At 42.2% G+C, this 71,172-nt stretch overlaps 5 protein-coding genes across 8 annotated transcripts in view; 4 read left to right on the forward strand and 1 right to left on the reverse strand.

The window, feature by feature from the left end:
- The first annotated feature begins 1,050 nt into the window (after positions 1 to 1,050).
- LOC112229907 (adenylyl cyclase-associated protein 1) lies at positions 1,051 to 11,210 on the forward strand. The gene is made up of 13 exons (XM_024396043.2): positions 1,051 to 1,205; positions 3,483 to 3,584; positions 3,831 to 3,931; positions 4,066 to 4,143; positions 4,503 to 4,646; positions 5,010 to 5,095; positions 5,266 to 5,371; positions 6,037 to 6,202; positions 7,766 to 7,941; positions 8,854 to 8,977; positions 9,068 to 9,150; positions 9,695 to 9,838; positions 9,948 to 11,210. Exons 2-13 carry the CDS (start codon positions 3,485 to 3,487, stop codon positions 10,029 to 10,031), a joined length of 1,392 nt encoding a protein of 463 aa, XP_024251811.1. The 5' UTR covers positions 1,051 to 1,205; positions 3,483 to 3,484; the 3' UTR covers positions 10,032 to 11,210.
- Positions 11,211 to 11,372: 162 nt separating this feature from the next.
- LOC112229908 (palmitoyl-protein thioesterase 1) lies at positions 11,373 to 16,805 on the reverse strand. Of its 2 annotated transcripts, none has more exons than XM_024396045.2 (9): positions 16,664 to 16,805; positions 14,914 to 15,023; positions 14,457 to 14,584; positions 14,117 to 14,187; positions 13,906 to 14,008; positions 13,561 to 13,651; positions 13,305 to 13,403; positions 13,120 to 13,191; positions 11,373 to 11,826 (listed from the first exon to the last, which is right to left on the reverse strand). In XM_024396045.2, the coding sequence occupies exons 1-9, from the start codon at positions 16,743 to 16,745 to the stop codon at positions 11,704 to 11,706; spliced, it is 879 nt and encodes a 292-aa protein (XP_024251813.1). In that variant the 5' UTR covers positions 16,746 to 16,805; the 3' UTR covers positions 11,373 to 11,703. The 2 variants fall into 2 exon arrangements, with proteins under 2 accessions (XP_024251813.1, XP_042166510.1); XM_042310576.1 differs by lacking the exon at positions 16,664 to 16,805 and adding an exon at positions 15,838 to 15,953.
- Positions 15,875 to 31,319, forward strand: LOC112229906 (sialin). Of its 3 annotated transcripts, none has more exons than XM_024396040.2 (12): positions 15,875 to 16,012; positions 17,801 to 17,984; positions 18,443 to 18,630; positions 19,041 to 19,255; positions 19,770 to 20,003; positions 20,223 to 20,397; positions 24,660 to 24,778; positions 28,649 to 28,810; positions 29,248 to 29,380; positions 29,908 to 30,055; positions 30,299 to 30,389; positions 30,785 to 31,319. In XM_024396040.2, the coding sequence occupies exons 3-12, from the start codon at positions 18,528 to 18,530 to the stop codon at positions 30,959 to 30,961; spliced, it is 1,557 nt and encodes a 518-aa protein (XP_024251808.1). In that variant the 5' UTR covers positions 15,875 to 16,012; positions 17,801 to 17,984; positions 18,443 to 18,527; the 3' UTR covers positions 30,962 to 31,319. The 3 variants fall into 3 exon arrangements, with proteins under 3 accessions (XP_024251808.1, XP_042166509.1, XP_024251809.1); XM_042310575.1 differs by having other exon boundaries at positions 15,928 to 16,010; positions 18,440 to 18,630; XM_024396041.2 differs by lacking the exon at positions 15,875 to 16,012 and adding an exon at positions 17,539 to 17,698 and having other exon boundaries at positions 18,440 to 18,630.
- A 35,241-nt stretch (positions 31,320 to 66,560) lies between these two features.
- LOC112229905 (elongation factor 1-alpha, oocyte form) lies at positions 66,561 to 70,217 on the forward strand. The gene is made up of 8 exons (XM_024396038.2): positions 66,561 to 66,715; positions 67,480 to 67,640; positions 68,188 to 68,367; positions 68,470 to 68,766; positions 68,868 to 69,018; positions 69,114 to 69,370; positions 69,468 to 69,702; positions 69,804 to 70,217. Exons 2-8 carry the CDS (start codon positions 67,497 to 67,499, stop codon positions 69,923 to 69,925), a joined length of 1,386 nt encoding a protein of 461 aa, XP_024251806.1. The 5' UTR covers positions 66,561 to 66,715; positions 67,480 to 67,496; the 3' UTR covers positions 69,926 to 70,217.
- Positions 70,218 to 70,417: 200 nt separating this feature from the next.
- The window catches only part of LOC112229903 (elongation factor 1-alpha), a 3,953-nt gene continuing 3,198 nt past the window's right edge, over positions 70,418 to 71,172 (forward strand). Inside the window, exons 1-2 of the mRNA XM_024396037.2 lie at positions 70,418 to 70,553; positions 71,117 to 71,172. The exon at positions 71,117 to 71,172 is cut by the window's right edge and continues 94 nt beyond it. Of these exons, the coding sequence (XP_024251805.1) occupies positions 71,123 to 71,172 (50 nt within the window). The 5' untranslated portion in view covers positions 70,418 to 70,553; positions 71,117 to 71,122. The remainder of the gene's footprint in view (positions 70,554 to 71,116) is intronic.

Genomic DNA, 71,172 nt, shown 5'->3' on the forward strand with positions numbered 1-71,172 from the left:
GTATCTTTACGTTAATTATGACAATTGGGTACTTTTCCCACCACTGGCTAATGCGCTCAAACACTGCCATTATTTCAGTTGTGTGTTGCGATCCCCTGATCTGAAACAGCAACTCAACAGAGACGTGTTCAGACGAGAATTAGGGGTACACTGTGTTAAACTATTTCACACACCACTTGCAACAAATGTTTATTAACTAATTGCTTGCCACTCATGAAAATACTAACGCAAAGCAAATCAGTTCATTAATGGCAGCCTTTCACTGTCAGGTGACTGGCTGTGACACTGAATACATCTATTTGATGGCCATTACTAATGGCAGCCTATGCTGAGAAGGGCAGTTGGGATTTGTAAACTGGATGTGTGTTTCTGGTTGACTGGGTTTGAATCCGGGTTCAACAAGACTGTTGGCCAATTTTTAAAAAACATTTCAAAATAAAGCTGATTATCTCAATGCCTTCTGAGTTTAGACCTGACCTCTTCAGGTTAAAGGCAAGGTTGGTCATCACTCTGCAGGTCTCCTCTCCACAACGACCTGTGATCGGCAGCATCAATTGACTGAATCCAGGTCACAGCACCAATGTGACCGTCTGGGTTTGAACTCGGTTGTCTGTACACCACAAGACTGTGTTAGCCCGCTGATATAAATCCTGGGCATTGCTCCTGGCCAGGGAGCTAGAGCAAGCCTTCAGGTCTCACTGGCAAGATCATTAATCAAGCAAGTGTGGTTGACTGAACCACGTCCATTACATAGGTAGTCAAAACTGGCCCCAAATTGTGCTGACTGTCAAATTGCGGTGAGGCTGAGGGGTAGAGCGAGTTTGGACGTCACATCAGTAGGCCTACCCTAACAGTATGCTATAATGAGCAATGTATCACAGTTATAGGGCATCGGGACATACAGGGTTTGGAACAATGACAGATATTGTCAATTATAACGGAGACCAGAAAGTGGGAGGAAATGTTTATTTCAGAAGAAGAGGAAGGAAAGATGTTTTGTGTTGTCTTTCAGTTATCTTCACTCTCTTCTCCTTATAAGGGAAAGGAATGGTTGCGCGAATAAGGGCGGAAACGCCGCGCGGTGACAGCTGGGAACTGCTACACTCATACAGGAAGAATAGGCAGAGCAGTCAGTCCGCTTGCTCGGCACTCTCCCATAGACGGTGATTTAATACCTAATCAGTGCTGCTTGTTCAAGTTAGCAGGTAAGGATGACGTTTTATAACTATTTGGGCATATGCTACCTTATATTACTCCTCCTAAATTGTTTTAGAAGTGCACACTAGTCCGTGTCATAATGCGCCTCCGACTCCATTGCATTGATCATTCAGAAATTATGATTTCGCGTGATGCTGGGTAGATTGCTGGCTGATGTCAATTTGTAGTAACAAGACATTATTCCATGGTTGCAGTATTTTGATACATTTAATATTTCAATCCAAATGTGAAGTGATTCAATTTTGCAGACTAGCGCAACAAGGGAGGGGTGTGCAAAAAAATACAGGAAATGCCGAAACACAGAGGGACGGGAGTATTTTTGCTCATTAGTATTTTGGTCGAGTTCGGGACTCTATCTGCCTGAATAAATCGTTAACTGGTAGTTGTTTAACTTTGCTAAACAACCTTTTTCATGTGAAAGGGTGTTTTCATTACATAAACCGTTCACGTTACAGTTTAAGAACCGAACGAAACAAAGCTAGAGTTTCTATTGGACAAATTCAGGTAGGTTCAACCCCGTTTCGTTTGCTTCCGTTTGAGAAACGTTTTGCAACATCGACATAATGAATACGCCACAACTAACCTTAGCTGTTTCGTTGTTGCTTTCTAGCTATAGCTAACTACCTCGGTCGAGTCCCAATATCATTGTCATCGGCTTGTAAAGATTAGCAGTGCTTCGCTAGCTACCTAACCATGATAGCTAGATGAAACATTGGGCATCCCAAAAACTGTTTGGCTCTGGATACCGGTAGGCGCAAGACGCCGGGGTATATTTGCCCTACTTATTCCTTACTAAAGCAGAAATGACCTGTTTTCTATTATTTATTTATTTTATCCCAGACTAGAACACACAGCAGACTGCGCCTAAGTGCATTTTCCCTTTATGCCTGAACGCGTCTTAAACGCGCTCGACCCCGAGGCTGTTGGCGAAATGTGTAGTTAACCTACTTCAATCCGTCATTCATAGGTCCTGATCCATGCTAAAAAGGGAAACAATGTGCCATTGCCAATGTGCTTAGAGGGCCCTTGAATAATACAATGTGTTTGAAACATGCCCAGCCTTTGGAAAAACAGATGTTTAGCTGCAGTTTGCAATAAGACTTCATCCTACTTTTTAAAGTGCACTTTAAGCACTGTTTTCTAACTGTCCATATAAGTAAACTAAAGTTGTCCCATCCTGCTTTAGCCACAGGAGCAGGCCTAGGTTGAGGCATGGCACTGACATGGCAACAAGGAAGTTAAAGAAAAGTTGAACTCGGGGCTATACAAGGGCTGGTGGACCCAATCTTCCAAGCACAGGCCTAGCCCATACATGTAGGACAGGGATAGGTATGGTGTGCATGTATTTCTCTAACATGAACAAGACCTTGATTTAGAGGCTGAAAGGTTAATCTCCAACCAAATCAAAAGCCATTGAATCATTTGGTGGCATTTAGCATGCCCCTATGTCCACAAGCAACATTTTGTTCTGGGAAAGTGAATGCTGAGGGGATTATCCCAGCAGAATAGAGCGACATGGATCCACTGTCATTAATGGGGTGAGGTCTTTGTGTTTCGACTCAGGTGACAGTACCTGACACTCACTCAGATGAACAGGGGATCTGGTTTCTGTTATGCAATATCAGCCTCTAGGCCTGGGGGGTGCACTCGTGCAAGGGCATTTCACAACAGTAGGGATCTAACACTTACCACTTTGTCAACACAGAGGACTGTTGTTGAGAATATATAGATTTAGCTGTGTGCACTAAACCTGTGTAGTTATGAGTGGCTACTTTTTAATATGGGCCTGGTATTGGGAAATGGGAATATCAGGGAGGGAAGGGCTGTCTTATTACCTGCATACCTGTACTTATCAGGTCTTAACATGTCCCCCAAACACATTCCAGGCCTCTTTTTTATTTATTTTTTTACCACAAGTTTGGTCAAAAGAAACAATTGTCTTCCCCTTTTTTTTGTTGTCAGTCCAGTTGTGTCTATGGCCACAATCTCAAATTTTATTGGCAAAATTACAGTAGACTGCCTATTTTTAATAGACAGTGAATTACTTGACGGAATGACAAGATATAGGCTAACATGCTGCGACAAGTAGGCCTACAAATGCAATTTAAACTTTAAATGAGCGGCCAAAATGTTGGGGGAGAATGTCCCCGTCACTAATTCTGCTGTCAAACCCACTTGGTTGTCAATGACAGCTAGTGATACTTTGTTAGTAAACAAGCAGTGACCAATGAACCCCCCTTAGCTGATGTGTCGTCTCTCCCCAGGAATGGCAGAGTTGGCAAGTCTGGTGCAGCGGCTGGAGGTGGCTGTGGGTCGTCTGGAAGCCGTGTCGGGCGATGGAGGTGGCTCTGCTGGCGGCGATGGAGGTAACCTGGACTTTTCCATATTGTAGCCCATTTCACACAAACGTGAATGCTAGAAATCATGGAAAGACTGAGATGGAGTTGCGAGTCCAGGTTCTAATAATGCTAAAGAAACGTCCACAGTACCAGTTGTCATAGTTTGTTTTAGATAATGGAGGTGAAATTAAAACATGACTCACGAGCAGAACAAACACAACCCATAAACGTTGGTATCTGACTTTTCTCCCTGTTGCCACCCATTCCTTGCAGTTGTGGCAGCGTACGTGGAGGCCTATGATGGCATCATCACCAGATCTGTTGGCCAGTACATGACCCTCAGCCAGCAGATAGGGGGCGACGTCCAGAAGCATGTAAGTTGAATTGCACTAGAGGGACAAGTTGCCTTGGAATGCTCATCAAGTCTCCTGTCATGCTTATCAGTGGATGTGTAGCATACAATTAACCAAACCTGGACCTTTTTCTAATTTCTCCCCGCCTCTCTCAGGCGGACATGATGAAGCAGGCGTTCTCCTGTCAGAGACAGCTCCTGGTCACCTCCTCTTGCTCCCAGAAACCCTCTGATGTGAGTTGGTTCATCCATCATCAATCCTCTTAACCCTCAACATAAGTTTTCAGCAGAATAAGTGATTATTTAGATCAACTGAACAGTGGATATACTGTAATTGCCTCATTAACAGATGTATTGTCAATGAATCAGCAGTGTAGCAAATGGGTCAACTAATTCCAATGCCATAGCATGGTTTCCCTAAGTTTTTTTCTTGCCACACATTATCTCATGTAATGAATTTCCTTTTTACCCATGCTATTCCACCCTGGTTGACACTTAGATTATATCATATTTTGTCATCAGGCACAAACACATTTGTTTCTTTGCATCTCTAGAATGTTGTGATTTAAGTCATGGTTATTTTCCCTCTATAGGCATCCTTGACTGCTCTCCTGGCCCCCGTCTCCAAAGTGATCCAGCAGGTGCAGACGTTCCGCGAGCAGAACCGCTCCTCGCCCCTCTTCAACCACCTCTCGGCCGTCAGCGAGAGCGTGCCTGCCCTCGGCTGGGTCGCCATGGTGAGGGGAGAGGAGGGGCTTGACATTGCCACCGCCACCAGTGTGTGTGGGGGCAGTGTGTAATTGCCGGAAACAAACATGTCTTTCATTCAGTAGAAGTCTGAGACTGTTGTTTGGCAGTGAAATTTGAACAAAGTTCGTCAAGCAACAGTGCGTCACTGTTAAAACTCTGGAATTATAATTATCGTTTTGATGAATGAATATTAATGAGACCTTCTGCATTGTAAACCTAGACTTCGGTATGCCAGTGGAAGCAACATTGAAAAGCCATTGTAAGCCATCACACCAGCTGTGTCCACACAAGCTCTGTTTGACGAGGAACAACTCTCCTGCAATGTTCTTATGACGTTCTTGCTCTTCCAGGCTCCTAAGCCAGGTCCCTATGTGAAGGAGATGCAGGATGCTGCCCAGTTCTACACCAACCGGGTTCTCAAGGACTACAAGGAGAAGTAAGGACTCTGCTGTCTGTCCTTTAACTTGTTTTTTTTATCTGACCCCCCCCAAGACCCTACGTAGTTAAGCTCCACACTCTCTCATAGTTGGATACTGTATGTTTTCTTAGTCCTTTGGTCTCCCTCCTGTTGTGTTCAATTCAATTCCCTTGTGTCCTACACCTTAGGGACCAGAAGCATGTGGACTGGGTAAAGGCCTACCTGTCTATCTGGACTGAGCTGCAGAACTACGTCAAACAGCACCACACCACCGGACTGGCCTGGAGCAAGAGTGTAAGTCCTTTCCCTTTACTCTCTCTCTCCTCATGTCAGTACAGGACGGATTCACTTTGTCGGCTTCAACAGACGTAGTGCTGGGGGTGATCCTAACCGTTACCATAGGAGTAAAATAATGACATGGGCTTATTTAGGAAAGTGGAACGTTTCCGAATAGAAACGTTCTAATTATGTTTTTCGAACATGCGTGAAGATCTGTCTTGTGGAATATGGAATCGTTAGACTTGGCTCTGTTTGACTTTTCTATCAGCACAGAACTAAACGTCACACTCGGTTATCAAGTGTTGTCTTTGGATTTATGTGCGATAAGAGGGCAAAGGTAGAACCACCGATGTGTTTGTTACTCGTCAGCCCTTTCCTATCTGCACAATTCAAACAATTTTATTGAACTAGACCAAGTTGTTAAGAGCAGGAAATGACCATGTCTAGACATGTGTATAACCAGGAAATGACCATGTGTATAACCAGGAAATGACCATGTCTATAACCAGGAAATGACCATGTCTAGGCATGTGTATAACCAGGAAATGACCATGTGTATAACCAGGAAATGACCATGTCTAGGCATGTGTATAACCAGGAAATGACCATGTGTATAACCAGGAAATGACCATGTCTAGGCATGTGTATAACAAATGTGCTGTGTGTTTCGTCCATCCCAGGGTCCAGTAGCCTCGGCCTCTGCAGCTCCTCCTCCCCGTGCCGGTCCTCCTCCCCCCGGACCTCCTCCCCCTCCCATGGCGTCGTCTGGCGGCAGTGGAGACCAGGGACCAGACACCCGAAACGCACTCTTCGCTTCCCTCAACAAGGGAGCTGATGTCACCAAGGGTACGTGTCGAATAATGAATCCTCAAAAGTTCTCAAGAATCAGAAGCTGAACTGATTAAGTACTTTGGAACATACAGGGCTCACTTGAAAAAGATGTCCATAGCAATGTGACTTGGTTAAATAAAGGATAAAGAAAATGTGAGCAGCATATTGACCCCAGCCCTTAGATTCAGTGTCCAGGGCCACCCGTTGTGTAAACCAAATTTGATTTGATGAGCTGAATACAACAAGTGTAATATAAAAACACGAACACAAGGACATTACTATTTTATTTAACTAGGCAAGTCAGTTAAGAACAAATTCTTATTTACAATGACAGCCTACTCTCAATAACAATGATGAGGCTATATACAGGGGGTACCAGTACCCAGTCAATGTGCGGGGGTACAAGTTAGTAGAGGTAATTTATAAAGTGAATATCCCTAGATAATAAACGGCTTATAGCAGCAGTGTGAAAAACAAGGAGGGGAATCAATGTAAATAGTCCGGGTGGCTATTTGATTAATTGTTCAGAGGTCATATTGCTTGGGGGTAGAAGCTGTTAACGAGCCTTTTGGTCCTAGACTTGGTGCTCCGGTACTGCTTGCCATGCGGTAGCAGAGAGAACAGTCTGACTTGGGTGACTGAAGTGTCTGACAATTTTATGGGCTTTCCTCTGACACCGCCTATTACATAGGTCCTTGATGGCAGGAAGCTTTGCCCCAGTGATGTACTGGGCCGTACGCAATACCCTCTAGCACCTTACGGTCGGATGCCGAGCAGTTGCCATACCAGGCGGTGCTGCAACCGGTCAGGATGCTCTCGATGGTGCAGCTGTAGAAATTTTTGAGGATTTGGGGATCCATTGCCAAATCTTTTCAGTCTCCTGAGGGGGGAAAAGGTGTTGTCGTGCCCGCTTCGAATGTCTTGATGTGTTTGGACCATGACAGTTTGTTGGTGATGTGGACACCAAGGAACTTGAGACTCTCGACCCGCTCCACTTCAGCCCCGTTGACGTTAATGGGGGCCTGTTCGGCCCTCCTTTTCCTGTAGTCCACGATCAGTTCACATTGAGGGAGAGGTTGTCCTGGTACCACACTGCCATGTCTCTGACTTTCCTATAGGCTGTTTCATCATTGTCGGTGATCAGGCCTCCCACTGTTGTCATCAGCAAACTTAATTATGGTGTTGTCGCGTTTGGCCACTCAGTCATGGGTGAAGAGGGAGTACAGGAGGGCATTTCTCCTTGTCTACCAGCACAGTACCACCATGTGGGCGGTAGGGTAGCCTAGTGGTTAGCGCATTGGACTAGTAACCGGAAGGTTGCAAGATTGAATCCCCGAGCTGACAAGGTAAAAATCTGTCGTTCTTCCCCTGAACAAGGCAGTTAACCCACTGTTCCTAGGCCGTCATTGAAAATAAGAATTTGTTATTAACTGACTTGCCTAGTTACATAAAGGTAAAATATATATTTAAATGTCTCGCCCATCTTACTGTATGTTACTCTGAAAATAGCATCTGGTAAATGACTAAAATGTATTTGTGTTCCCCATCTCGTACCTTTTTATTACTTAATGTCCCAAGGCCTGAAGCACGTGCCCAAAGACCAGATGACTCACAAGAACCCCAACCTGAGGACTCAGACCGGCCCGGTGCGCACAGGGCCCAAGCCCTTCACTACCTCCAAGCCGGCTGTCACCGCCGCCGCCTCTCGCAAGCTGCCCCCCGTTTTGGAGCTTGACGGCAAAAAGTGGAAAGTGGTGAGCTGGATTAGAAAAGTAGTGTAGCTTCAGCAGCGGGGGCATGGATGGTAGAGCCAGAGAGAAAGAAATAGACTGACAAACAGGCCCGGAGAGTTTCATCAGTGCACCACATCTGCTTCTCTGACAGTCAGTTCCTCCTATAGGGAAAACAGTTCCTCTAGGCAATGTTCTCTCTCCACAGCCCCTTAAAGTAACTGTCCAGTGAAAATCTCAGTCTTTAAAGTTCTTATTTTGTTAATTCATATCCAAATAATGGTGTTGATTCATCCTATACTTGTATCTGTGGCCAAAGCATAAATTGGACAAAAAATAATTTTAATATTTGAAACAAACCTTTAAAAAAAGAAAAAGCTATTTCCTCATAGAGGATGATGTCATCCCCCTGAAGAGGATGAGCTGGCCAATCAGCAGTCTACTCGCATTAATATTTTTATCACCGTTATACGCCCATACATTCCAACACCGAAAGGTGCTTTCTAACATACTTAATTACCATTGTTTGGAAGACTATTTGACTCCCATTTTAATAAATGATTGTTCATTTTTCATCCAAATCTGGAAACAGTGGACTTTAAGGACTTTGCTGTGTTTCCCAACATATGCAACATGGAAGTGTTTCCAAACCGTGGTGTGCATGACTCCATGTGGTTTACTTGTTGCACCCAATTTTAGGCTTTATATGGGTCATAGGAAACCCAATGGTTTATAAATATTTGTAACATCAAAATATCTACTATATAAGGAGAGTTTCCACTACAGTGAACTCATGATGGGCGTATTTCAGATAAGTGGGCTTTGCCGCTGAAAACTGAATGCTCGGGTTTAGCAAGCACTGATCATGACAGCCCCAAGCCAGTATATTTTCTCCCTAACTCCTAACAGCTCTCCCTCCTGTGTGATGACCTATAGGAGAACCAGGAGGGTGTCCAGGGCCTGGTGATCAGTGACACAGAGCTCAAGCAAGTGGTCTACGCCTTCAAGTGTAACAACAGCACCCTGCAGATCAAGGGCAAGATAAACTCCATCACTTTAGGTAAGGGCGGACCCCATGTTCCTGTGCCAGTGCTTGAACAAATTAAAATGCTAACGAAGGGCATTTGTTAATATGATTCCTTTCTTGCAGACAACTGTAAGAAACTGGGCCTGGTCTTTGACGATGTTGTGGGCATTATCGAGGTTATCAACTGCAGGGACGTCAAGGTCCAGGTGTGTATTTTTAAAATGGATTAATGCGGAAATGGACACTGTGTGAAAAGGCCTGGCACAACGGTGACAACAGAAGATCATATCAGCTTTTGTCTCATTACCATTTACATATTAAAAGTCTCCAATGTGACTATGTGGACGTGACATTTTGTGGAGTACTTTGCATGTTTTCCAAACTGTTGTGGCTGTTTTATCTATGCACTGTACCCAACAGAGATGATTTAATTCTAGTTGTTTCACTCTTAAAGATGCTCTATGCAGACATCGCTCTGCTATTTCCTGGTTGCTGAAATTCTTATTACAGTTTGTGACGAAACAAGCAACTTTAGTGCAAAGAATCATTGTACCATCTAAACCGCTGGTGTACAAAAACGAAAGTATAAGACACAAAAATATAACTTAATGGGAAGCATAGAAATTGCATACATAGAACAGATATATGGCTGCTTAGACTTTCTTTCAATGAGAATTACATATCTATGTGAATTTGGTTGGTTTGCCCTAAAAATGACATTGCAGCTTTAACCCGATCTGGTGTGTTCAGGTCTTGGGCAAGGTGCCCACCATCTCCATCAACAAGACTGATGGTTGCCACGTGTACTTGAGCAAAGATTCGCTGGAGTGTGAGATTGTCAGCGCCAAGAGCTCAGAGATGAACGTGCTAGTACCTGGTAAAGATGGAGACTATGTGAGTACATTTATGGGGGAATTTGGGGTGTCTAGGTGGCATAGTAATACGTGTTATGTGGAAATGTTGATGATAAACTAAAATTTTCTCCTTTGTCTCTCTCTCTTAGACTGAGATCCCTGTTCCTGAGCAGTTCAAGACTGTCTGGGATGGCAAGAAGCTAGTCACCACTTGTACAGAGATCGCTGGATAGAGGGGCAGCCAGCACTCGTAACAGCCTCCCCTTTGCAAATGCCTACCTAACTGATCGACCGACCAACCAGCTAACCAAACCACAAAGTAGACTGAGATGCCAACCTAGCCCAAAATGTTTTCCTATCCGCCAATCACAGCTTTAGCTGTTTCTTCCTTCAGCCAATGAGAGGACTGCTTGCTTTATCTGGAGCGTTCCTTCAGCCAATTGCAGGGAGCAGCTTGTTATTCGATTTGGTTATCCTCATGGCCAGTGAGTGCATTCAAATGAGTTTGCCAACAACTAGGATCATTTTTGATTTGATCTGTACATTCCAGCAAATGATAAAAGCCTTGCTCCCGCTATTATGTTTATTTATCACACCTTCTCTGTGGTTTAAACTCCTATGCCAATCAGGCTATGCTTCCTGTTTCCTTCAACCAATCATTTAATAGGGTTCCGGTTTCCCCTCTGGTCGGGGGGGGGCGGCGGCAAGTGTTCAGGAGTTGAAGGTTTGTTTCATTTATGCAATTCATCCGTGAAGCACATGTACAACCAAGCCCCTCTTTACAGACGACGTTATTAACATTTCATAGGGATTGATTAACTATGATATGTCATCGCTCTTAAATCTGTGATATGACGAGTTGCGTGCAGGATCACTGTCTTTAAAAATAATAAAAAATGTCATCAAAATGCTGAAAAAATATTGAAAAATAAAAAAAGTTTAGTTCCCAAAACATTCCCTTTAGCATTTTTAAATTGACATTCCATATTATTGAGACGTATGGAGGTGAACGGTGGCAAAGAAAGAGGGAGAATGATGGAAGTATGTGGTGAGTTTGACTTGATTTCAGCACAAGCTGGAAGTGAGTGGTTCTAGAGATAGACAAGACAAACATATTCTTGAAGAATCATTATTGGCTAAGTTTGGGGCTACCTCCCTTAAGCTCTGAATGACTGTTGTAACGATCTGTGTAGACATTTCTTTTTAATGCTAGAGTTGTCTTAACTCCACTGTCGCCATCACCTACACATCAACCCACCTAGCCACTCTTGTCTACAACATCTGTGGTTATCCTGTTGTAGCGGTCATGCTCTGGAGTTTATTTTGCCTCTTTATTTGGGTCAAGAATCAACATTTTGCTCATCAGTACTGGAGGAAGACAAATGTTGCAATAAAATAATTATAAGAAATCAGTCTTGGGTGATTTTTCTCCATCTGCTTCAGGCTGAATATGGAATGAGATTTGTGATTGTGCCCTTATGTTTGGCTAATTTTCCCAGAGACCATTGTTTACCACTTTTCACAAGGAGAGCTGGGGAAACTTAATGAATATTAGCCCAGTCCAGAACCAGTGATTATCTAACATCATTAGTTTATTTACCACCACACACACTACCCGTTAAGTTTTATAATGTACATTTTTATTCCAAAATAGTGCTAAACAAAATGATCAAATGTAAACTTTAATACACGTCCCCCAGTTAGACCACCATGCATCTCTGGGAACCAATTAAGACTAACTTAATTTTCTGTGGTAGTACATTAACTGGGTAAAATCGGGGTTTTAAAAATCATAAATTGTGCATTAGATTCATCAGCAGGATGGTATTGATATGATAGGAATGATCAGTGCAATAGTTGTGCCCATGCCAACTTGAGTGTCAGAGCGTAGGTAGCTAGGTGTATTTAGCGCAGGTAAGGCACTAGTTTGGCATTGAACCACTCCCTGGTGAACTGGAGGTGATCTCCTTCTGTACCCAGGAAATCCAGCTTTCCAGCTGCATCCATCGCTGCCAGTCCCAGACGATCCTGAAAATAAATTCCACATCAATATCACATTACAATATGAGTCGAATACATGAAAATAATCTACATGACAAAGTATGTGGACACCTGCTTGTCATACATCTCATTCCAAAGTTATGGGCATTAATATGGAGTTTGTCCCCACTTCTGGGAAGGCTTTCTGCTAGATGTTGGAACATTGCTGAAGGGGACTCCATTCGGTCACGAGCATTAATGAGGTTGGGCGATTAGGCCAGGTCCGCAGTCGGCGTTCCAATTCATCCCAAAGGTGTTCGATGGGGTTGAGGTCAGGGCTCTGTGCAGGCCAGTCAAGTTCTTCCACACCAATCTCAACAAACCATTTCTGTATGGACCTCACTTTCTGCATGGGGACATTGTCATGCAGAAACAGGAGAGGTTCTTCCCCAAACTGTTGCCACAAAGTTGGAAGCACAGAATCGTCTAGAATGTCATTGCATGCTGTAGCATTACGATTTCCATTCACTGGAACTAAGGGGCCTAGCTCGAACCATGAAAAACAGCCACAGACCAATATTCCTCCTCCACCAAACTTTACAGTTGGCACTATGCATTGGGGCAGGTAGTTTTCTCCTGGCATCCGCCAAACCCAGATTTGTCCATCGGAGTGCCAGATGGCGAAGCATGATTCATCACTCCAGAGAATGCGTTTCCCCTGCTCCAGAGTTCAACGGCGGCGCGCTTTACACCACTCCAGCCGACGCTTGGCATTGCGCATGGTGATTTTAGGCTTGTGTGAGGCTGCTCAGCCATGGAAACCCATTTCATGAAGCTCTCGACAAACAGTTATTGTGCTGATGTTGCTTCCAGGGGCAGTTTGGAATCCTGTAGCGAGTGTTGCAACCGAGGACAGACGATTGTTACACGGTACGTGCTTCAGCACTTGGCGGTCCTGTTCGGTGAACTTGTGTGGCCTACCACTTCGCGGCTGAACTGTTGTTGCTCCTAGACGTTTCCACTTCACAATAACAGCACTTACAGTTGACCGGGGCAGCTCTAGCAGGGCAGAAATTTGACGCCCTGACTTGGTAGAAAGGTGACATCATATGACAGTGCCACGTTGAAAGTAACTGAGCTCTTTAGGAAGGCCATTCTACCGACAGTGTTTGTCTATGGAGATTGCATGGCGGTGTGTTTGATTTTTTTTTTTGTGTCAGCAACGGTTGTGACTGAAATAGCCGAAACCATTAATTTGAAGGGCTGTCCACATACTTTTGTATATACTGTATAGTGTACATGTCTGTGTTTGAAGATGACTAAACATGATGGGGGTTTTACCTCTTTATAGAGAACACTCTCCTGAAGCGTCTCAGTCTCTTTTGCCTGACCCGTTTTCAGAAAACCAAACCACTATAACAAATAGATTGCATACAAAATACATATTGCCTATTAGCATCAGTAATTACAGTGTAGGAGGAGGACAGTACAGCAAGAGAGGTTGTCACAATGTGTCCAGTATTTACCTCAGTGTCAGCTGGATCCACAACACTGTCCTGCAAGAACTTGACCATCACAAACTTGTCCAGCAGCTGGAGGTTCTTCTTGTAAGTCTCGTTCACCACCTATGGGGTGAAAGGCCGCAGATGAATGGAATGGAATTGGAATACAGCGATGGAGAGTTCTCAGGAGAATATTGAATATAAACAGCACTGTATGGAGCAATCAAATAACGTCTGATTCTGAAAATATATACTAATACCATACTAGAGCCATACTAACCCGCTCCTGGTTGATATCAGCCAGGAAGAGGCTGTGTTTTTTGTACAGGTCGTCGTTCAGTGGATCGTGCCAGTACTGTGCCTGCACCAAGCTGATAAAGACAAGGATTCCAAATGACTCACTGGATAACAACCACACAATACACAAAGCCCTTTCTCTTTGTACCTCGTCTCAAAACGTACAGTAACTATGTCATAACATACTGTTGATCTGGACATTGCTGATTTGTCTCAAACATAATAATTGCACTCTGAATGAGTTGAAATATAGTCTACACTCGCTGTTGTTGAGTTGTAAATAAATTCTACACACTGTTTTTGAGTTGTAAATAAATTCTACACTCACTGTTTTTGCACAATATCGGTATAGGCTCCTGAGTTGAGTTTCTTGCGAATCCAGTCACAGATATGGGAGCTCTCTCCAGGGCATTTAGGGAGACCATACACCCCTGTGAATGTGGAGAATGGGATCATTTCAAAACTGTCAGGAAGTGAATGAAAGACAATGAAAAGAGACAAGGCAAGGGATTATGACACTGTTGCCATGGTGCCGTTACCTTGTTGTTGTCCCCCAACAGAGATCAGGGTTTTCATTGGAGGAGATGGACAGCGCTGCGCCACTGCCCTCCTGGGGGGGCAAAGAACTGAGAATTACAGCTTCTTGTCTCATGTATAAAGCGTATAAAGTACTTTTACCAGGGATGGGCAACTCTGCAGGCTTTTATTCCACCTCAGCTCTAAGACACCTGATTGAACTACATTGGTTGAATAAGTGTGCAAGTGTTGGGCTGGAATTGGCACATACTGCAGCTCTAATTCATGTGAAAAAAATATAAAAAAACGTTCAAAAAGCATTCTGAGAGGCTTTGTGAGTACGGACCCAGAGACACTACTTACAGGAACTGTCCTCCCTGGGAGAAGCCCATGGCATTGTAGCCATCCTTCAGTTTGGGATCCTGGGCCAGCTGGCTGCACACCATGGACACCTGCTCATTGACATCCATGAAGAAACCATTCTCTGTGTCCTGGGGGGTAGATATGAGGATGTTCATGTTGGGACAGTAACAGTGTTGACAAACAGAAACACCACATCTCAAAAAATAGGTCAAGGGTGAGTGATTTTAGCCTGCAAGGGCTGGCAAGGGCTCCAGCCACACAGTAGGGAAAGGGGATACCTAGTCAGTTGCACAATTGAATGCCTTCAACTGAAATGTGTCTTTGGGATTTAATCTCTGAATACACCCAATTCTACTTATGAAATTCAATCAAAGCTTTCATTAGTAGAATCAGGCTTGGCTGGAGCAAAGGCAAAGCATTCACACCGGTCACCTGTCCACCACAGATTGGAAAGTACCTGAATGACAGTCTTGCCAATCATTAGTGACAGGACGTCAATTCCAGGGATGGTTTCCTCGACCATCTTCTTTATGGAGCCCATGCTGAGAGGGTTGCAACAGCTGTCTCCTATGTACACACCGAAACAAGAACCCAGATTCTCTATATGAAGAGCTTCATTCCAAAATGCTATTTTCTGAAATGTTGATAAGTTTGGTTTTGTTGTTTCAAGAAATTATGAAAGAGATTGGTGTGTTTTTTCACTATCTAATCATTGCACGGTGTTGTTCAATGACAGACAAATTGTGTTTTTTGCTTAATGTTACATATCCACCTCACTCTCAGAAAAATAAGTAGTACTAGGATTTACACAGTAAAATGTAACAAATAACTCAAAACAAATTGATAAAGAACTGATACATTTGTGACATGTTTAAAAAATATATTTAGGTGTTATTCAATACAGTAATATGAGCCTGTATGTAAAACATTTACATTTGACATTTGAGTCATTTAGCAGATGCTCTTATCCAGAGCCACTTACAGTAAGTGCATTCATCTTAAGATAGCTAGGTGAGACAACCACATATCACAGTCAAATTACAGGATACGAACAGTCCATTCCAGCTAAACAACACATATAAAGCATTTTGCAAAAAAATAATCAAAAAAATAATAATAATAATGAATCCAAAAATCTGACAACTTAAAAGCAAATAATTTCTGATGAAAAAACTGAATGTGAAAAATCGATTGATATAGAGTTTTGGGTGTAAAAAAACTATTCATATACACTAACTGCCCTATCATGACTTATCTAAGGGACACATGCAAATATAGGAAGTGGCCATCAGTTCCTTGTTTTGCTACTCTGCCAATCTTAGAAACCCCACTGCTGTATGTGAAACATGATGTTGTTGCATTATGCATCTCAAGTGCTTACCCATTCCGTGCCACAGAACCAATGGGAGGGTGGCATTGTCGGATCCATGTACTGGGTTTAGGGCAAGTAACAGTAATGGACCAGCCCCGAGGAGCAAGCTAAGAAGTGTGGTCATCTTGAACCTTGAAATCAATGTAACGAAGCGGACCAGGAAGTTAGTGAACGATAAAACAGTGTGAGTGTGATGTTATTTGCTGGACATGTGTTCAAATATGTTATTTCAACAGCCTGGCCCTGCCACTTTGTTTTTTAAACTGAGTGATGGGGCTGGGGAAATGTATCTTCTCTCAGATGCATAGAGGTAGCAATGAATGCAAGGACTGACAGATTATGCATTTAAAGCTGCGATTCTTGTTTGGTAGGGGTTTTCCATGTTGTCAAATCATGAAATATGGCTGTGTGAGCTTCACAAGAACAAAACAAAGACAGAATGAACAACAATTAACCATTTTCCCAAAAGGTCTGACTGAGTCTATGACATCTTTGTATATCATGTGTAACTATGGGGCTGCAGCTAGCCTAGTGGTTAGAGCGTTGGGCCAATAACCGAAAGGTTGCTAGATCGAATCCCCGACAAGGTAAACATCTGTTGTTCTGTCCCTGAACAAGGCAGTTAACCCACTGTTCCTACGCCGTCATTGTAAATAAGAATTTGCCAAGTTATGTATTTTTTAAACTAGCTACCTTACTTTCATAACAAACCAGCTAGCTAGGTTACTTTCCTACATTAGACACCAGCATAACTTGACAGTTGGCCTTATCTACATTTCTGGCTGGTCGTGTTTCACAGTTAAAAACGAAAACTACACAATAAACTGCTACTTACTGTTCAGGAATGGCCAGCGCAATAACTTGTCACATTGCAACCAGGAAGGAACTTGGGAAATAACCATCGATTTCCAACTCATACGGAGCAGCTTGTTGCGCAATGTGTAAACTAGCTGCGTGTATCTTGTGCTGTAGACTTAAGTGCAAATTCATATATACAGTCATTGGTGCAAATTCATAATCGCGTCACCGAAGAAAATTACGTTTTTGGTAATGTGACTACAGGTTTCTCCGAATCGTAAACACGCATATAGATTTTGCACATTGATTTTTGACTCTATCCATGTGTAATGGGAATTTCATGGTGAATTAAAAAGTAGAGCAGTCGTTGATCACAAAATAATTTTGGTTTAGTTACAAATTGCAACATGGAGAAGCCTCCGGCACAGAAGCAGAGAAATTGTCTAACATGCCTCTTGGAGACAGGCCCTTTATATTCTAATCCGACAGTACCAAATGTTCTCTAAACATCATCCCGAGAGGTTTGTACGACGTCAAAACAAAAGACAGTGACTTTGCCAGCTGCTACAGAATCATACAGTGTGCATAATGTCATCAATACAATAAGAATCAATGTGTCCTCAGTCCTTGTACCTTCAGGAGCTCTGGTGTCAATCACTATCAAACGATATGAGAAGAATCCATAACATTCAGTCACAAATCTTTCTGAATATTACAGAAAAGGAAAACCATAAATATGCTAAGCATTGTGTTAATCACTCCAACCTGAATAAAACTTTTTTCACCTTAAATTTCACCTACACCATGTCAAGAGGTATTACATTACCTCATTCTATTCCACCCCCCTCATCAGCTGACCTGCTTAACATACATTCTCTGTTCCTCCAATGGTAACCTGGGAAAGTTTTGTTTGTCTACACATACACTAGGATCACATCTGCTTTTGGTCAGTCTGCACAAGTCACAGTTAGAGTGGAGGAGAGGCCAAGTCTACTACTTTATTTCATTTAGTGGAAAGACCTATCATCTGAGATCAGATGTACTGCGTACTACTTGTCCAGCACTAAAAGAAGTAGCTATGAAAAATCATTGAAATCATGCGTCTGTGACTGACTTTACGTAGGCCATTACTCACAGTCTGGTATTTGTTTCCCGTCTTGTTTTTTTTCTGCAGGGTCAACGTGGGATAATCCACACCACCAGCTAGCGTAAAACTATTTGGAGCATCATCATCCCCATCATCTTCTGAAGAAGAAGAAGAAGAATGTATATAAGATGCTCTCCAGTCCGACGATCTAGGTCTAGAACCTCAATAACCGCAAGTGAATAACTACCTGGTCCATCCAATCCAATTTGTGGTAATTGTTCAAACCTTTTATCTATCTAAACGTTCCTCGATATAAAGAGCAAAGCATAATGTTATATACATGTCTATGTCGGATCTCTTTGACTTGTCAGGTGTTTTGTCATTGTTGCACAATCTCCTACGGATTTCTATAAAGTCAGTAAATTGTTGTCGTCTGGCTATTGTAGCTAAGGAACTAAACTTTTGTCTTGGCATGCTCGGCCAATTATATTGAACACCGTGAGGACCATTGACCTGCCTAGTCATGGTCATTCTCATATCCAAATCAAATCAAATTTGATTGCTCACATACACATATTTAACAGATGTTATTGCGGGTGTAGCGAAATGCTTGTCCAGCCTGTATCTGTAGTCTTAACCCGTCTGTGTGTATGTGTGTGTGCGCACGTGCATGAGGCTGAATGTCTAGCAATTGCTCATGCTGACTCTTGCCGTTTCTCTATCTAGCAGATTTTCTTAGGACACTATGGTTAGGTGACCTCAGATCACCCTCACTTCATTCCCCTCTCTGGCCGTCACCTGACTGGTGGTTGCAATGGCTTTGCAAAATGGATACTCCATCGACTCCTCCCCACTGGACGAGAGTGGAGATACTACACCCCTACTTAAAAAAGAAGTGGTGGATGTTGATGATTCAGGTGTCTTAACTTGTTTTGGTTGCTCTTTTGAGTGGTCAGCACTCAGCAGCATGAATGTGCTAGTCCTGCTTCGTTATGTTACTTCATTATGTAATGCTAACCTTCTGATTGTTGAATGAAGTCATATCAAGTGTTTTGTCAGTATGGGGCATTGATGTCAGTGGGGACTAAGTGAATATTTGACCTACGTGGAAGTTCAGATTCGCCCCTATGATTTTGCTTATTACATCATAACTAACAGTGTGCTAGTGAATTATGTCATTTAAGTGTCATGTACTCCTCGTTAGCTAGAGTAGATTTACTACTAGCACTGTCTAAGTCATCTTGAAGTGTCATCTTCAGTCATCTTTAAGTGTTTTCAGATAGACTGTGAGGTGTGATTGGGCACATGTTGTCGTCGTGTCTAACAGTACCTCCACAATGTTGCTCTGCACGCTGCAATCTGGCCATCATGATGTTCTTTGGATTCTCCGTCATCTACGGTCTCCGTGTCAATCTAAGTGTTGCCATGGTCGCCATGGTCAATGGGACCAAAAGCCAACCATCTCTCAACAGCTCAGGTGGCCATGAGTGCCCAGTTTCCTCCCACGGCAATGGCAGCCAAACCCCAGACCAACCAGATGGGGTAAGTACCAGCTCTTCCAAAGTATCAACTAGACCTATAGTAGTATACTCTACATGCATATTATATCATATATTATAAACTGGGTGGTTCGAGACCTGAATGTTGATTGGCTGACAGCCGTGGTATATCAGACCGTATACCAATGGTATGGCAAAACATTTATTTGACGTATCTGGTTATGTTGGTAACCAGTTTATAATAGCAATAAGGCACCTCGGAGGTTTGTGATATATGGCCAATATACCACAGCTAAAGGCTGTGTCCAGGCACTCCTCGTTGTGTTGCGCATAAGAACAGCCCATAGCCGTAGTATATTGGCCATATACCACACCCCCCCTCAGGCCTTATTGCTTAATTATAGCACATATATTACAGTACATAAATAGGCTTCACACAAACATGATCCATGCATACTAGACATACTGCACATGCAAAGACACTCACAAACTCATACGTAACACTAATGCTCATTTACGTCTCTCTCTCTCTCTCTCTCTCTCTCTCTCTCTCTCAGATACCTCTGTATTTGTGGGATTCTCTGACTCAGGGCCTGCTGCTGGGGGCGTTCTTCTTTGGCTACCTGGTGACGCAGATCCCCGGGGGTTACCTGGCCGGACACTTTGGGGGGAGTATCTTCCTGGGGGGAGGGGTGCTGGGCACCGCAGCCCTCACCCTCCTCACCCCCCTGGCAGCGCAGCTAGGACCCTACTGGCTGTTTGGCTTACGGGCACTGGAGGGCTTTGGGGAGGTAAGAGGCTTCGTGTGTTCAGAATAGGGGTCAATCTCATTCTGTCATCAGAAATGAACTGGATTAGTATTTGATTGTATAAACAACCGTATTTATCGTATACATATAGCCATATGGTCATTCTTTCCCGTAAAACACCAAGGTATATTGTTAATTTCAGTGCCATAAGAATGGTTCATTTAAATCAGTGTGTATCGCTCTGTGTTTGTATGTCCTCAGGGGGTGACGTTCCCGGCCATGATGGCCATGTGGGCTCGCTGGGCTCCCCCTCTAGAGAGGTCTCGGCTTATGACCCTTTCGGGGTCAGGGGCCAACTTTGGGGCCTTTGTAGCCCTGCCCCTCACTGGCTTCATCTGTCACAGTCTGGGCTGGCCAGCTGTCTTCTACATGTTTGGTGAGAGTTGGATAGCAATTACACCCCTCAAACCTATACATTCATTACACACCTCAAACCTATACATTCATTACACACCTCAAACATAATACATTCATTACACCTCTCAAACATAATACATTCATTACACCCCTCAAACATAATACATTCATTACACCCCTCAAACCTATACATTCATTACACCCCTCAAACATAAACATTCATTACACCCCTCAAACATAATACATTCATTACACCCTCAAACCTATACATTCATTACACCCCTCAAACCTATACATTCATTACACCCTCAAACATAATACATTCATTACACACCTCAAACATAATACATTCATTACACACCTCAAACATAATACATTCATTACACCCCTCAAACATAATACATTCATTACACCCCTCAAACATAAACATTCATTACACACCTCAAACATAAACATTCATTACACATTACCCCTCAAACATATACATTCATTACACCCCTCAAACATAATACATTCATTACACCCTCAAACCTATACATTCATTACACCCCTCAAACATAATACATTCATTACACCCCTCAAACATATACATTCATTACACCCCTCAAACATAATACATTCATTACACCCCTCAAACATAATACATTCATTACACCCCTCAAACATAATACATTCATTACACCCCTCAAACATAATACATTCATTACACCCCTCAAACATATACATTCATTACACCCCTCAAACATAATACATTCATTACACCCCTCAAACATAATACATTCATTACACCCCTCAAACATAATACATTCATTACACCCTCAAACATAATACATTCATTACACCCCTCAAACATAATACATTCATTACACCCTCAAACCTATACATTCATTACACCCTCAAACATAATACATTCATTACACCCCTCAAACATAATACATTCATTACACCCCTCAAACCCTCAAACCTATACATTCATTACACCCTCAAACATAATACATTCATTACACCCCTCAAACCTATACATTCATTACACCCTCAAACATAATACATTCATTACACCCTCAAACATAATACATTCATTACACCCCTCAAACATAATACATTCATTACACTCAAACCTATACATTCATTACACCCTCAAACATAAACATTCATTACACCCTCAAACCTATACATTCATTACACCCCTCAAACATAATACATTCATTACACCCCTCAAACATAATACATTCATTACACCCCTCAAACCTATACATTCATTACACCCCTCAAACATAATACATTCATTACACCCTCAAACCTATACATTCATTACACCCTCAAACATAATACATTCATTACACCCCTCAAACATATACATTCATTACACCCCTCAAACCTATACATTCATTACACCCTCAAACCTATACATTCATTACACCCCTCAAACATATACATTCATTACACCCCTCAAACCTATACATTCATTACACCCTCAAACCTATACATTCATTACACCCTCAAACATAATACATTCATTACACCCCTCAAACATAATACATTCATTACACCCTCAAACATATACATTCATTACACCCTCAAACATATACATTCATTACACCCTCAAACTATACATTCATTACACCCTCAAACCTATACATTCATTACACCCCTCAAACATAATACATTCATTACACCCTCAAACATATACATTCATTCATTACATTACACCCTCAAACATATACATTCATTACACCCCTCAAACATAATACATTCATTACACCCTCAAACATAATACATTCATTACACCCCTCAAACATATACATTCATTACACCCCTCAAACATAATACATTCATTACACCCCTCAAACCTATACATTCATTACACCCTCAAACATAATACATTCATTACACCCTCAAACATAATACATTCATTACACCCTCAAACATAATACATTCATTACACCCCTCAAACATAATACATTCATTACACCCCTCAAACATAATACATTCATTACACCCCTCAAACATATACATTCATTACACCCTCAAACATATACATTCATTACACCCCTCAAACATAATACATTCATTACACCCTCAAACCTATACATTCATTACACCCCTCAAACATAATACATTCATTACACCCCTCAAACCTATACATTCATTACACCCTCAAACATAATACATTCATTACACCCTCAAACATAATACATTCATTACACCCCTCAAACATAATACATTCATTACACCCCTCAAACCTATACATTCATTACACCCTCAAACATAATACATTCATTACACCCTCAAACATATACATTCATTACACCCCTCAAACATAATACATTCATTACACAAACCTCAAACATCAAAATACATTCATTACACCCTCAAACCTATACATTCATTACACCCTCAAACATATACATTCATTACCCTCAAACATATACATTCATTACACCCCTCAAACATAATACATTCATTACACCCTCAAACCTATACATTCATTACACCCTCAAACATAATACATTCATTACACCCTCAAACATAATACATTCATTACACCCCTCAAACATAATACATTCATTACACCCCTCAAACCTATACATTCATTACACCCCTCAAACATAATACATTCATTACACCCCTCAAACATAATACATTCATTACACCCTCAAACATATACATTCATTACACCCCTCAAACCTATACATTCATTACACCCCTCAAACATAATACATTCATTACACCCTCAAACATAAACATTCATTACACCCTCAAACATAATACATTCATTACACCCCTCAAACATAATACATTCATTACACCCCTCAAACATAATACATTCATTACACCCCTCAAACATAATACATTCATTACACCCCTCAAACCTATACATTCATTACACCCTCAAACCTATACATTCATTACACCCCTCAAACATAATACATTCATTACACCCTCAAACATAATACATTCATTACACCCTCAAACATAATACATTCATTACACCCTCAAACATAATACATTCATTACACCCCTCAAACCTATACATTCATTACACCCTCAAACATAATACATTCATTACACCCCTCAAACCTATACATTCATTACACCCCTCAAACATAATACATTCATTACACCCTCAAACCTATACATTCATTACACCCCTCAAACATAATACATTCATTACACCCCTCAAACATATACATTCATTACACCCCTCAAACATAATACATTCATTACACCCCTCAAACCTATACATTCATTACACCTCAAACATATACATTCATTACACCCCTCAAATAATACATTCATTACACCCTCAAACCTATACATTCATTACACCCCTCAAACATAATACATTCATTACACCCCTCAAACATAATACATTCATTACACCCTCAAACATAATACATTCATTACACCCCTCAAACATAATACATTCATTACACCCCTCAAACATATACATTCATTACACCCCTCAAACTATACATTCATTACACCCCTCAAACATAATACATTCATTACACCCCTCAAACCTATACATTCATTACACCCCTCAAACATAATACATTCATTGCACCCCTCAAACCTATACATTCATTACACCCTCAAACATCAAACAATACATTCATTACACCCCTCAAACATAATACATTCATTACACCCCTCAAACCTATACATTCATTACACCCCTCAAACATAATACATCATTTCAAATTACACACCTCAAACATAATACATTCATTACACCCTCAAACCTATACATTCATTACACCCCTCAAACCTATACATTCATTACACCCTCAAACATAATACATTCATTACACCCTCAAACATAATACATTCATTACACCCCTCAAACATAATACATTCATTACACCCCTCAAACATAATACATTCATTACACCCCTCAAACATAAACATTCATTACACCCCTCAAACATAATACATTCATTACACCCGTCAAACATAATACATTCATTACACCCCTCAAACATATACATTCATTACACCCCTCAAACATATACATTCCCCCTACACACACCATATCTGCATGTCTCTGCATACCCACATTTTCAGCTCTTATTTTGTTCTCCTGTGAAGTTTTCACACACATAATACCTTCCAATTTTTTTTTAATCATTCACAATTCTTCTCTGCACACTCTCTTGTTCAGCACAAACACTGTACCTGCACAACCTTTTGCTTTGTGAAGATGTCAACAGAATCAGGCTTTTCTCTCACTCCGTCCCTCTGTCTCTCTCTCTCTGTCCCTCTTTCTCTCATCACCAGGGGGTGCTGGTTGCATTTGGGCAGTGTTCTGGTTCATTCTGGTGTCGGACCAGCCTGGCACTCATCCACGAATCAGCACAAGAGAAAAAGATTACATCATCAACTCCATAGGAAAAGGGGTAACAACAGTCTATCTGTGGTGTCCTTTACGGCCCTTTGTCATACATTTTGTAAACCGGTTCACAGTCAATCCACTTCCTCTCAACTCATTTCAATTTAATTCAAGGGGCTTTATTGGCATGGGAAACATATGTTAACATTGCCAAAGCAAATGAGGTAGATAATATACAAAAGTGAAATAAACTATAAAAATGAACAGTAAACATTACGTCTGCCTACGGCGGCCTTTCTCAATAGTAAGGCTATGCTAACTGAGTCTGTACATAGTCAAACTTTACCTTAAGTTTGTGCACGGTGCACTGTGTTTCCTCCGACACATTGGTGCGGCTGGCTTCCGGGTTGGATGCGCGCTGTGTTAAGAAGCAGTGCGGCTTGGTTGGATTGTCTATCGAAGGACGCATGACTTTCAACCTTCATCTCTCCCGAGCCCGTACAGGAGTTGTAGCGATGAGACAAGATAGTAGCTACTAACAATTGGATACCATGAAATTGGGGAGAAAAAAGGGGTAAAATTCAACAAACAAAAAAGTTTGGGTCAGTCACAGTGGTCATGTATTCTGCCACTGTGTATCAAATCAAATGTATTTTTCAGCTGATATCTCAAAGTGCTGTACAGAAACCCAGCCTAAAACCCCAGGTGTAGAAACGCGGTGGCTAGGAAAAACTCCCTAGAAAGGCCAAAACCTAGGAAGAAACCGAGAGAGGAACCAGGCTATGAGGGGTGGCCAGTCCAGAACAGAACAGAACATGGCCAAGATGTTCAAATTTTCATGGTCAAATAATAATTATCACAGTAGTTGTCAAGGGTGCAGCAAGTCAGCACCTCAGGAGAAAATGTCAGTTGGCTTTTCATAGCCGATCATTAAGAGTATCTCTACTGCTCCTGCTGTCTCTAGAGAGGTAGCACGTCCGGTGAACAGGTCAGGGTTCCATAGCCGCAGGCAGAACAGTTGAAACTGGAGCAGCAGCACGGCCAGATGGACTGGGGACAGCAAAGAGTCATCATGCCAGGTTGTCCTGAGGCATGATCCAAGGGCTCGGGTCCTCCGAGAGAAAGAGAGAAAGAGAGAATTCTCTGTTTGGGCCAAATACCATTCTAGTTTGCTCTGTTTTTTTGTTCATTCTTTCAAATGTGTCAAGTAATTAGCTTTTTGTTTTCTCATGATTTGGTTGAGTTTAATTGTGTTGATGTCCTGGGGCTCTGTGGGGTCTGTTTGTGTTTGTGAACAGAGCCTCAGGACCAGCTTGCTTAGGGGACTCTTCTCCAGGTTCATCTCTCTGTAGGTGATGGCTTTGTTATGGAAGTTTTGGGAATCGCTTCCTTTTAGGTGGTTGTATAATTTAACGGCTCTTTTCTGGATTTTGATCATTAGCGGCTATCGGCCTAATTCTGCTCTGCATTATTTGATGTTTTACGTTGTACACTGAGGATATTTTTGCAGAATTCTGCATGCAGAGTCTCAATTTGGTGTTTGTCCCATTTTGTGAATTCTTGGTTGGTGAGCGGACCCCAGACCTCACAACCATAAAGGGCATTGGGTTCTATAACTGATTCAAGTATATTTAGCCAGCTCCTAATTGGTATAGAAATTTGATGTTCCTTTTTATGGCATAAAATTCACTTCTTGCCTTGTCTCTCAGATTGTTCACAGCTTTGTGGAAGATACCTGTGGCGTTGATGTTTAGGACAAGGAATGTATCGTTTTTTGTGTGCTCTAGGGCAATGGTGTCTAGATGGAATTTGTATTTGTGGTCCTGGTGACTGGACCTTTTTTGGAACACCATTATTTTGGTCTTACTGATAATTACTGTCAGGGCCCAGGTCTGGCAGAATCTGTGCAGAATATCTAGGTGCTGCTGTAGGCCCTCCTTGGTTGGTGACAGAAGCACTAGATCATCAGCAAACAGTAGACATTTGACTTCAGATTCTAGTAGGGTGAGGCCGAGTGCTGCAGACTGTTCAAGTGCCCTCGCCAATTCAATGATATATATGTTTGAGAGGGTGGGGCTTAAGCTGCATCCCTGTCTCACCCCATGGCCCTGTGGGAAGAAATGTGTGTGATTTTTGCCTATTTGAACCGCACACTTGTTGTTTGTATATATGGATTTTATAATCTCATATGTTTTTCCCCCAACACCACTTTCCATCAATTTGTATAGCAGACTCTCATGCCAAATTGAGTCGAAGGCTTTTTTGAAATCAACAAAGCATGAGAAGACTTTGCCTTTGTTTCGGTTGATTTGTTTGTCAATTATGGTGTTGAGGATGTATACATGGTCTGTCATACGATAATTTAGTAAAAAGCCAATTTGACATTTGCTCAGTACAATGTTTTCACTGAGGAAAATGTACGAGTCTGCTGTTAATGATAAAGCAGAGGATTTTCCCAAGGTTGCTGTTGACACATATCCCACAGTAGTTATTGGGGTCAAATTTGTCTCCACTTTTGTGGATTGGGGTGATAAGTCCTTGGTTCCAAATATTGGGGAAGATGCCAGAACTAAGGATGATGTTAAAGAGTTTTAGTACAGCCAATTGGATTTTGTTGTCTGTATATTTGATCATTTCATTTAGGATACCATCAACACCACAGGCTTTTTGGGTTGGAGGGTTTTTATTTTATCCTGTAGTTCATTCAAGGTAATTGGAGAATCCAGTGTGTTCTGGTCTTTAATAGTTGATTCTAAGATTTGTATTTGATCATGTATATGTTTTTACTGTTTGTTCTTTGTTATAGAGCCAAAAAGGATGGATTCTTCAATTACATTGAGCTGATTTCTGACGTGCTGTTCCTTCTTTATCCGAAGTGTATTTCTGTATTGTTTTAATGATTCACCATAGTGAAGGCGTAGACTCAGGTTTTCTGGGTCTTTATGTTTTTGGTTGAACAGGTTTCTCAATTTCTTTCTTATGTTTTTGCATTCTTCATCAAACCTTTTGTCATTGTTGTTCATTTTCTTCGGTTTTCTGCTTGAAATTTTTAGATTTGATTGGGAAGCTGAGAGGCCAAATATACTGTTAAGATTTTCTACTGCCAGGTTTACACCTTCACTATTACAGTGGAACGTTTTGTCCAGGAAGTTGTCTTAAAAGGGATTGAATTTGTTGTTGCCTAATTGATTTTTGGTAGGTTTTCACGCTACATTCCTTCCATCTATAGCATTTCTTATTATTACTCAGTTCCTTTGGCTTTGATGCCTCATGGTTGACTATTGCTCTGTTCAAGTAGACTGTAATTTTGTTGTGATCTGATAGGTGTGTCAGTGGGCTGACTGTGAACGCTCTGAGAGACTCTGGGTTGAGGTCAGTGATAAAGTAGTCTACAGTACTACTGCCAAGAGATGAGCTATAGGTGTACCATAGGAGTCCCCTCGAAGCCTACCATTGACTATGTACATACCCAGCATGCGACAGAGCTGCAGGAGTTGTGACCTGTTTTTGTTGGTTATGTTGTCATAGTTGTGCCTAGGGGGGCATATGGGGGAGGGAATGCTGTCACCTCCAGGCAGGTGTTTGTCCCCCTGTGTGCTGAGGGTGTCAGGTTCTTGTCCGGTTCTGGCATTTAGGTTGCCACAGACTAGTACATGTCCCTGGGCCTGGAAATGATTGATTCCCCCTCCAGGATAGAGAAGCTGTCTTCATTAAAATATGGGGATTCTAGTGGGGGGGATATACTGTAGGTAGCACACAGGAGGATATTTTTCTCTGTTAAGATCATTTCCTTTTGAATTTCTAGCCAAATGTAAAATGTTCCTGTTTTGACAAATTTAATGGAGTGAGTTAGGTCTGCTCTATCCCAAATTAGCATACCCCCTCTCTCTATCTTTCTCTCTTCTCTCTCTCTCGCTCTCTCTGGCTCCTAACCCAGGGTGGTAACCATGGCTGGTCAGTGCCTTTGTTGCCCATGATGCTCTCTGTTCCCCTGTGGGCCATCATAGTGTCTCAGATGTGTGCCAACTGGGGTAACTGCATTCTGCTCACATCACTACCCACCTACATGGACACGGTGCTTCACTTTGACCTCCGACAGGTGAGACCCAAAGAAATCATATATTAAGTCATACATCATTGATATATATGGACATATGATTTCTATGGATGATGCCTTAAGAGGAGAGGGAGAGTGTGAGATGCTCAATTCCAGAGTGCTGTAAAGGCCAGATAGGTATAATAAATATGGTAAGAGCTCCACCTGGTGGTATCAGGCTCTGTAGGCAGGTGGTAGGACTAGAGAATGACTAAGATATCACGGTGTACAGGGATAGAACAGGAGTCTCGAGACGTGAATCGTGTTGGGTTGTAACCTAGGCCTATACCGTTCTGCTGTAGCATTGCTGTAATAAAACATTGGTGAAAGTGATGCCATGTTATCGGGATATTTTATTCCTGCAATGCAGTTGCAATCCTTTCTGTTGTTGTTTTTGTTGTTGGTTAATATTGTCTATTTCTTTCTGACTGTCAATATAGAATGCCTTTCTCTCAGCTCTGCCCTATCTGGGTGGCTGGGCCTTCTCAGTGATATCAGGTGTAGTAGCAGACAGCCTCCTGGAGAAGGAGCTGTTGAGTGTCACAGCGGTCCGCAAGATCTTCACTATCACAGGCAAGGAGGGGACTTTTATTTTGAAAGGAACTGGTCTCGGTTACTTATGGACTTTACCAGATGTTTGATTGATTGACTGGTTAAACATGCAACAGTTCTTTCGGGATTCTTTGGATGCTATTTCATGCAGCGGATATTTTAGTCTGTAGTAATATGTTTTGTAACAAAATATGAACTAATGGAGTATTACATTTGAGTTATTTAGAAGACGCTCTTATCCAGACCGACTTACAGTTAGAGTGTCACGTAAAATGTGTACATGTTAATTGTGTGGATGGCCATACCTATGTGTTACTGTTAAATGCAGCGTTTGTACATTGACCATGTATATTGACGTCACAGGAGGCTGCCGAGGGGAGAACGGCTCATAATAATGGCCAGAACCGAACAAATGGAATGTCATCAAACACCTGGAAACCATGTAGTATTTGAGCTCGTTCTACTAATTGCCAAAAGCCCGTTCTCCCCAATTAAGGACACGTCAACCTCCTGTGATTGATGCATATTGTTGACCCCTCCTCCCCCAGGTCTGCTGCTGCCTGCAGCGTTCCTGGTTGCTGTGGGCTACTCCGGCTGCAGTGGTGTGTTGGCAGTGACCTTCCTCACCCTCTCTTCAACTGCAGGAGGCACCAGTGCAGCCGGGGCCTTCATCAATCAGATAGACATTGCTCCACGGTGGGTGTTTAATCGATTTGCGAGGCCGTCACTTCACTTGTTTCTCTTCACTTCTCTCCCTTTACTCACCTGTCTTTTCTGGCAAATTTTGGACCTTTACTGAACTTTCTCTCTCTTCCACTCATTCTATCACACTCTACGTCACTGAAGACTGAAGAAGTCACTCGCATACTCACTGCTTTTTCACTGCTTTTGGATTTTGGGATGTTTTTGAACCTCTATTTTTCTCTCTCTCTTCCTCAGGTATGCGGGAGTGCTTTTAGGAATCACCAACACTTTCGGGACTATCCCAGGTGTGGTCGCTCCAATCATCACGGGTTACCTCACCAAAGATGTAAGCTTTCTGGTGACATTTCCTTCATAATCAAATGCATTCATTCTGTACTACTTTTAGAAATGATTTAATATTTGTAATATATCTACTTAAATACTGTAAAAAAAAGTATTAGACCATGGCTGCGTTGACACAGGCAGCACAATTCTGATAGTTTAAAAAAATTATTGGTATTTTGACCAAACAGATCAGCTCTGGAAAAGAGCTGATGTGAAAAGAGCTGATGTGATTGGTCAAAAGACCAATTAGTGGAAGAAACATCAGAATTGGGCTGCTTGATGCGAGGAGTATGCAATTGAGATCTTCCCAATGGCTAATTTCTAAAAGTTACTGCACTCTTGAAGACTGTTATACATACGACTATGACCCATGTCCCCCCCTCCCTCCTGGAATAGCAATCCCTGGCGGGATGGAGGAGTGTGTTCTGTCTGTCGGCCGGGATCAGCGCCGTAGGAGCTTTCATCTTCACCTTGTTTGGGTCCGGGGAGGTCCAGAAATGGGCCCTGGTAGAGGTGGATCAGGAGCAGGCAGAAACAAAGAGAGACAGGTTCATCCCTATACATGACAGATAAGACCTAAAGCAGGTTCCCCAACTGATGGCCCACGCTGGTTTTATTTTGCCCCCCATGTTTTCTGAGCAAAAAATGTATAAAACAATATTATTCTTTATTTTTAAAATGTTCATTGTTGGTCATAAAAACACCAGGAAATCAGCTCCGTGTCATTTTAATTTGGGAATTCTGTTCCTAAGTATTTCTGCACATAATAGAGAGGCAAGTGATCATATACAAATGTAAGCTTCGTTGGAAATTATTATGTTTAAGTCTGTTTGGGCTTCTTGCGGTCAATTTGCAGTCGACAAATGATTTAAAATGATGTTCCCGGCCCCCTGACCATCCGCTCAATAAAAGAAAATGTCCCTACGCTGAATCTAGTTGATGATCCCTGTAAGATATAAACTGACCTCAGGTTCACTCACCATCAGGTGGTTTTAAAACGGATGGGCCAGTGCATTCTCTTAGTACACTGTGTTGGGAATGGGACCCTTTATCAAATGCGGTATTCATGAGAGGATAAGGGACTTTTCCAAATGCCTTTTTTGATTGTTTACAACTATCTGTTTCTGACCATGTTTTGTATATACAGTTGAAGTCGGAGGTTTACATACACATTAGCCAAATACATTTAAACTCAGTTTTTCACAATTCCTGACATTTAGTCCTAGTAAAAATTCCCTGTCTTAGGTCAGTTAGGATCACCACTTTATTTTAAGAATGTGAAATGTCAGAGTAATAGTAGAGAGAATGATTTATTTCAGCTTTCATTTTTTTCAAAGTTGACATACACTCAATTAGTATTTGGTAGCATTGCCTTTAAATTGTTTAACTTGGTTCAAATGTTTCAAGTAGCCTTCCACTGTCACGTTCTGACCTTAGTTCTTTTATTGTCTTAGTTTTAGTATGGTCAGGGCGTGAGTTGGGTGGGTTGTCTATGTTCGTTTTTCTATGATTTGGGATTGCTGTGTTCGGCCTGGTATGGTTCTCAATCAGAGGCAGCTGTCAATCGTTGTCCCTGATTGAGAATCATACTTAGGTAGCCTGGTTTCACTTTTGAGTAGTGGGTGTTTATTTTCCGTGTTAGTGCCACATGGGACTGTTTCGTTTTCATTGTGTAGTGTTCAGTTGTTCCATTAAAAATATGATGAACACTTACCGTGCTGCGTTTTGGTCCTCTTCCCCTTCACCTCATTCCAACGACGAACGTTACATCCACAAGCTTCCCACAATAAGTTGGGTGAATTTTGACCCATTCCTCCTGACAAATCCGGTGAAACTGAGTCAGGTTTGTAGGCCTCCTTGCTCGCACACGCTTTTTCAGTTCTGCCCACAAATTTTCTATAGGATTGAGGTCAGGGCTTTGTGATGGCCACTCCAATACCTTGACTTTGTTGTCCTTAAGCCATTTTGCCACACCTTTGGAAGTGTGCTTGGGGTCATTGTCCATTTGGAAGACCCATTTGCGACCAAGCTTTAACTTCCTGACTGATGTCTTGATGTTGCTTCAATATATCCACATAATTGTCCTACCTCATGATGCCATCTATTTTGTGAAGTGCACCAGTCCCTCCTGCAGCAAAGCATCCCCACAACACGCATCCGCACAACATGACAACAAGTACCATCTTTGTCCCATGTGCAATTGCAAACCGCAGTCTGGCTTTTTATATGGTGGTTTTGGAGCAGTGGCTTCTTCCTTGCTGAGCGGCCTTTAGGTTATGTCGATATAGGACTTGTTTTACTGTGGCTATAGATACTTTTGTACCTGTTTCCTCCAACATCTTCGCAAGGTCCTTTTCTGTTGTTCTGGGATTGATTTGCACTTTTTGCACCAAAGTACGTTCATCTCTAGGAGACAGAATGCGTCTCCTGTCTGAGCGATATGACGGCTGCGTGGTCCCATGGGGTTTATACTTGCGTACTATTGTTTGTACAGATCAACGTGGTACCTTCAGGCGTTTGGAAATTGCTCCCAAGGATGAACCTGACTTGTGGAGGTCTACAATTTTTTTCTGAGGTCTTGGCTGATTTCTTTTGATTTTCCCATGATGTCAAGCAAAGAAGCACTGAGTTTGAAGGTAGGCCTTGAAATACATCCACAGGTACACCTCCAATTGACTCAAATGATGTCAATTAGCCTATCAGAAGTGTCTAAAGCCATGATATAATTTTCTGGAATTTTCCAAGCTGTTTAAAGGCACAGTCAACTTAGTGTATGTCAACTTCTGACCCGCTTGAATTGTGATACAGTGAATTATAAGTGAAACAATCTGTCTGTAAACAATTGTTGGAAACATTACTTGTGTCATGCACAAAGTAGATGTCCTCATCGACTTGCCAAAACTATAGTTTGTTAAGAAGAAATTTGTGGAGTGGTTGAAAACAAGTTTTAATGACTCCAACCTAAGTATGTAAACTTCCGACTTCAACTGTATATACAGGATTAATTGGTATGCCTTTTCTACTCAAATCAAACAGCTTTACATTTGAGTTTGAGTTCATTTTTATCTTTACAGGGACAGTGCACATGAATCAACGTTTCAGTTAAAGTGTCGGTTTTAGCCAGCCGACACATTTTTTATTGCAGTCCCTGGGCAGGTTATGAAAAACAATGCCAATAACAATACAAACAATTAGCAGTGAGCACATGCAGAGCAACATCGAACAAGCAGCATGCAGACAGAGCAACATCGAACAAGCAGCATGCAGACAGAGCAACAGCACAAAAAGCAACACAACAAAATCCATAAAATCAACTAAGTGTTTCCATACCTCACAAGAAACAGGCAACAGATAACATGGAAAGTGGCAGTACACAGCTAGGGATTGTTTTCACAAGTTTGATTGGCCTTTAGCCATGTCTTCATGTTTTTTTGTAGAGGTGTGATAAGTGGTTTCAATTGTGTGTGTCTGATGGCAGTGTGCTCCAGACATGGGAAGCTCTCACAGAGAAAGCAGATTGACTAAATGTGCTTTTCCTTAAGGGAACTATTGTTGAAGGAATTGAATTCCTCTGTTTTAATTCCCAATTCAAATGAAACACTCTGTCAATTCATAAGGATTTGTAAGACCCTTATTTTATAGGAATGGACAGAGCCCGGTCTTAATGTCAAGTAACAGCCTTTATTCAAGAGTACTGCCACAATACAGGTTACCACAGGTTATAAACTGAAAATGACGTCATTAGTTCTAACACTACCCCGTGCCATCTCCGTTCCAGTACAAAGGCTGTGTCTCAAGCCTTCCCACATCCGTCTCCCTACCAATTTAATATAATTTACGAGTCAAGGTTTTCTTGTGTAGATAAGCATTCTAGCCAGTCTGATTCATTTGTACCAAGGAACAGACCGTCATTGTTACTAAACTCTTGACCACATTCACACACATTATTTTCAGTACTGGGATCAGATAAGAAAATTCATACATATACAGTAACATTTAGTATTCTGATTTGTACATATACAGTAACATAATAGTATTCTGATTAGTACATCCTGATTGAAATGTATACATAATTAGTCATTATAGATAAAAATTCCCTTAACAACTATACAGTCACCTCTCATGGCAGACCTTGTGGATCTGTGGCAGAGGGTTTGGGTTTTCTGTTTGACAAGAGTACTAAGTGGGGCGGGGCCATTTAGAGTTTTGAATACAAGACATGCGTTGTAACAGTGATGATGGCTATTGGGCCTGTTTGTTGACAGACTGAATGGGATTTAATGTTGTACAGCAAGCTTGGGCCCAACTAGTCTAGCAGTATGTTAAGTGGGGGAGGATTAATGATGGTACTAACCGTAAGTGGTATAAATCCTCTACGGGATCAGTGTCCCTATACCGGGACGGTTATGCTAACGTACTCTAATGTGAATAGCATGACGTTTTAAGTAAGAGCAAACTTTCCAGAAAGCAGAAAGCGTAAATTCTTGTTAATGTAGCTGCACTGTCCAATTTACAGTAGCTATTACAGTGAAAAAAGACCATGCTATTGTTTGAGGAGAGTGCACAACAACAAAAAACCTTTATCACGGCCACTGGTTTGATACATTCACCTCTGAAGGTAAATAATGTACTTCCATTCTGTAATCTTGCCCTGATTTGTCATCCTGAGGGTCCCAGACATAAAATGTAGCACTGTTTTGTTTGATCAAATCCATTTTTATATTCAAAATGTAGTAACTGGGTTCTACAGTTTGAACCCCTGCTTTCTCTGGCTCCACACCCACCCCGTCCGGCCATCTAGATGTGTGAAGGTTAGTGTATACACTAAAGATCCATCATGTATGACTTTCCTAGGAGTGTGTAAACTTACATTTTGTATTACCATATCATTGTTGTATGTTCTCTATAGTTATGTACTTTAAAATGTATCAATTGACCAATTCGGCACATTTGGGCAGACCTGATACAAAATATTGTCCAGTATTGCAATGCTTCACTGGATCAATCTGAAACTTTGCACAAACACTGCTGCCGTCTAGTGGCCAAAATCTAAACTGTGCCTAAACTGCAATATTATATTATGGTCTTTCTCTTGCATTTCAAAGTATATGGAACAAAACAAAAAAATAGAAAATGCATGTTTTTTTGTTTATATTATCTTATACCAGATCTAATGTGTTATATTCTCCTACATTAATTTCACTTTTCCACAAACTTCAAAGTGTTTCCTTTGAAATGGTATCAAGCGTATGCATATCCTTGCTTCAGGTCCTGAGCTACAGGAAGTTAGATTTGGGTATGTCATTTAAGGCATAAAAATTGGGGAAAAAAGGGTCCGATCCTTAAGAGGAAATACACAGGCAATTCTTAATAAACTAGATTATTTTTTCATTGATCACTTTTAAGTGCTCTTATACTTTTATCTACCACATTTGATAAAATACCTGTGCTCTTCCCAGGTTTCATAGCCTATAATTAGAAATGTTCTAGTCTGTTGGCTATGTAACAATTACTGCCCCAAACCATTTGTTCCTTGAATATCTTGAATTGAATGATAGACAGATTGACTTCCAGAACTTGAACAATTGAAATGAACAAACCATCAAATGTAACTTATTTTACCCCCACTATGACATGCCCTCAAGAACATTACTGCACAAAAAAAATGTGGACACGCAAATTGTGAATTTGGGAAATGTACATTAATGTAAGAATGTTTTGTTGGGAAATTTACATTTATGCAAGAACATTGTTATATTCTCTGTAAGTGTTATGTAAAAAGAAATCAATGTGAATATTCATAACAGAAAAAAATCTGCGAAATAGAAATAGCACACCATTTTGATTTCACTGATTTATTTCTGTTATGAATATTCACATTGATTTGTTAAGTAGTCTACTGGTTTAACTTTAAATAATGTACCAAAATGTTTGCATAGTCAATTTTTGTGTTGTCATTTTTGTACTTTTGAAGAATTATATTTGTGGCAACTTTATTCTAAATGCATGATTACATTTTCATTCACATTTATATTCCGTCAAACTTGGACTTTTATTTTGAAGTTTAAGCTCATAACCTGATTCCATTTAATGTCCAACCCGGATGTTTTCAAGTTTTCAAGTTGTCTGGTAAGACAAGGGGGCGGCGGACTATGTATTTCTGTAAATAACAGCTGGTGCACGATATCTAAGGATGTCTCGAGCTATTGCTGGCCCGAGGAAGAGTATCTCATGATAAACAGTAGACCACACTACCTACCTAGAGTTTTCATCTGTATTTTTCATAGCTGTTTTACATACCACCACAGTCAGAGGCTGGCACTAAGACAGCATTGAATGAGCTGTATTCCGCCATAATCAAACAAGAAAACGACGGCGCTCCTAGTAGCCGGGGACTTTAATGCAGGGAAACTTAAATACATTTTCCCAAATTTCTATCAGCATGTTAAATGTGCAACCAGAGGGGGAAAAAAACTCTGGACCACCTTACGTACATAACCCAACCAGAAGCCATGGATTACAGGCAACATCCGCACTGAGCTAAAGGCTAGAGCTGCCGCTTTCAAGGTGCGGGACTCTAACCCGGAAGCTTATAAGAAATCCTGCTATGCCCTCCGACGAACCATCAAACAGGCAAAGCGTCAATACAGGACTAAAATCGAATCGTACTACACCGGTGTAGCCCTGTATTGATGCTTTGCCAGTCTGTGCTAGCAAAACAGGGGTGTCACAGGGGTTTGCAAACCATTACACATTACAAAGGGAAACACAACCGTGAGCTGCCCAGTGACACAAACCTACCAGATGAGCTAAACTACTTCTATGCTCGCTTTGAGGCAAATAACATTGAAACATGTATGAGAACACCAGCTGTTCTGAAAGATTTTGTGATCAAGCCGATGTGAGTAAGACCTTTAAACAGGTCAACATTCACAAGGCCGAAGGGCCAGACAGATTACCAGGACGTGTACTGCAAGCATGCGCTGACCAACTGGCAAGTGTCTTCACTGACATTTTCAACCTCTCCCTGTCCGAGTCTGTAATACCAGCATGTTTTAAGCAGACCATCGTAGTGCCTGTGCCCAAGAACAATAAGGTAAACTGCCTAAACAACTACCGATCTGTAGCACTCACGTCTGTAGCCATGAAGTGCTTTGAAAGGCTGGTCATGACTCACATCAACACCATTATCCCAGAAACCCTAGACCCACTCCAATTTGCATACCGCCCCAACAGATCCACAGATGATGCAATCTCTATTGCACTCCACACTGCCCTTTCCCACCTGGACAAAAGGAACACCTATGTGAGAATGCTAGTCATTGACTACAGCTCAGCGTTCAACACCATAGTGCCCTCAAAGCTCATCAATCAGAGACCTGGAGGCCAGAGACCTGGCCGTGTGGTGCCAGGAAAACAACCGCCCCCTCAACGTGATGATGACAAAAGAGATGATTGTGGACTACAGGAAAAAGAGGACCGAGCACGTCCCATTCTCATCGACAAGGCTGCAGTGGAGCAGGTTGAGAGCTTCAAGTTCCTTGGTGTGCACATCATCAACAAACTAACATGGTCCAAGCACACCAAGACAGTCGTGAAGAGGGCTCGACAAAACCTATTCCCCCTCAAGAGACTGAAAAGATTTGGCATGGGTCCTCAGATTCTCTAAAGGTTCTACAGCCGAACCATCGAGAGCAGATGGAAGGAGCTTTTCACTCAAAATCTCACGATACATGGCCCCATTCATTCTTTCCTTTACACGGATCAGTCGTCCTGGTCCCTTTACAGAAAAATCCCAAAGCATGATGGTTGCATCACTGCCTGGTATGGCAACTTCTCAGGCTCCGACCGCAAGGCACTACAGAGGGTAGTGCGAACGGCCCAGTACATCACTGGAGCCAAGCTTCCTGCCGTCCAGGACCTCTATACCAGGCAGTGTCCAAGGAAGTCCCTAAAAATTGTCAAAGACTTCAGCCACCCTAGTCATAGACTGTTCTCTCTGCTACCGCACGGCAAGCAGTACCGGAGCGCCAAGTCTAGGTCCAAGAGGCTTCGAAACAGCTTCTACCCCAAAGCCATAAGACTCCTGAACACCTAATCAAATGGCTACTCAGACTATTTTCATACCCCCCCTCCCTTTCAACTCTCTGTTGTTATCATCTATGCATCGTCACTTTAACTCTCTACCTACATGTACATAAAGTGGGCCAAAAAAAGTATTTAGTCAGCCACTAATTGTGCAAGTTCTCCCACTTAAAAAGATGAGAGAGGCCTGTAATTTTCATCATAGGTACCCTTCAACTATGACAGACAAAATGAGAAAAAAAATCTAGAGAATCACATTGTAGGACTTTTAATCAATTTATTTGCAAATTATGGTGGAAAATAAGTATTTGGTCAAGAACAAAAGTTTCTCAATACTTTGTTATATACCCTTTGTTGGCAATGACAGAGGTCAAACGTTTTCTGTAAGTCTTCACAAGGTTTTCACACACTGTTGCTGGTATTTTGGCCCATTCCTCCATGCAGATCTCCTCTAGAGCAGTGATGTTTTGGGGCTGTAGCTGGGCAACACGGGCTTTCAACTCCCTCCAAAGATTTTCTATGGGGTTGAGATCTGGAGACTGGCTAGGCCACTCCAGGACCTTGAAATGCTTCTTACGAAGCCACTCTTTCGTTGCCCGGGCGGTGTGTTTGGGATCATTGTCATGCTGAAAGACCCAGCCACGTTTCATCTTCAATGCCCTTGCTGATGGAAGGAGGTTTTCATTCAAAATCTCACGATACATGGCCCCATTCATTCTTTCCTTTACACAGATCAGTCGTCCTGGTCCCTTTGCAGAAAAACCCCAAAGCATGATGTTTCAACCCCCATGCTTCACAGTAGGTATGGTGTTCTTTGGATGCAACTCAGCATTCTTTGTCCTCCAAACACGAGTTGAGTTTTTACCAAAAAGTTATATTTTGGTTTCATCTGACCATATGACATTCTCCCAATCTCCTTCTGGATCATCCAAATGCTCTCTAGCAAACTTCAGACGGGCCTGGACATGTACTGGCTTAAGCAGGGGGACACGTCTGGCACTGGAGGATTTGAGTCCCTGGCGGCGTAGTGTGTTACTGATGGTAGGCTTTGTTACTTTGGTCCCAGCTCTCTGCAGGTCATTCACTAGGTCCCGCCGTGTGGTTCTGGGATTTTTGCTCACCGTTCTTGTGATCATTTTGACCCCACGGGGTGAGATCTTGCGTGGAGCCCCAGATCGAGGGAGATTATCAGTGATCTTGTATGTCTTCCATTTCCTAAAAATTGCTCCCACAGTTGATTTCTTCAAACCAAGCTGCTTACCTATTGCAGATTCAGTCTTCCCAGCCTGGTGCAGGTCTATAATTTTGTTTCTGGTGTCCTTTGACAGCTCTTTGGTCTTGGCCATAGTGCAGTTTGGAGTGTGACTGTTTGAGGTTGTGGACAGGTGTCTTTTATACTGATAACAAGTTCAAACAGGTGCCATTAATACAGGTAACGAGTGGAGGACAGAGGAGCCTCTTAAAGAAGAAGTTACAGGTCTCTGATAGACAGAAATCTTGCTTGTTTGTAGATGACCAAATACTTATTTTCCACCATAATTTGCAAATAAATTCATTAAAAATACTACAATGTGATTTTCTGGATTTATTTTTTCAAATTTTGTCTGTCATAGTTGAAGTGTACCTATGATGAAAATTACAGGCCTCTCTCATCTTTTTAAGTGGGAGAACTTGCACAATTGGTGGCTGACTAAATACTTTTTTGCCCACTGTATTACCTCAACTAACCGGTGTCCCTGCACATTGACTCTGTACTAGTACCCCCCTGTAGATAGTCTCGCTATTGTTATTTTACTACTGCTCTTTAATTACTTGTTATTTTTATTTCTTATTCTTATCCGTATTTTTTTTTAACTACATTGTTGGTTAGAGTTTCGTCAGTAAGCATTTCACTGTAAGGTTGTATTCGGTGCATGTGACTAATACAATTTGATTTGATTTGAAAATGGAGTGCAGGAGACTGGCAAAGATGGCTCCCTTTGGCAAAGGTTAAACACCATTGGAGAGTCAGTAGGCCAGTAGGCAACTCAACATGTTTTCATGGCCACTCCAGGGACAAAAGAGCAGGCAAAAAGGACATAGACAGCAGCCCACTCAGCGCCTTCCATTGACTGTTGACATGTTGATGCACTGATGACAGTTCATTGGACATGTCTTTGGATGAGGTTCAAGCCTTCATTGCGCTACTGTACGTTAGTGGGGCTTTCGGAGGCAATTGCATGAAGATGGAGAGCTTTTGGAATGACCCATGGGGGGTCATCTTTTTTAGGCAAACAATGTCAAGGAACAGATTTAGAGATATCATGCAATATTTATGATTGGACCACAAAGAAATAAAGAGTCAAAGTATCAAAAATGACACATTTCTGTTTGGAACAGTTTTTTCAAAAATAGCATCGCCTGCTACAATCCAGGACGGAAGGTTGCTGTGGATTCGTAGTGCGTTTTCTCATATTTCATGAGAAACAAGCTGGACCGTTATGGAATCAAGTTCTGGCTGGCAGTGGATGCTGACTCCAAATACATCGTGAATGGTTTCCCCAACTTGGGGAAAGTGGATGACAGCCAGACAACTGGACAGTGCCAGTGTGGTGCTGAAGCTGATGGAACCTTGTCTTGATTAAAACTTCTTAGGGATTGGCGTCCTGTTAATGGGACAGTTGTAAATCATGCTCTGCCTTATGTCACCATCACATATTTTAGAGAAACAACAAATGTCGGTACATATAAGTGTCTTATATCGGCTGAAAGCTTAAATTCTTGTTAATATAACTGCACTGTCCAATTTACAGTAGCTATTTCTGCGAAAAAATGCCATGCTATTGTTTGAGGAGAGCTCCTAACAACAAAACACTTTTCACCTCGAAAGGTTTGATAAATTCACCTCTGAACTCTTGCTCTGATTTATCATCCAAAGGGTCCCAGAGATAACATGAAGTGTCGGTTTTTGTTTTTCATATCCTTAAAAGGTGCACGATCAATTTTGTATTTCCACTCGTTCAATTTGCAAAGAAAGGAATCTGTGAAAATGTATTCCTCAGAGATCCTAGGATGTGACCAGACTTCACTATATCATTAGGGGTGTCATATATCCTATAGTACACCAAATTTGGTCAGAGAGCGACGCCTTCATGGCATGCTGATGACGCAGACGGTCTTCATTTGATCGACTGTATCTTTGTCAAATAAGCACCAATCGTGGTCAAACAAAGTTAGCTAGATAGCCAATGAGGTGAGCTTTACGGGAGTATCCTGAAACCCTGTCTCTGTTGCAAAATGTAGGTGCTAACCTTTTGCAATAGCATGCCTTTTCCTTTTGGACGAAAAGTAGAAGAATATTCAGAGTTATGAAGTTATGAAAACTGGTTGTTTTGCAAATGTTGAACTTGTAATATGGCTACTAATAATGGAAAAGCTAAATCAAAGTCCAAGTATACAGATTTGATGATATTCTTGCAGAAAAATGTTATATGAATGTCAATGTGATTTGCCCAAATGTGATTTACCCAAATGTACCTGTGTGACTTCACACTAAATGTAATGTAGTTTGCTCATACTTCAAGTTATCTGTCTAAAACTTTGCACATTCCACTGCTGTCATCTTGTGGACACCATCAAAATTACAACCAGAGTGATGGCTAGAACTGGGACCATTCTCTTGCATTTTAATTGACAGTGGTAGAAAGTGGTAGAGATCTATTGTGTTTATATCCTCCTACATTCAATTCACATTTCCACAAACTTAAAAGTGTTTCCTTTCAAATGGTACCAAGAATATGCATATCCTTGCTTCATTCAGGGCCTGAGCTACAGGCATTTAGATTTGGTATGTCATTTTAGGAGAACATTTTTAAAAAGGAGGCTATCCCTAAGGAAGAAATGTGACCACTTCTCATGAACTGGCAAATAAGTTACTGCATAAGAAAACCGCCTTGGTTGGAAAGATTGACAAACGCCGATGGGAGCTGCCACCAAGTACAGGAATTTGTAGAAGACGGCCACTGGCTACCGCTTGGAGCCCCCCCTTCACGCTATACATGTGCGCATGACTGTCCGACCAAATCGCCAACTTGTAGAAAGTCAGAGTTTCGGCTAGGAATTCGGTATCATTGAACGCGAAGAACGTCAACCGCCGAAACATCCAATCTACAACAACATGAATGAATGTCGCTCTGAACTATGCCCTCAGAGAGAGAGAATTCTACAAAAGAAACAAACTTTTCAACAGAGATCAAGACACACTGAGCGTAAATATATATTGATTGCAATTGTTCCCGAATGAGTGAGCGTTCCTGTGCAAAGGATTAGTATTTCAATTTTTATAATTATCAACTCTTTAGTGACTTCTCAGGTGACTCCCACTCCCCTTTTGTCTAACAAGCCGCCATGCCGGTTTAGTCCACTAGGGCACATTGTCCTATCAATTCTTGTAAACATATTTACTTTGTTTGTTTATGCATTTCTTTGAATTACTTAGTTAGTAAATCAATTATTTAAGGCAATTGATGTATGGATGACTCATAGTAAAGACTGGGTTCGTGCAGATAACCAACAATTTACAACGTTTGGAATGCGACTAAGGTGAGGTAAAGTAAATAATTAATTAATTAAGAAGACTAATTGATCAGATATGAAAATATCTGAAAAGTTATATGAGGAAATTATAACTTTAATCTGAATATTTTCCTTGGTGCCCTGACTTCCTAGTTAATTACAGTTACATGATTAATCAGTTTAATCGCATAATACTAATTACAGAGAAGACTTTTAGTTATCAAAGATTAATTTAATGACAGTAAAGACACGACAACACCATACCCACACCGCCGTGGCACTGTGCACTGGCACGCCACTTTTTGTCCCTTATTTGGTAGTGAAAAAGTTGGCAACCCTAGCGATATACCAGGAGAGAGTTTATCCTGAAGCTAGCATCAGAGCTTCGGGCAAATTACATTATATATACAAAAGTATGTGGACAAATCAGTGAATTCGGCTAATTTAGCCACATGTATAAAATCGAGCACACAGCCATGCAATCTCCATAGACAAACATTGGTAGCTGAATGGCCTTACTGAAGAGCTCAGTGACTTTCAACGTGCCACCGTCATAGGATGCCACCTTTCCAACAAGTCAGTTCATAAAATGTCTGTACTGCTAGAGCTGCCCCAGTCAACTGTAAGTGCTGTTATCGTAAAGTGGAAAAGTTTAGGAGCAGCAACGGCTCAGACTCGAAGTGGTAGGCCACACAAGCTCACAGAACGGGACGCCTGAGTGCTGAAGCGTGCAGCGCGTAAAAATCGTCTCCTCGGTTGCAACACTCACTATAGAGTTCCAAACTGCCTGTGGAAGCAACGTAAGCACAAGTACTGTTCGTTGGGAGCTTTATTATATGGGTTTCCATGGCCGAGCAGTCTCACACAAGTCTAAGATCAACATGCGCAATGCCAAGTGTCGGCTGGAGTGATGTAAAGCTTGCAGCCATTGGTCTCTGGAGCAGTGGAAATGCGTTCTCTGGAGTGATGAATTACGCTTCACGATCTGGCAGTCCGACGGACGAATCTGGGTTTGGCGGATGCCTGGAGAGTGCTACCTGCCCCAATGCATTGTGCCAACTGTAAAGTTTGGTGGAGGGAGAATAATGGTCTTGGGCTGTTTTTCATGGTTCGGGCTATGAAGGGAGATGAAGGGAGATCTTAACGCTACAGCATACAATGTCATTGTAGATGATTTTGTGCTTTCAACTTTGTGATTGTGTTTGGGGAAGCCCCTTTCCTGTTTCAGCATGACAATGCCCCCATGCACAAAGCGAGGTCCATACAGAAATGATTGTCGAGATTGGTGTGGAAGAACTTGACTGGCCTGCACAGAGCCCTGACCTCAACCTAATCGAAAACCTTGCATGAACCTGGCATGAATTGGAATGCTGACTGAGAGCCAGGCCTAATCACCCAACATCAGTGCCTGACCTCACTAATGCTCTTGTGGCTGAGTAGAAGCAAGTCCCATAGTAATTTTCCAATATCTAGTGGAGGCTTCGCAGAAGAGTGGAGGCTGTTATAGATACAAAGGGGGACCAACTCCATATTAATGGCCATGATTTTGGAATGAGATGTTCGACGAGCTGGTGTTGACATACTTTTGGTCATGTAGTGTATGTGATGCAAATAGGAACTATAAAGTTGGAGCCCGGTCCGGATCCCCGCCCTGCCAACAGTATTGCCAACTTAGTGACTTTGTCGCTATATTTAGCGAGTATTCAGACCCATCTAGCGACACATTTTCAAAAAAATCGACTAGTGGTAAATCTAGTGACTTTTTCTGGTGTTATTGGAGACTTTTGGAGACTCTGATGTGAAAGCACGTATCATTCTTACTCTTTTCAACGAGCAGCGGGTGCTGTTCTGGGCCCCACCCCCGTCCCAGCTGCAGTCAAAGCAGGAGATGTTCACCCCTCCGCGTCCAGACTGAAAATGAATTGCGCATGCGGGAAGACGCCGCTGGCTGATATTCAGGGCGGGATGTAAATATAAAATGTTCTTTGTCATAAATAAATCACTGCACAAAAATAAATCACTGCATTTGACTCAAACAGCCTCAGTCACATACTCACCTTGTCCACTGTGTGTGTGCCTCTCTGTGACATAAGCTAAACATCTAGCTGGCTAGCTCATCATGTCTCAGTCTAAACTGTACACTCAAAAATACAGAAAGGAGTGGGAATCAGTCATACACTGGCATACTGCCTGTATTGTAAGGCTGATTTATACACCAAACCTAGTGATGTAAAAAAACACATGACAACTCAGAAACGTACTCAAAAGGCAAAGCCTTGTAACAGTTTCACCCAAAACAAGCTGCCATTTATGGTTTAAAAAATTGACTCTGCAAAAAATGCGATGGCATTAGCTATCGCTGAACACAGTTCCATGCTGGCCTGTGATCACAATGGAGAAGCATGTAGAGCTGCTTTCTCAGACTCCACTGCTGCTACCCACTTCAAAATGCACAGGACAAAGTGCACAGACATGATTAATGGTGTTCTAGCACCATACTTTCTGAAGAAGTTGGTCACAGATGTGGGTGACCAGCGTTTCAGCATCCTGCTCGATTAGTCCACGGATGTAAGTTTTTCTAAGTACCTGGGGGTTGTGATAAGGTACTTTAGTGACACCAAGCAGACATCTGTATCAACATTTCTGGGGTTTGTTGAGTTGGAGGGAGGAGATGCCAAATCTATAGCCGGTGCTTGTTGTGGCTTTCCTCGAGAAGTGTTGTCCTAAAAAAGAGAAACTCCTGGGGATAGGGACTGACAATGCCTCTGTTATGACGGAGATTAACAATGGGGTCCATAAAGTGCTGAAGGAGGAGGAGTATGGCCTCAAATATCTGGTTCTTATTCACTGTGTGTGCCACTCTCTGCAGCTTGCTCATTTGTAGTTCTAAACATATTTCGGGTGTTTTTACTCACTTTTTGTCTCTCCCATGAAGTTATTCCTCTCTCCTGCAGCTTCCTTCACAATTACATGCACATGGCCAATCATGCAAATTAGGTGACGACCTAATAAAGAATTGTCAGGGGGCTAGGACTAAATGTAGGAACAGAACTCTTGAGGTATTTTCGATTAAAAAAAACTAGTAGCAGGACACTTTCCAAAATCCTCAAGTTTGCAGCATGTGTAAAAGCCCACACCGAAGGACTATGGCTATTACACACTTCCGGCGCCGACAGAGATGGCCGCCTCGCTTCGCGTTCCTAGGAAACTATGCAGTTTTTTGTTTTTTTACGTGTTATTTCTTACACTAGTACCCCAGGTCATCTTAGGTTTCATTACATACAGTCGAGAAGAACTACTGAATATAAGATCAGCGTCAACTCACCATCAGTACGACCAAGAATATGTTTTTCGCGACGCGGATCCTGTGTTCTGCCTTACAACCAGGACAACGGAGTGGATTACATGCAGCGACCCAAAAAAACGACTCAGAAAAAGAGGGAAACGAAGCGGTCTTCTGGTCAGACTCCGGAGACGGGCACACCGTGCACCACTCCCTAGCATTCTTCTTGCCAATGTCCAGTCTCTTGACAACAAGGTTGATGAAATCCGAGCAAGGGTAGCATTCCAGAGGGACATCAGAGACTGTAACGTTCTCTGCTTCACGGAAACATGGCTCACTGGAACGACGCTATCCGAAGCGGTGCAGCCAGCGGGTTTCTCCACGCATCGCGCCGACAGAAACAAACATCTTTCTGGTAAGAAGAGGGGCGGGGGCGTATGCCTTATGGCCAACGTGACATGGTGTGATGAAAGAAACATACAGGAACTCAAATCCTTATGTTCACCTGATTTTAGAATTCCTCACAATCAAATGTAGACCGCATTATCTATCAAGAGAATTCTCTTCGATTATAATCACAGCCGTATATATCCCCCCCAAGCAGACACATCGATGGCTCTGAACAAACTTTATTTAACTCTCTGCAAACTGGAAACGATTTATCCGGAGGCTGCATTCATTGTAGCTGGGGATTTTAACAAGGCTAATCTGAAAACAAGACTCCCTAAATTTTATCAGCATATCGATTGCGCAACCAGGGGTGGAAAGACCCTGGATCATTGTTACTCTAACTTCCGCGACGCATATAAGGCCCTGCCCCGCCCCCCTTTCGGAAAAGCTGACCACGACTCCATTTTGTTGATCCCTGCCTACAGACAGAAACTAAAACAAGAGGCTCCCACGCTGAGGTCTGTCCAACGCTGGTCTGACCAAGCTGACTCCACACTCCAAGACTGCTTCCATCACGTGGACTGGGAGATGTTTCGTATTGCGTCAGACAACAACATTGACGAATACGCTGATACGGTGTGCAAGTTCATTAGAACGTGTGTTGAAGATGTCGTTCCCATAGCAACGATTAAAACATTCCCTAACCAGAAACCGTGGATTGATGGCAGCATTCGTGTGAAACTGAAAGCGCGAACCACTGCTTTTAATCAGGGCAAGGTGTCTGGTAACATGACCGAATACAAACAGTGCAGCTATTCCCTCCGCAAGGCTATCAAACAAGCTAAGCGCCAGTACAGAGACAAAGTAGAATCTCAATTCAACGGCTCAGACACAAGAGGCATGTGGCAGGGTCTACAGTCAATCACGGACTACAGGAAGAAATCCAGCCCAGTCACGGACCAGGATGTCTTGCTCCCAGGCAGACTAAATAACTTTTTTGCCCGCTTTGAGGACAATACAGTGCCACTGACACGGCCTGCAACGAAAACATGCGGTCTCTCCTTCACTGCAGCCGAGGTGAGTAAGACATTTAAACGTGTTAACCCTCGCAAGGCTGCAGGCCCAGACGGCATCCCCAGCCGCGCCCTCAGAGCATGCGCAGACCAGCTGGCCGGTGTGTTTACGGACATATTCAATCAATCCCTATACCAGTCTGCTGTTCCCACATGCTTCAAGAGGGCCACCATTGTTCCTGTTCCCAAGAAAGCTAAGGTAACTGAGCTAAACGACTACCGCCCCGTAGCACTCACATCCGTCATCATGAAGTGCTTTGAGAGACTAGTCAAGGACCATATCACCTCCACCCTACCTGACACCCTAGACCCACTCCAATTTGCTTACCGCCCAAATAGGTCCACAGACGATGCAATCTCAACCACACTGCACACTGCCCTAACCCATCTGATCATAGAGGAATACCTACGTGAGAATGCTGTTCATCGACTACAGCTCGGCATTCAACACCATAGTACCCTCCAAGCTTGTCATCAAGCTCGAGACCCTGGGTCTCGACCCCGCCCTGTGCAACTGGGTACTGGACTTCCTGACGGGCCGCCCCCAGGTGGTGAGGGTAGGCAACAACATCTCCTCCCCGCTGATCCTCAACACTGGGGCCCCACAAGGGTGCGTTCTGAGCCCTCTCCTGTACTCCCTGTTCACCCACGTCTGCGTGGCCACGCACGCCTCCAACTCAATCATCAAGTTTGCGGACGACACAACAGTGGTAGGCTTGATTACCAACAACGACGAGACGGCCTACAGGGAGGAGGTGAGGGCCCTCGGAGTGTGGTGTCAGGAAAATAACCTCACACTCAACGTCAACAAAACTAAGGAGATGATTGTGGACTTCAGGAAACAGCAGAGGGAACACCCCCATCCACATCGATGGAACAGTAGTGGAGAGGGTAGCAAGTTTTAAGTTCCTCGGCATACACATCACAGACTAACTGAAATGGTCCACTCACACAGACAGCATCGTGAAGAAGGCGCAGCAGCGCCTCTTCAACCTCAGGAGGCTGAGGAAATTCGGCTTGTCACCAAAAGCACTCACAAACTTCTACAGATGCACAATCGAGAGCATCCTGGCGGGCTGTATCACCGCCTGGTATGGCAACTGCGCCGCCCTCAACCGTAAGGCTCTCCAGAGGGTAGTGAGGTCTGCACAACGCATCACCGGGGGCAAACTACCTGCCCTCCAGGACACCTACACCACCCGATGCTACAGGAAGGCCATAAAGATCATCAAGGACATCAACCACCCGAGCCACTGCCTGTTCACCCCGCTGTCATCCAGAAGGCGAGGTCAGTACAGGTGCATCAAAGCTGGGACCGAGAGACTGAAAAACAGCTTCTATCTCAAGGCCATCAGACTGTTAAACAGCCACCACTAACATTGAGTGGCTGCTGCCAACACACTGTCAATGACACTGACTCAACTCCAGCCACTTAATAATGGGAATTGATGGGAAATGATGTAAATATATCACTAGCCACTTTAAACAATGCTACCTTATATAATGTTACTTACCCTACATTATTCATCTCATATGCATACGTATATACTGTACTCTATATCATCGACTGCATCCTTATGTAATACATGTATCACTAGCCACTTTAACTATGCCACTTGGTTTACATACTTATCTCATATGTATATACTGTACTCGATATCATCTACTGTATCTTGCCTATGCTGCTCTGTACCATCACTCATTCATATATCCTTATGTACATATTCTTTATCCCCTTACACTGTGTATAAGACAGTAAATTGAATTGTTAGTTAGATTACTTGTTCGTTATTACTGCATTGTCGGAACTAGAAGCACAAGCATTTCGCTACACTCGCATTAATATCTGCTAACCATGTGTATGTGACAAATAAAATTTGATTTGATTTGATTTGGCACACGAACTACGAAGACAGATGTTGATGCATTGGCGGCATTTTAATCAACATACAAAACAAGTGACCTACTAACCTCAACATGACTGCAGCATATCAGCTTGGCAAAGCTTCATGCATATATAAGTATAGGCTACAGAGTTTGACGATGAGTGAAGTTATGTGGTCGTTGTTTGCATTACATTTACAAACAAGTACTGACTGTATGTAATGTGTAACCAAAACGAGTGAACAAAATGTAGGTTAAAGCACGAATGTTACGCATGTGAAATAAAAGATGTTATAGCTTACTTTTGACTAACAATAAAAATACTATTTTAATCTCCAAAAGAAACCATGTTTGAGACTAAATAAACACCAAACAACTAAATAGGATTCTGACTGACTGCACATGCTAAAATAAATAGATGAAAGTTTGGGCAATCAATCAATTATACATGGTGAAGGTGGGCAGCAAGGCCTCTGTCATTCCAAATTCAATTGTGTGCGTAATTTTGAGATGGTTAGTGCTATTCTTGGGACGTAGCTACTCTGAACCTTAACTTCTAACAGAACCTTTAATCTAACGCAAACCTAACCATTTTAAACGTCAACATCAATGGGGTGACGTCAGAGTTGGGACGTCCCAGGAATCCCTGATAGCAACTACCATTTTGACCTTCCAAAGTTTCACCAGTAAAAAAAAAAATCTGGAAAATGATATTCAAGCATCCCCCCCCATAAAACATTGATTTGGAATAGAGTTGTTAAAATGATTAGGAAATACATTTTCAAAGGCATTTGGTTTGACACGGGTATTCATTTTGTTTGTGATTTGTTAGACAACACTGGGGAGTTTCTGCTGTTTGATGAGTATATTGGTAAATTTCAAGTTAATATTACTCAGAGTATATTAAGGTTTGCAAAGCAAATCCAGTTCCTTTACTTAAACTTATTAAGGACACTTTGCTATATTATGAGGTTGTTCCCACTTTTAATGACTTGAGCCTTTTGGACAAAAAATTAAACAAGAAGTGGATACAATTGGCAGTCAATTAAGTAATTTTTGTTGATTATAATTAAATATATTTCTATGGAAGTGACCAACCCGTGCTATGGTCAAAAGCGACAACTTTTTACCTTTAATTGTCCAGCCTTCCCAAAAGTTAAAGAAACTAATTTTTAAATATGTTTCTTCTATCTACCCTGTTAATAATTTCTTGAACAAAAGGTTCAATTTTGACAAAATGCCTTTAGTTTTTTGTTCCTCTGATTCAGAATCTATAGAGCATTTATTTTTTCATGCCGCCATTCTAGTAAACTATAGCTTGAAATTCATGAATGGTTGTGTATAAAATCTCCAGAATTACCTATGTTTACCTTTGATGATGTTAAATGGCATTATGCTTATCCTTGTAATTCCGAACATAACTATTTCATTAACATTATTATTCTCTTGGCAAAATATTATATTCACAAATGTAAATGGGGTGGGAAAATGCCTTATTTTGTAGTTTGTTTTTCATAAAACTGTTACAATTTTATAAAACTTAAAAAGTTGGAAAAATGATTAGAAGTCATTATTAGAAGTCACGTCTCTGAATGTCTGTTAATGTCTCATTGCTTTGTCACATATAAATGATGTCCTGAATTCTTTTTTCTTTTTTTTTTTGGTTGGGGGTTTGTTTTATTTTTTCATTGCATTCACAGGAATGTCACTATATTGATTTGTAATATTGTTATCATTGTTGCAATAAATAATAACAAATTAAGAAATAGGAACATTTTGAGATTGCGACAGTTGTTAAAACTCCCACAAGAGGGCAATGAATAAAGACGTTTCTATTTCTGTGTGTCAGTCGCTTGCCTCAGATTTTGCGAATGATCCGGATGTACATTGCCTGGCCCGGTTGTGCGTAAACGTCATTGAGCTATAATAAGAAGTCAACTTGCGTAAGCTATTCATTTGCGTCACTGCATAGAAACGTTATGCCACAGATTTTATATTATATTGACAAGATACTCGAGTGACTGTTCTAACAATGGAAATTCCGTGTCCTCAAAGATGGAAGGCATGCGGAAAAAGGCGAGATCAGGCGGTACAATGGTAGCCAATGAGAGGGCAGATACGAGGGTGACCAACAGGCACAACTCCAATACAAAGTATATTTTTTCAAAGTTGCCGAAATGCCACGTATGTCAACTTGCGTTTGTGACAACCTAACCATTACGAAACATCTACTCGATCAACAAGCCTCTCCTAACATCTTCTCAATTGCCTATTTTATTCATTCAACCATGACACTGATTGACCTCCATACAAAAATTCCCTCCCTTAGGGAGGGGTCTTATTTTTGTTAATTTGTGGACAGATTTTGGGCGGAGTAAAAACCCTCTCGCTTCGCCTCTTCCTCTCTGACTACACAAACCTGTCGACCCTACACCACCCACCGCCCATACCTTTTTAGATCATTCTGATGTGTCTGCAGACACAAAGTCAGTGGGGAAAATGTGTAATTCGTGCTCTGACACAACAACTTAATTTATTTCCAAAATAGTTCCTTTGAGTAGGCCTAACTGTTCTGTGACCTGGCTGTCACTTATAAAACCTGTATAAATCCGGATTCTCACTACAGTCAAATGGATACATGGACATAATCAGTAATAACTTAACTTAAAGGGTGACTGCACTTCCTAATTTGGCCTCGTTTTACATTTGGGCAGAGAGGAAGAGGCGAAGCTTGGCCGGATTTACTCCGCCCAAGCGGTACCAGAGCACCAAGTCTGGGACCAAAAGGATCCTGAACAGCTTCTACCCCCAAGCCATTAGACTGCTGAGTAGTTAATCAAATGGCTACAGGGACAATTTGCATTGACCCACTTTTTTTGCGGACTCTCTTGCTGGCTCTACGGTAGGCATACTCCCTGGACTCTGCCCACACACTCACACATACTACACTGACACTCCAACACACACACACTACATATGCTCACACACACATGCATATTGATGCCACACACACACACACACACACATAGACACACTTTCACGCTTTTCACACGCTGCTGCTACTCTGTTTATTATCTATCCTGATTGCCTAGTCACTTCTACCCCTACCTACATGTACGGTGCATTCAGAAAGTATCCAGGCCCCTTCACTTTTTCCACATTTTGTTACAAACTTATTTTAAAATGTATTAAATCGTTTTTTCCCCCTCATCAATCTACACACAATATTCCACAATGACAAAGCAAAAACAGGTTTTTAGAAATGTTTGCTAATTTATTAAAAATAAAAAACTGAAATATCACATTTACATAAGTATTCAGACCCTTTATTAAGTACTTTGTTGAAGCACCTTTGGCAGCGATTACAGCCTTGAATCTTCTTGAGTATGATTGTACAAGCTTGGCACACCTGTATTTGGGGAGTTTCTCCCATTCTTCTCTGCACATCCACTCAAGCTCTGTCAGGTTGTGAATGGGGAGCGTCAGGTCTCTCCAGAGATGTTCGATCGAGTTCAAGTCTGGGCTCTTGCTGGGCCAGTCAAGGACATTCAGAGACTTGTTCCGAAGCCACTCCTGCGCTATCTTGGCTGTGCGCTTAGGTTCGTTGTCCTGTTGGAAGGTGACTCTTCTCCCCAGTCTGAGGTCCTGAGCACTTTGTAGCAGGTTTTCATCAAGGATCTCCCTGTACTTTGCTCCGTTCATCTAGTTTCCCTGTCCCTGCCGTTGAAAAACGTCCCCACAGCATGATGCTGCCACCACCATGCTTCACCAACACCATGCAATAACCTGATGGTCACTATGAAGCATCGTGGTGGCAGCATCATGCTGTGGGGATGTTTTTCAGTGGCAGGGACAGGAAGAATAGTCAGGATAGAGGGAAACATGAACTTGAGAGGATCTGCAGAGAAGAATGGGAGAAACTCCCCAAATACAGGTGTGCCAAGCTTGTAGTGTCATACCCAAGAAGACTCAAGGATGTAATCGCTGCCAAAGGTGCTTCAACAAAGTAATGAGTAAAGGGTCTGAATACTTATGTAAATGTCATATTTTTATTTTGAATACATTTTCAAAAAATTCTAAAAACCTTTTTTTCCTTTGTCATAATAGGGTATTGTGTGTAAAAAAAAACACAAAAAAAACAATTGAATCAATTCTGTGTTAAGACTTTCACCCTTCACACTTGGCCCGAGACCAAACAAAAGAAAAGGCTGACCAAATGGACTTTGTTTGCATATGTGAATCAACTCCTTGATATTGCCAGAGGGTGACAGACTGTACAGACTGCTCAGACTCAGTGAGCATAGCCTTGCTATTGAGAGAAGATGCCGTATACAGACCTGGCTCTCAAGAGAAGACAGGCTATGTGCGCACTCAGTGACTACCAGTCATTCAGGGCACTCTGCCCCACCTATTTTGAGCCCCACCTGTTTAACTAAAAAAAAAACATATCAATTTGCAAACAATGTAAAAAATAATAATAATTGAGTAAATAAAGCCGCATACAAACATGGTCTCTTTTTTGCTTTCTTGAGTAAGGCAGCTCCATAATGCAGGTGTTTCAGTCTAGCTCCGTGCTTTCTGCAGTGGTGTGGCAGCCAGCTGAAAATATGGAGCGTATGGGTTGGTAATGTTCTCTAGTTGCGCCGTGATTGGCTCAGTGTTCTGTCACTCATGGGGACACTACGTCACCGTAAAATCTACGGGGAGAGCTTGAAAATAAAAGCCTCTTGGGTGCTGCCATAGATTTACATTAGAAGTGCACATCCAAGAAAGCTTAAGGTCATTGGCCACAGATAAAATGTCAAATCTCATTATATCTACTGTAGCATCTCAACATCATACTTTCAAAATCTTAGCAAGCAAGCTAGGCAAGCAGTCATCATTGTGAATCTAGTCAACAATCTACTGGCAAATCCTTTTCAATAATTGTCACATGAAGAGAAATTATAGATAAAATGTATCGGTGCTCATCGGCCATTGGACACAAACATTACACATTACACATTCAACAAAGAGTGGTTTGGAAAGAATCAGTGGCTAACTGCAAGTGTTGCAAAGCAATCATTAGCCTGCGATTCAGTGGAGTCTGGGTTTAAGGGTCTCTTTTTCAAGCTTAAAAGTGTAAACATTCATATGCAACACCATGGGCCAGAAAAAGGTTGAATACCTTGGCAATGCTGTCAATCCAGCATGACTTCTGCCGTGTTCAAAACAACTGGAAACTCAGAACGTGGAAATCTCAGACTTCAGTGAGTTCAAGACAAACTGGGAACTATGGAAAAAACAACCTCCGACTGGGAATATACATTTTGAACGGTCATCCAACTGTGAATTCTTTGTGGGCTATAGGTGGGCTATACGTGGGCTATACTCAGCCTTGCCTCAGGGTAGTACCTGTCTTTGTGATTGTCTCCACCTCCCTCCAGGTGTCGCCCATCTTCTCCATTATCCCATGTATTTATACCTGTGTTCTCTGTTTGTCTGTTGCCAGTTCGTCTTGTTTGTCAAGTCAACCAGCGTTTTTGTGACACAGCGCCTGCTGTTCCCAGACTTTCTTTTTCGCGCCCTCCTGGTTTTGACCCTTGCCTGTCCTGACTCTGAGCCTGCCTGCCTGACCCTGAGCCTGCCTGCCTGCCAACCTGTACCTTTCCCCTACCTCTGGATTATTGACCTCTGCCTACCCTGACCCTGAGTCAGCCTGTCTAGACCTGTCTATTGCCTGCCCCTGTTGGATTATTAAACTTTGTTAATTCGACGTTGTCTGCATCTGGGTCTTACCTCCAAACCTGATACTATGTGCCGGTGGGCTAGGCACAGTCTGATTTATCTGGTGTAATTCTCCTGTCTTATCTGGTGTCCTGTGTGAATTTAAGTATGCTCCCTCTAATTCTCTCTCTCTCCCTCTCTCCCTCCCCTCCTGCAGGACCTGAGCCCTAGGATCATGCCTCAGGACTACCTGGCCTGATGACTCCTGGCTGTCCCCAGTCCACCTGGTCGTGCTGCTGCTCCAGTTTCAACTGTTCTGCCTGCGGCTAGGGAACCCTGACCTGTTCACCGGATGTGCTACCCTGTCCCGGACCTGCTGTTTCCGACTCTCTCTACCGCACCTGCTGTCTCGACCTCTGAATGCTTGGCTATGAAAAGCCAACTGACATTTACTCCTGGGGTGCTGACCTGTTGCACCCTCTACAACCACTGTGATTATTATTTGACCCTGCTGGTCATCTATGAACGTTTGAACATCTTGGCCATGTTCTGTTATAAATCTCTACCCGGCACAAACAGAAAAGGACTGGCCACCTCTCAGAGCCTGGTTCCTCTCTAGGTTTCTTCCTAAATTCCTGCCTTTCAAAGACGTTTTTCCTAGCCACCATGCTTCTACATCTGCATTGCATGCTGTTTGTGGGTTTTAGGCTGGGTTTCTGTATAGCACTTTGTGATATCTACTGATGTAAAAAGGGCTATTCAAATACATTAGATTGCTTTATATCAGCAATGATTTTTTTAAAGGCAGTAAATGAGGCTGAATGAACTGTTTCGCTGCCAGATAAGGCTCTGCTGATAGCCAGATGTTATAGTGGTAAGGTTTCACTCCAAGGTGCTGAAAAGAAAGCTCTGCTTTTGGGACAGCTTTATGTATGCCCTAACAGTTTGTGGGTACCATTTGTTACCGTTGTAGTGCAACTAATGTATTGTTTAGTGTTGTAGTTTTGCTGGAATGCATTAAAAAAATGTTTTTTGCCCCACCAAGATTTACATGCTAAAGTCGCTACTGTGCATGACTATATTAGAGACACATATTGCCCTCAGATTACACAGACCCACAAAGAATACGAATTTAAAAAAATCTAATTTAGACTCCCATATCTCCCATTTGACTCCCAAACCCCTTGGGTGAAATACCATATTGAGCATCACAGCAGCAAGATATGTAACCTGTTTCCACAAGAAAAGGGCAACCAGTGACGAACAAACACCATTGTAAATACAGTTGAAGTCGGAAGTTTACATACACCTTAGCCAAATAGATTTAAACTCAGTTTTTCACAATTCCTGACATTTAATCCCAGTAAAAATTCCCTGTCTTGGGTCAGTTAGGATCACCACTTTATTTTAAGAATGTGAAATGTCAGAATAATAGTAGAGAGATTTATTAATTTCGGCTTTTATTTATTTCGTCACATTCCCAGTGGGTCAGAAGTTTACATACACTCAATTAGTATTTGGTAATATTGCCTTTAAATTGTTTAACTTGGGTTAAATGTTTTGGACAGCCTTCCTCAAGCTTTCCACAATAAGTTGGGTGAATTTTGGCCCATTCCTCATGACAGAGCTGGTGTAACTGAGTCAGGTTTGTAAGCCTCCTTGATCGCACACGCTTTTTCCGTTCTGCTCACAAATCTTCTGTAGGATTAAGGTCAGGGCTTTGTGATGGCCACTCCAATACCTTGACTTTGTTGTGGAAAATGGCTTAAGGACAACTTTGGTTGTTGCTTCAATATATCCACATAATTTTCCTACCTCATGATGCCATCTATTTTGTGAAGTGCACCAGTCCCTCCTGCAGCAAAGCACCCCCACAACATGATGCTGCCACCCCCGTGCTTCACGGTTGGGTTGGTGTTCTTCGGCTTGCAAGCCTCCCCCTTTTTCCTCCAAACATAATTATGGTCAAACAGTAAGTACTATTTTTGTTTCATCAGACCAGAGGACATTACTCCAAAAAGTTCCATCTTTGTCCCCATGTGGAGTTGCAAACCATAGTCTGGCTTTTTTATTGAGGTTTTGGAGCAGTGGCTTCGTCCTTGCTGAGCGGCCTTTCAGGTTATATTGATATAGGACTCGTTTTACTGTGGATACAGATACTTTTGTACCTGTTTCCTCCAGCATCTTCACAAGGTCCTTTGCTGTTGTTCTGGGATTGATTTTCACTTTTTGACCCAAGTACGTTCATCTCTAGGAGACAGAACGCGTCTCCTTCCTGAGCGGTATGACGGCTGCGTGGTCCCATGGTGTTTATACTTGCGTATTATTGTTTGTACATATGAACTTGGTACCGTCGGGCATTTGGAAATTGCTCCCAAGGATGTACCAGACTTGTGGAGGTCTACAAATTCTTTTCCGAGGTCTTGGCTGATTTATTTTGATTTTCCCATGATGTTAAGCAAAGAGGCACTGAGGTTGAAAGTAAGCCTTGAAATACATCCACAGGTACACCTCCAATTGACTCAAAGGATGTCAATTCGCCTATCAGAAGCTTCTAAAGCCATGACATCATTTTCTGTTTAAAGGCACAGTCAACTTAGTGTATGTAAACTTCTGAACCACTGGAATTGTGATACAGTGAATTATAAGTGAAATAATCTGTCTGTAAACAATCATTTGAAACATTACTTGTGTCATGCACAAAGTAGATGTCCTAACTGACTTTCCAAAATTATCGTTTGTTAAGAAGAAATTTGTGGAGTGGTTGACAAACGAGTTTTAATGACTCCAACCTAAGTGTATGTAGACTTCCGACTTCAACTGTACAACCCATATATTTTTATTTTTATTTTCCTTTTGTACTTTAACTATTTGCACATTGTTACAACACTGTCTATAGCCATAATAAAACATTTGAAATGTCTCTATTCCTTTTGATTGATTCTGAGTGTAATTTATTACTGTTTATTTCACTTTTGTTTATCTACTTCACTGGCTTTGGCAATGTAAACATGGTTCCCATGCCAAATAAGCCCAATGAATTGACAGGAGGGCACTGCCTTGCAAAATATTCTATTTGCATTAGCAATTCGACCCCATGAAGGTAAAATGTGCATGTGTATACCTCACACATATATTTCAGATATGAATACTTTAAGTGTATGGCTTTGTCAGTAGGCTATATGAAGAACATAATTGTTACTTCACTGACATTCTATGCTGAGACTATTTCCCCCTATTTTTACGCCCCAGTCTTATGTCACTGCATGACTAATGTTTCCCTACCATTAAGGTTGGAATCTATACTATCTATTGCTTAATAGGCCACACTAAGATAACAAGACTGTTGCTAGCAGTCACAATCTTAACTGCCTGCTTAGTCATCTGGAAGAGAAGGTTCAACCCTGCACTATGAGCAGGAACTCTGCAGAGGGCACAGCTATTAGCTGACAGCCTGCACCATGACATCCTCACTGACACTCTGCCAGACACCGTCCACTTGCTCTTCCTGAGTTAGTGTGTGCAGTAAGACCTCAGCTGTCGTTTGTTGTCGCTGTGTGTGCGTGCTACTGACATTAAATCAAATCATAACTTCAGCGCTGACTTATAATAGTGTTGCCTGTGTGTGAGGCGGCCTGAAAGTCATGCGTTTGTCATCTACAGTGGCACCGGTTGTGTGATATTTATATGCTGGTGTGAGCCACTCAGGGACATCCTGACTAATTGGTGAGTGCAAGTATGTGCCTAGGAATGGGAAGGGGTGTATGGGTTGTCTAGCCAGCCACATAGACAGCTGCAGTTATTCCCTTCAACCGCCTCCAATCTCCCTCAGTTACAGTTTTTTACAATCACTTTGGCACTAATTTCAGAACATTTATGTCATTTTTCAACACTCTAGACATAAAACTCACAACCAATGATCAAAATGCAAGTTTTTCAAATCTCGATACACTTAAAGCTAAGATAATTTGTTCATTGAACTAAAATCACCTGTTCAAAATGACACAACTTAACATCAAAGTATTACTATTTCAAAATGAAATTCGCACATTACATCTGAAATGACTGTCTATTAATTTCATTACAATGATCTAACTATCAATTGATACAACTGCACATCATCAAATTTCATCATCATTCTTTATCAGACGATGTTTCTGTGGTCCCATGTATCACTTTTCTAGACCATGGTTTCAGATTTGATATTACTGTACACTCACCGGCCACTTTATTAGGTACACCCATCTAGTACTGGGTAGGACCCCCTTTTGCCTCCACAACAGCCTGACTTATTTACGGTGTTGTACGTTAAGAGATGCCATTCTGTACACCACTGTTTTAAACAGCTGTTATTTGAGCATTTGTGGCCTTTCTGTTAGCTTGAATGAGTCTGGACATTCTCCTCTGACCTCTCTCATTAACAAGGTGTTTTGCCCACAGAACTGCCGCTCACTGAATGTGTTTTGTTTATTGCACCATTCTCTGTAATCTCTAGAGACTGTAGTGTATAAAAATCCCAGGAAGGTAGCTGTTTCTGAGACGCTGGAATTACCATGTGCGGCATCAACAATCATACCACGGTCAAAGTTTCCTAGATTACGCATCTTGCCCATTCTAATGTTTGGTCAAAAAACATCTTAAGCTCTCTACTTTTTTATTTATTTTACCTTTATTTAACCAGGCAAGTCAGTTAAGAACACATTCTTATTTTCAATGACGGCCTGGGAACAGTGGGTTAACTGCCTGTTCAGGGGCAGAACGACAGATTTGTACCTTGTCAGCTCGGGGGTTTGAACTCGCAACCTTCCGGTTACTAGTCCAACGCTCTAACCACTAGGCTACGCTGCCGCCCCAATATGCTCTATATATTGAGTTGCAGGCAGCCACATAATTCGCTGTTCGAATGTAACCTTCCTTGATGAGCTAAATCAGGTCTGTAGAGCTGATGGCATGACCTATGTCATTGTGTGGGATAATGTCAGGTTCCACCATGCTCAAATGGGGTAAGCATGGTTTCAGGCCCATCCACAATTTACCACCCTGTACTTACCCCCATACTCTCCTTTCCTAAAACCCGATTGAGGAATTTTTCTCCATATGGAGGTGGAAGGTACAGTGGGGAGAACAAGTATTTGATAAACTGCTGATTTTGCAGGTTTTCCTGCTTACAAAGCATGTAGAGGTCTGTAATTTTTATCATAGGTACACTTCAACTGTGAGAGACGGAATCTAAAACAAAAATCCAGAAAATCACATTGTATGATTTTTAAGTCATTAATTTACATTTTAATGCATGACATAAGTATTTGATACATCAGAAAAACAGAACTTAATATTTGGTACAGAAACCTGCTTGCAATTACAGAGATCATACGTTTCCTGTAGTTCTTGACCAGGTTTGCACACATGACAGCAGGGATTTTGGCCCACTCCTCCGTACAGACCTTCTCCAGATCCTTCAGGTTTCGGGGCTGTCACTGGGCAATACGGACTTTCAGCTCCCTCCAAAGATTTTCTATTGGGTTCAGGTCTGGAGACTGGCTAGGCCATTCCAGGACCTTGAGATGCTTCTTACGGAGCCACTCTATAGTTGCCCTGGCTGTGTGTTTCGGGTCGTTGTCATGCTGGAAGACCCAGCCACGACCCATCTTCAATGCTCTTACTGAGGGAAGGAGGTTGTTGGCCAAGATCTCGCGATACATGGCCCCATCCATCCTCCCCTCAATACGGTGCAGTCGTCCTGTCCCCTTTGCAGAAAAGCATCCCCAAAGAATGATGTTTCCACCTCCATGCTTCACGGTTGGGAAGGTGTTCTTGGGGTTGTACTCATTCTTCTTCCTCCTCTAAACACGGTGTGGAGTTTAGACCAAAAAGCTCTATTTTTGTCTCATCAGACGACATGACCTTCTCCCATTCCTCCTCGGGATCATCCAGATGGTCATTAGAAAACTTCAGACGGGCCTGGACATGCGCTGGCTTGAGCAGGGGGACCTTGCGTGCGCTGCAGGATTTTAATCCATGACGGCACAGTGCGTTACTAATGGTTTTCTTTGAGACTGTGGTCCCATCTCTCTTCAGGTCATTGACCAGGTCCTGCCATGTACTTCCGGCCTGATCCCTCACCTTCCTCATGATCATTGATGCCCCACGAGGTGAGATCTTGCATGGAGCCCCAGACCGAGGGTGATTGACCGTCATCTTGAACTTCTTCCATTTTCTAATAATTGCGGCAACAGTTGTTGCCTTCTCACCAAGCTACTTGCCTATTGTCCTGTAGCCCATCCCAGCCTTGTGCAGGTCTACAATTTTATCCCTGATGTCCTTACACAGCCCTCGAGTCTTGGCCATTGTGGAGAGGTTGGAGTCTGTTTGATTGAGTGTGTGGACAGGTGTCTTTTATACAGGTAACGAGTTCAAACAGGTGCAGTTAATACAGGTAATGAGTGGAGAACAGGAGGGCTTCTTAAAGAAAATCTAACAGGTCTGTGAGAGCCAGAATTCTTACTGGTTGGTAGGTGATCAAATACTTATGTCTTGCAATAAAATGCAAATTAATTACTTAAAAATCATACAATGTGATTTTCTGGATTTTTGTTTTAGGTTCCGTCTCTCACAGTTGCAGTGTACCTATGATTAAAAAAATTACAGACCTCTACATGCTTTGTAAGTAACCTGCAAAATCGGCAGTGTATCAAAAACTTGTTCTCCCCACTGTATATGATAGGCGCCCTCACGAACAAGCCACCCTTCTCCAGTCCATGGATGACGCATGCAATGACATCACGGCAGACCAGTGTCAGGCCTGGATTCACCCGAAGATTCTTCCCAAGATGTTTGTCTAATGAAAACATCCATTGTGATGTGGATGAGAACCTGTGGCCAAATCCACAAGACAGAGTTGATGGAAATATAGGACAGGAATCAATCTTTTGTTTTGCTTTTTACAGTAAGCCAGGTGAGGAACACTGCAGTTGACGTTTTACTGTAGTTTTTTCTTTTTTTGTAGCTAATTATTTTTGCTTTGATTCAAAGAAACCTATGTTGTGATTTTATTGTATTTCATCAATACATTTCATATTTTGTTCAATGATTCCACTGTGTCTGTAGTATTCTCTCTACTAGTCCTTTTACATTGATGTATTTACATGTATCACATATTTTGTACTACAATATTTAATGATTGTACGAACAACTACACAGTGAAACTATCGGTATCTTGTGTGTGGGTGATCTAAATGAATGTTCCTATGGTATTTCATGATAAATGAGTTATTTGAACCGATGATTCTGCAAGTGCAAGGTTTCTTTAAAGATATGAATTAACAATGCAATGTTTTGAACATTGGACAGCCTGTGTTACAAGTGATGACCGTTTTGAGTTTTGTGTCTAGAGTTTTGAAAAATGACCACAAGGTTCTGAAATTAGTGCCTAAGTGATTGTCAAAAACTGTAAGTTATCCACTGCTCTTCAGTGTGTGTGTTTCTGTGTGTGTGTGTGTGTGTGTGTGTGTGTGTGTGTGTGTGTGTGTGTGTGTGTGTGTGTGTGTGTGTGTGTGTGTGTGTGTGTGTGTGTGTGTGTGTGTGTGTGTGTGTGTGTGTGTGCGTGCGTGCGTGTGTGTGTCGGTGTGTGGGTAACTGTGTTTGTGTACGTGTTCATTATATGGGTGTCACTTTAAGTGCTTGAACTCAACTTGGGTCTTTGCCAATTTCTGCGCTCCACCTCTCTAGCACTTCTGCTGGCCACTTGGAATGCTCAGCCCTCAGTAAAACTAATTTCCCTCTCTCTCTCTGAGTCTGCTGTGCTGGTAACTGGACTTACAGGCAACTTCTGTTTTTTGTGCTGTAGGGAACAGTTAAAGTAGGGTTCTGCAGTTATCTGCCTTGTCAATATGATGTACATGATGTACAAATACAACATGATGTATTTGTACATCAAATAAGGCAAAACTTTTCATTTTAGTGTCAGTTTAGTGAGGCCCTAAGACAAAATGACAGTAGCTAAAAGTCATCTATTTGGCGTAAACCCAGTCGTTAAAGTGGCACTCCAGTCTTCGTTTCACCTCATTTAACAAAGGCAAATCGCAACAGCTGATCCAGGTAAATCATGACATAGCACCTCTTTTGTTCTCTATTGCTCCCCTATTGTTCCTCAAGCAAGGGGGAAGGCCGATGACAACACGACTTCCCATCAAACCAACTCCTTGAATGTCCTACTCCTTGAAGTTTGTAGTTGTATCTAAAAAACACTCTTTTGCTAAAAATATGTATTTTTTACCCTTTAGTGTGTGAATTTCAATGTATTTATACTTGGGAAATTGATTTCCAATAGGAAAAGTTCAAAAATCACTGGAGGACTTCTATTACAGCATCATTTTCTCCTAGTCCCTGATTATCAGTCACACCTGCTCTTAAACTTAACTAAATATTCATAATACAACATATGAATATGTTATTTGTCATATTTTTATCATAACTGTTATGTCACATGTTAAGGCTGTATGCTTTTTTGGTCACTGCTTCCTTATTCAAAACAGGACTGTATCTAGGAACCCGAGAGAATATCTTTTCATAACATTGTTGGGTGTGGTTTAGCAATGGTTTAATTATACAAGTTTGGGTGGTACTGGACGTCAGCAAGACAACCCAAGGCTGTAGCTTCAACAAATAGCCCTTTTGTAAAGAGTTATGTAGTTCAGTTACATTTGCCTGATCTTCTGGTGTTAGTGCTGCACCCACCCTTTACTTGTTGGCCTTTTTACTATACTAGCTCCTTCCTCATTCTAAAAGGAAGATTCAGTACTGTATAATCTTTGGGGATTAGAGACAACCAGGGCACATTTCCTGTGTTTCGTGTATTTATGATAAGTGCTTTAACAATTTTTCCAAAATAAAACCCAGCTGAATATGTGGGCCAATATAATGTCATGGGGAAACTTTTATAGAATAAACCATTTGTCCTATTTTTACGATGTATCATGCCAACACTTTTTAACAGACCCTCCAGAAGTCTCTGAAGCTCTGAGGAAGGCGTCTGACACGCTGAATTGTAAGCCTATTAGTTTGCCCTGGATAAACCTTAAGATCAATGTTGATATCTAATTTCTTCTCTGGGATAGTCATTTTTAAACTGGGGTAAAAAATAATAATTCTGGCCTCCTGAAAACCTGTTCTTGGCCAATGTCTCTCCGCTTCTATTCTCCTTTGCTTCCCCCTCTTTTTTTTAACCTCTCCTGGCTTCCCATTCCATATCTCCCCTCTTCCTTGGACACAGTGCAGTTGCAGCAGCATTCATACTGACCTCCTGCACCCCAACACTACCACCTATCCGCTGCCTTACTCTGACACCGGCCTCCTCCCCAACTCTGGAACTCCCTCCCTCTCCATGTCAGAACCTCACAATCCATACACATATTCAAGTCCTCACATAAGACACACCCCTTCACACAGGCTTACCCGGATTCTCTGTTGTCTTAGCTTTTCTCCTCTGTCTAATTCACTTCCTTGGTTAGTCTGCCATCATGTTAGTGTCCTCCATGGTTAGTCTATCCTTATGTTTAGTGGACTTTCACATACTTGCTTATTTTAATGTGTGATTTTATAGCTTTTTATCTTGCTGATTGTCTTGTGTAAAGTGACTTTGGGTGTCGTGAAAAGCGCTTTAAATAAAATGTATTATTATTATTCACCCACTCTCTGTGGCACAGTTTGCGAGTACCCTTCACTCTCGCACTTACTTTCTCCCCCTCTCTCTCTTTCTCTCTCTCCCCCCACTCACTGCACTGTGAGCTGATTGAAAGCAGCAGCTGCTTTCTCAGTGGCTGTTACCTGAACTGAGGGAGGAAGAGATAGTCGGGGAGAGCCGTCGCCGTGCCAAGGGATGCCAGCTGTCCTATATCGGGAATTCAACAGTGATGGGGACAGCAAGGAGACTGAAAGGCCCTGAGTCTGACCTCTCCACAGCACCCAAAACACAGAATGGACTTCCACAGCATCCTTTGGAATAGGCTCTATAGATTAGAATATATTGATCATATATTGGGGAATAGCAATATGCACATCATCACATCTTTGTGATACTGGAGATGAGATACATCAATGTTTACATTGTTGTTGACTGTTCTTTTGAAACAGAGTGACTGAAATGTTGTAAAAAACGAAACATGTAGAGTCATTTTTTATCACTATTTGTCATAAAGCACAGTCACTGACTAGGGTATGGGGAAAAGGAAATGTAGAATGTAGAACTGCAATCACAGTTACATCACCCAACTTTGATGCAGTGTTATTGAATTTAACATTGTTTTTGGACTGGGTCGGCAACACATAGGCCTACAGCAAGGAGAGTTTTAGCATGCAATTTACTATATTTATTGGAGAATTTGATTGATATGATCATTATGAGAAAGCACTCAGCATTACAATGTGAATGGAGAATCTATCAGGACTCCCTCACACTTATTGATCACTGTATTCACTCACCTTAGCCTGGTCGGAACCTCTTTTGAACCTGAATGTGTGTGAGATGTGGTGAAGGTGCCTTCCAGGTCATTGAAACAATGGGTCTGGGTCTCCCTTCTCAGTGCACTGTTTGAGTGCAAATCTCTGAATTTGAATACTCTTGTTATACTGATTGGGTCACCTAGAATCAATACCAGGCATTTCCTTTGTGTCTAGTGTAGCCTGCTCCTAAAGTAACAATCCAAGACAGTTTATAGTCCACGGAGAAAACTGTATATATATATATAGGTCTAGAGTAAACTGACTAAATAAAAAATATGATATGACAATTGTAAATGCTATGTACTCATGTTGAAACCAAATTGATGAAATAATGTAATTTCATTTCCAGAAAGCAGGTTTTAATAATCTCACTCAGGGTTATGAGACAATGGGGATTGGTTTGTTGAGATATCTAATCCAACTCAATATACAGTGGGGTAATCTACTTTCAGATTTTAATTAAACTCTTGTCAGTTGAGTTATTCAATGAGTCTCTGGTCATTTATTTCTCGTGCCAATAAAGAGTGTACTTGACCACATGTGGTTATTTAGTCCATTTATAAATTACCTAGCTATATTGTTTTTAGACCCTTTGATTGAATCAGAAAGGATTTCGTTCAAAATGGGAAAAAATGTCAAACATCATGACGTACCACGACAGACGGGCAATAGTTTTTCGCTGAATTGTGTGTGATTTGAGGGTTCGAGTAGGGAGGGGGAAGGGAAGCGGGGACGCAACCCAGTCTAGCCACCTCCCAGTGTATAAAAACTCAAACTCAACCAGCATTCTTTCTCTTTTTGTTACCTGGGTAGGGGCATCAGCAGTGGTCGAGTGAGCGCACAGTAACACCGGTAAGCGCGTTTATCTTATTTAGCCTCTAGTGGTTTAAAAAACAGGTCTAACATGTTAGCACGTTGGTTTTTATAACTTGTTAGACACATTGCGAAAACGTAAGCTATTTCAGATAGTATTTAATGGTGAGGACAATGTTTCAATTTAAAGTGACTTGGATGGTGTAGGGGGATGTTTTAACGTTACTCTTTAAGTTACCTTATAAAGTGATGATTTGGTTTAAGTGAACTTCAAGATATATTTTGCCGGGGGAAAAAAACGTTTTCAATTGGGGGAGGGGGAACTGGGGGTGGGGGGAAACAAAGGATACTAAAGCGGTGGCCTGTGAGGATGAGTAGGTAGCTAAATGGAATGTCTTCCATGATCTGAACAACTGCACGTAAACCCATGCGACTTGTCTAGTAGGGATAAATTCCTTCTGGATATTTGGAGTTCTTTCTGTAACTCTATACGACGTGGCCTGGAAGCAACACGTGTCGCTTTTGGCCCATGGCCGACTGAGGCCTAACCGTACGTGATCGTAACTCACTCACCCTTTTCCGGACGAGTTTAACGACGAAGTCAGCTGACAGAACTATTTTTATTTTGATGTAATTTTAATGGGATGTGGACAGTGATTTGATGGTCCATCGACATAAACGTTCGAATACATAGTCTGAGTGACCCGGTGTTTTAATGCTGCAGCCTTGTTCCCCAAGCAAATTGTTACACTAACGTCAATGTTCATTGTTATTAAGTGGTATCTCTGCTAATTTTATTTCAGAAACTAATTAAGCAACCATGGGAAAGGAAAAGATCCACATTAACATCGTGGTCATTGGCCATGTCGACTCCGGCAAGTCAACCACCACAGGCCATCTGATCTACAAGTGCGGAGGCATTGACAAGAGAACCATTGAAAAGTTCGAGAAGGAAGCAGCTGAGGTAAGCGGTTTTTCTGGTTGTTGAAGCTTTCTGTTCTGGTTACATTACTTTGGATCAAAGATGGCGACCACGGCATGTTTTTTTTTAAAACTAGTGAAGCCGGCAGGGTGTGGGTAACGAGTGCGCGCATGTGGGACGGTGCTTGCGCAGGCCTAGTGTCGGATAATGACGATGCACTTTGTGTAATGGCGGCTGAGGACTTTATAGCGGTCATGGCTAGGAGGGATAGTTTACATATTTACATCTAAAGTACATGTATACATTTTTTTTTAAACTTAACCCTTTCCCTAACCTTGACATGTCTCATAACCTGCTACAGACAAGCTATCCCATCTAGGCAACATTGGTATAAAGCATTCTCTACATTTGTGATATTGCATACATCAGGATCTGTTACATTATGCAAATGATTTGGGCTGTGTTTCCCAAATCCAATCTAGGCCTAACCGTAAATGAGCTACTTGCTCACTATACATTTTTGCTGTGTTACATTACTTCACCGGTAGAATGAAGTATTGACCATGATGTGCCTTTCCTCTAATTTTAGATGGGCAAGGGCTCTTTCAAGTATGCCTGGGTGCTGGACAAGCTGAAGGCTGAGAGGGAGCGTGGTATCACCATTGACATTTCTCTGTGGAAGTTTGAGACCGGCAGGTACTACGTCACAATCATTGATGCCCCTGGACACAGAGATTTCATCAAGAACATGATCACTGGTACCTCTCAGGTAATTGGGGGGGCCCCCAGTGCAATCAGAATATACTGTAAACCTGACCAACTAAGGTGATAGATGAACAAGTGTGTTTGGCTGACATGACTCCCCCCCCAGGCTGATTGCGCTGTGCTGGTTGTTGCCGGTGGTGTGGGTGAGTTTGAGGCTGGTATCTCCAAGAACGGCCAGACCCGTGAGCACGCTCTCCTCGCCTACACTCTGGGAGTGAAACAGCTCATTGTTGGAGTCAACAAGATGGACTCTACTGAGCCCCCCTACAGCCAGAAGCGGTTTGAGGAGATCCAGAAGGAGGTCACCACCTACATCAAGAAGATTGGCTACAACCCTGCCACTGTCGCCTTTGTGCCCATCTCTGGTTGGCATGGGGACAACATGCTGGAAGCCAGCGCCAATGTGAGTAGCCTATCCTCGGTGCATTCTACTACATTGAAAGTCTCACCCTGTTACTTGCATATGTCATGCTTTGTACATAAACAGAAATTTTCCTATTCTAGATGGGCTGGTTCAAGGGATGGAAGGTCGAACGTAAGGATGGTAACGCCAACGGTGTGACTCTGCTGGAGGCCCTAGACTCAATCCTGCCCCCCTCCCGCCCCACAGATAAGCCCCTTCGTCTGCCCCTCCAGGATGTCTACAAAATCGGCGGTAAGAACTAGTCCTAGACTTCATGTTTGTATACAGACTGTGTACTTGCTTCTGCTCTTGATCGTTAATCTATTCTCCCCTGGTTTCCCCATCAGGTATTGGAACAGTACCCGTGGGCCGTGTGGAGACTGGCACCCTGAAGGCTGGTATGATCGTCACCTTCGCCCCCGCTAATGTCACCACTGAGGTGAAGTCTGTGGAGATGCATCACGAGACCCTGGAATCGGCCATGCCCGGTGACAATGTTGGCTTCAACGTCAAGAACGTGTCCGTCAAGGATATCCGTCGTGGCAACGTGGCTGGAGACAGCAAAAACGACCCCCCAATGGAGGCCGGCACCTTCACCGCTCAGGTAGGCATGCTGTTTAAAATTGTTGGGTGGGTGAGCTTTCTTCCCTTGACAATTTAATTGTTTTCATGCTCTAATCGACCATGTCTTGTTTTTACAGGTCATCATCCTGAACCACCCTGGCCAGATCTCCCAGGGCTATGCCCCTGTACTGGATTGCCACACTGCTCACATCGCCTGCAAGTTCAGCGAGCTCAAGGAGAAGATTGACCGTCGTTCCGGCAAGAAACTTGAGGATGCCCCCAAGTTCCTGAAGTCTGGAGACGCTGCCATCGTTGACATGATCCCCGGCAAGCCCATGTGTGTGGAGAGCTTCCAGGAATACCCTCCTCTTGGTAAGTAATCCACAAGCCCTCCTACCACAGACATTGTTCCTTTTTTAAAAGGTCTTCTATGCTTGGAAAAGGCCTCGTTCCTAATTTTCTCTTGCCCTCAGGTCGTTTCGCTGTGCGTGACATGAGGCAGACTGTTGCTGTTGGTGTCATCAAGGCCGTCGACAAGAAGGCTGCCTCCAGCGGCAAGGTCACCAAATCTGCCGTTAAGGCTGGTAAAAAGTGAATTCTCCTCCCACAGGATGTCCCTCGGGTGGTGGGGTCTGCAGCCCTACATCCTGCGGAGTCTCGAAACCTGAGCTCTATACTTAAGGACTGGTTAATGCTGATTAAAACCCATCGTAAAAGTTTTCGCAGGAAAGGAACCCAATGCAGATACACTTTGTCACATGACTGACAGTGCCTCTTTCAGTTATATTTGAGTTAATGGTTGAGAACTACACCTGTTTGATGCCACAATTAAATTGGAAGAAAGCTGCTGGTAACTAATAAAGGTCTTTAAATGTCTTGACCAAAAAGCTTGCTCTGTCGTTTTCCTTAATCCTTGTTCTTGTTGTAGAGTGGGAGCTGTGCCATAGGGTAGAACAAGTGCAGCACTGTATCTAACTTGGTCTTTGCAGCTGTTTTGACACAAGCTATCCCTGACTGCTGCAAGGCTGTGCCCAGTGATGGTTTTTGCCAGCCAATCACCTAGGTGGGGTTACACTGGCATAACCAATGGCACTTTATTTCTCGTGACACCAGGGCTGTAGCGCCCGCCTCCCACTACACCGGTATAAAATGAGATGTGGGCTCATATTCTGTCCTTTTTCTCCGGTCTAAAGCAGGAATACCCGTTATCTGTATTGTTTCAGGTTAGTGAAGAAAATGCTCATTTCAGGATGTAATTGTTATGTAGCTACACTATTTACCGCAATATTGCTACACTTAAATTGCAGCATGGATATGAAAGTGTGGCAGCCTCTTTTGGGGCGCATGATTTTAGGACCGGTCTGATTTGTACAAGATGACTAACTGCTTTTAAAAATTGTCAGTCTCATTGCAGACCACCTAAAGTATAGTGGGTAATTTAATTTCGTTCATGGGTAACGGAGTGTAACAATTGCTGTAATATAGCCTAGATATAATTTTGAGTAGTCGGCTGTGCACGACTGCCTTCACGGCCATTAAGCGGGTGTCGTTGATTTGCCTCAACATGGCCGGCTTGCTAGTCTTATGACTGAACATGGAGGGCGGTGGGAGGGGAATATTTGTGGATAGCACATGGTGCATGAGTCAGGGGCGCCTATCGGCAATCTGTCGAATTCATCACTTGATTACACATTTATTGTCTACTCCTGCAGCCATGTCGGCCATATGTGATATTTGTGTAAATAAAATTGTACATCGGTAGTTATGTCAGTCTCCTTTTCATCAGTAAATCATGGGAAAGGAAAAGATCCACATCAACATTGTGGTCATTGGCCATGTCGA

Source organism: Oncorhynchus tshawytscha, linkage group LG31 (genome assembly GCF_018296145.1).
Source record: "Oncorhynchus tshawytscha isolate Ot180627B linkage group LG31, Otsh_v2.0, whole genome shotgun sequence".
In the NCBI taxonomy this organism is placed as follows: Eukaryota; Metazoa; Chordata; class Actinopteri; order Salmoniformes; family Salmonidae; genus Oncorhynchus; species Oncorhynchus tshawytscha.

What these genes read in the sequence shown, in the direction of transcription:
- LOC112229905 (XM_024396038.2), top strand. Translation starts at nt 67,497, where the DNA reads ATGGGAAAGGAAAAGATCCACATTAACATCGTGGTCATTGGCCATGTC. An exon ending in TGATCACTGGTACCTCTCAG is followed by an intron (nt 68,368 to 68,469) that starts GTAATTGGGGGG and finishes CTCCCCCCCCAG; the next exon opens with GCTGATTGCGCTGTGCTGGT. An exon ending in GGATGTCTACAAAATCGGCG is followed by an intron (nt 69,019 to 69,113) that starts GTAAGAACTAGT and finishes TTTCCCCATCAG; the next exon opens with GTATTGGAACAGTACCCGTG.
- LOC112229907 (XM_024396043.2), top strand. Translation starts at nt 3,485, where the DNA reads ATGGCAGAGTTGGCAAGTCTGGTGCAGCGGCTGGAGGTGGCTGTGGGT. An exon ending in CCCTCGGCTGGGTCGCCATG is followed by an intron (nt 4,647 to 5,009) that starts GTGAGGGGAGAG and finishes TTGCTCTTCCAG; the next exon opens with GCTCCTAAGCCAGGTCCCTA. An exon ending in GATAAACTCCATCACTTTAG is followed by an intron (nt 8,978 to 9,067) that starts GTAAGGGCGGAC and finishes CCTTTCTTGCAG; the next exon opens with ACAACTGTAAGAAACTGGGC.
- LOC112229908 (XM_042310576.1), bottom strand. Translation starts at nt 15,952, where the DNA reads ATGACCACACTTCTTAGCTTGCTCCTCGGGGCTGGTCCATTACTGTTA. An exon ending in TTGGCAAGACTGTCATTCAG is followed by an intron (nt 14,585 to 14,913) that starts GTACTTTCCAAT and finishes TCTACCCCCCAG; the next exon opens with GACACAGAGAATGGTTTCTT. An exon ending in TGTTGGGGGACAACAACAAG is followed by an intron (nt 14,009 to 14,116) that starts GTAACGGCACCA and finishes CCACATTCACAG; the next exon opens with GGGTGTATGGTCTCCCTAAA.
- LOC112229906 (XM_024396040.2), top strand. Translation starts at nt 18,528, where the DNA reads ATGGCTTTGCAAAATGGATACTCCATCGACTCCTCCCCACTGGACGAG. An exon ending in CAAGATCTTCACTATCACAG is followed by an intron (nt 29,381 to 29,907) that starts GCAAGGAGGGGA and finishes CTCCTCCCCCAG; the next exon opens with GTCTGCTGCTGCCTGCAGCG. An exon ending in CGGGTTACCTCACCAAAGAT is followed by an intron (nt 30,390 to 30,784) that starts GTAAGCTTTCTG and finishes CTCCTGGAATAG; the next exon opens with CAATCCCTGGCGGGATGGAG.